The sequence below is a fragment of the Lipophrys pholis genome (assembly GCF_963383615.2).
Source record: "Lipophrys pholis genome assembly, chromosome: 2".
In the NCBI taxonomy this organism is placed as follows: Eukaryota; Metazoa; Chordata; class Actinopteri; order Blenniiformes; family Blenniidae; genus Lipophrys; species Lipophrys pholis.
This window is the reverse complement of record NC_137636.1, coordinates 14,025,359-14,097,447: the sequence shown is the minus strand read 5'-3', so window position 1 is coordinate 14,097,447 and position 72,089 is coordinate 14,025,359. Positions and strand designations below refer to the sequence as shown.

The following is a 72,089-nucleotide window of genomic DNA, read 5'->3' as shown; positions in this document are numbered from 1 at the left end:
GCATGCATTTACTGATTAAATTGTTATTATCTATGGCAACCCATTGCTCCCAAATTGGCTTTTGAATGAAAGTCCTCTGACATATTTTATCTTAGCAGGACAAAAGCAGGGATGTTGAGACAGCTAAATGTGATTACAAAATCAGGTTTGAAGCGTTTCCTACTTGTATTCTGCCTATTTTGATTGCTTTGGGGAGAACTCTAAAATTAATTCTATAATGGTGATCAGTTAGGAACTTGTTGGTTGTTAAGGTAGAAGCGTTACAGCACAGTGTTACTATCTAGTGTTTTATTATTAATGTTGGTGGACAGAAAGTTTTTGTGCCTTGTCAATCATTTTGTTTTTGAGGACCCACACATTCCAACAATACAGGAGTGATAAGTAACATTTAAATACAGTAATTGACGATCAGAATTAGAGACGTTTAAGCCAAATACATGTTGTCATTATTATTTTGATCTTATATGTTCCACTTCATTGCCAAGTGAAGCCTGTGGAGACCTTCGGCTAGACAAGCAAAGCACAATGGAGGGATGGTGGGAGGAACATTGATAAATATCAATTTTAAAATTTAAATGACTAAAAGAACCAGTTTTTTTTTTCTTTCACAATGTTGTCTTGGTAAAACAGTATAAATATCAGCTTTATCAAATTGAACCCCTGAACAGGCACACACTGAATCAAGGATATTGACAAAAATGTTTGTCTCTTAAATAATTTCATAATCAAACAGATGAAGCATGAAGTGACAGCTGTACACAGAGGCCTAACATTTACTACAATAGGAACCAGCATTTTCAGTTTTTTTTTAGTATTGGGGTCAAAATCTGATGAGGTGTTTGTGGAGTCTCCAAAAAGTGTAACACATATATCAGCATTTCTTAATTTCTTGCTCACATGTCTGTCTTATGTGGCACCTATACAACTAGTTCATATGACCACGCCCTATTACAGAACAGTGGGCGTAGTGGACAGGGCATTTCTTCTGGAGTAAACAAAAGGTAGTTTTTCCTGCTTCATAACATGCAGGGATGATGAAATGCAGGAATTTCAGGGCAAAGGAAGAGATAAAAACATGAGGAATTCACATATCCATAATTTAGCTGTAATCATCTGGTTCAGTAACCTACAAAATGTTGTCTCGGCTGGGAGCATTGACACCAAAGACTTATCGGGAGCCTCCTCTGAACTGTGACACATGTGACGGGAACTCCCAGGATGCACCAACAATTTAGCGCCCAAACAGTAGCAGAACATCTTAAATCCTGTAGACACAGATGACTTCTCATAATTACAATTTTGTTTGAGGTTGGTGTTGGAGGTGATAATGCTTTGATTGGGCTTACTACTAAAATATTTGGAGGGGTGGATGAAGTGGAACAGATTGACAAAAGTAAAAAAAAGACTGTAAAAATGCATTACAATATGTTGCTTTAAAAAGCCCTTTTTTTTTTCAATTTAAAAAAACACATTTTCCTCTGCTTCTCTCCCTCACTCTCTCTGAACTAAACGTGCACAGACAGATGTTAAAAGGTGTTGATGGATGTCCTCAGAGGAGCTGTCGTCCATCTTCATAGATCTCTTTCTTTTGAAAGATTGGTGTCAAAACACGTGGCTCCTAATGGATGACTTGTTCAGGCACGACCACAGTTGTGTCTTTGCTTATGTTTTCCGACTACCAGGGTGTGAAGTCACACGTGCAAATCTGAGCAAGTCTACCTTTATTAAAATGTGTTGAAAATGTTTATATTTTCAGGGTAAAGCTGGTCTGGAAATAGTGTTAGAGATACATGTATCACACCTGACAGAGGTGGTTTTAGCAATTTGCAATAGCCTTTGACTGAAAATATGAAAAGACATTTTTTATTTTGAGGGTGTCTCTGATTCAGGATTACAGTACATTTAAATAACATTGTATGTTTCTCCCCCAATGATATAGTCTCATGAAATCCATTTCTCGAATGGGGAAAACATTTTATTACATCAAATGCCACTATTTGCTACTTTTACTGTGGTATCAAGCTGGAGGCCAGTGTTTTTGTTTTAACTATGATTAAGTTTGATTAAGTGTCTCCCAACCCAGTTTGCATGAAGATTATTTTGAACATCCCCCGTCCTCCTGACTCCTGAGGTCAGTAAGCTGCTGCTTATATTATAGTTCCTGTTGGAAATACTGCTGTTCTGAACTAAAACATGGAAGTGGCGTATCCTAAAAAGATGTGATAGTGGTTGCAAATCACAGTTTTATATATTTTTCAAACTGCACCAGGATTTTCCATAATTCAAAAATGTGTTTTATTAAATTGCAAAGCACTTTAAATATTACCAAGGCATCAACAAAGCACCCAGTCTAGCTGTGCTTTTTAATGCTTAACAATGTTTGAGGCGTCCTGGATGGGGATATAATAAAAATTGTTTATTTACTTAAGATACAGGTATTGGTGATTATGAGATGAAATATGTATATAGTATACACACAATCAATGGAGTGTATAGAAATGCAATACCTGTCTGACCAATATCTGTATGTATAGGAACGTTAAATAGTCAATGCCGGTATTGATCTCACTAAAACAGGATTGTAGCGTAAACAAATACAAGTGCCTTGGTCAGTTCACCATTCAAAGTAAGCAAAGTTAAAAACAATTTCATAGAATTTCTTTATTTTCAAAATTGACAATTTTGAAAATAAACTCCTCCAATTATTGAATCTCTGTCTGTCCTCACTTCTGCTAGACGCTGGACAGTATTTTGTATTGTTGTACTAATCTTGATGCATTCTATCTGGTACACAGTATCCCGAACGTTAATCAAGAGTAACCACTCATGTAAAAAAAACAAAAAAAAAAACCAACATCATCTGCCTTCCTTGCAGTAGTTTTTGTGCTTGTGATATTTAGACAAACTGTACACGAATCCAGGACACTGGAAGCAGTATCACCAGACAGTCGTGGCCTCTTCGCTGTGGTTTCATGAACTCCAGAGCAGAAGAAAAAAAAAAAAACATTTCTGGCTTTTCCCTTGTTTCTATATATTGTTTTGTTGAACCAACATTTGCCATATTTCCTTTAAAATTGTTCAAAAATATTCATAAAATAGAGAGGGTGAGATTTGTCCTAACGTTCCAGTGAGGAATAACAGTAACAGTAACTTGGCACAGACCAAGACATGTTATGATACTGAGATGAAGGATAAATGTCTTTGTTGGATTGGGGACTCTTTGGACATCTCTGTCAACATCTCAAACTCAATGTGAGGCAATGGCTTTATAATCTGATACAATTTAGTTACATGAAACAGGAAACGTATGGTTCAGGTTCAATTATATATAGTGAATTGTTACAAGTGTTCCCATAGTCTGTGTTAGTTGTAACAGGCCCTGAGGTCGATCATAACATAATAATACTGTGACTCCTACGCTCACGCAGCCAGGAACTGGCATGATTACCAGTAGGGAAGGTCCCGTTTTCCACTTTACAGTGTTCACATGACAATAACATGACAATAATCAACATGGCTGCCTCGGGCAAATCTGCTTCTTTGCTGCTGTCAGAGACAAGACACAAACAAGCTCTTCATCACACACATGAACCAAGAGGACCACATTCATGCACACTTGCTGTCATTTGAAAAGAAGATATAATTGACCCTTTTTTTTTTTAAATGTTTTTTTTTTTTTCATTATTACTGGCATGCTTATGTGTTGACCTAAGCAGTTGTAACGTTTTATAATACGATAATTGCAAATATGTACACGTCTAAACAACAGAATGAATGTGTTTATGTGTGCCACAGCATACTAAAATCTTAGTATCATCAACCAAGAAATATATCCACAGACACATATGAGATGTAATTAAAGTGAATATGTTCAGAGGGGATGCCATTTATTCTACTATCATAATTATTGGCGAAATTAGACGAGTTACAACCAATGTCGGAATAATGCGCTATAATGTAAATTGTCACTACGAATTTTGACTTATAATGATCGTGAAATTAATAAATCAGTTAGAATTTACTGACGTTTCAGTGATTCTTGTACTCTGTTACATTTGTGTCGGACAAATACAATTATAGAGCCAGTGCCTCTCTCAGCAATGCTCCGTTTGATTAGTAGCAGTAATAACAAAACAGCTCGATTACTGGCGGAGCAGCACCTGAACTAACAAAGTGCATCTAGTTGAAGATGGGGGATTTTTATAAGCTCTTCTAATATAATAGTCCAACTGACTAAATAACATGTGTGCCCCACCAAAATAAGTTCTTTCATTACAGTTATCACTTTCTTTCTTAAAAGAAAATGAAGTTGCTTGTTTCTTAAACCAATAAAATGTGACTTGTAGAACTAATTAGTTAATGACTGATTCACTCATTACGTTCTGCTGAAGTTTCCTTGATTAGCAAGTCAAATGGTTTGCCACACATGGTATTGTGGTCTGCTTGATTATTGGACGATTACTTAGGTCTGATAGTTTTAACAGCGCAGACTCTAAACACTTTCAGGGATGAAATGTTCAGGACTCACGCAGAACTCCATAATTGAACGAATGACAAGGAGCAATGGAAACAGCTGACTACCAACATGTAGACAGCTCCTAGAACAAGGAGCTGTGGTTTATTCAGGGGGGCTGTGAATGGATTTCAGGTATTGTGGAGGCAGACTAACAATGGCTCATATCAAAGTTAAAAGCTGTCTTCGGGGGCAGGTCAGAGGGAGAGAAAGAGAGAGACAACAGCTCTCCAACTGTCTGCAGTAACTGTTGCTGCATTATTAAATGTATTATAGTAATAATCAGTATCTAGCACATCTCTCGGGGTGAACAAATATACACGTTTGCCCAGACCCGGCATTTTATTAAGCGTTTATTTAAATTGCCTGGCACTTTGGACAGAATATTACGGTAATTATGCGTGAAGTAATTCCCCAAGAGGCCAAACAGAGAGAGCAGACATCTGAGCAGCATTCCTCCGAATCCACATACACAATAGCAAAGGATGGGTGGCGCTTTTCAAATACTGAAGAAGATAAATCCTCATTTACTGAATGAAGATATTTTTGTGTTTGTTAAACTTAAATTTTTATGAGGCTACAATTTCATTGTTCACATTATTGTCTTTAAGAAATAGTTAGAGATATGTGCTTGAAGCTGGATTTTCTAAAACAGAAGAGATATTGACAACATTATTTAATATTTTTGTCATTTATATATTTGCAGAGTAAGACTTGAAAGGGATTTTTTTTTTCATAATAAATTTGTCATTAATTCATTCCAGAGATTTTTTAAGTTATTTTCTTTTTAGCATGGATTGTTAATGAATGATTAGACATACTAATATATAATATAAACATAATAACATACAATGAAGCCTGCTGTGCATTTTTGTTCTTTGAGAGATAGCTATTATTCTGTAAACTGAATTTGCCTATCCATAAAAAAAGAGGCCTACTTTGTAGATAAAAAAAAATCATAAGGTAACTTTCAGTAAACTTTGTGTATAATTTAAGTACCTTGGAGTGACAGCTTACTATGTTTTGGAAATCAAAACATAGTAAGCTCAGCACAGGGCTCTGTCACCCACAGTTCTTCAGTCATTCTGTAGTGGCTCGTTGTTGCTTTATGGAATAATTTTTTATATAATTTTTTTTCATTACTCTTATAAGACACTCTTACCTCGCAATCAGAGATGATAAATGTAACACTTGAATCAAATAATCCTTTGATACTTGGCCAGCTAAGATGAATAAAGTCACCTTCCGGGCACATTTCATAAAAATACAGTTTTATTCAATGTAGGCAGATATATGAGACTTTTCTTACTTCATTTTCTCCCCGTTAGTCGGTGCAGCACACACTACAGACTTGGCTTATACAGAAGAACTACGTATGTATATTTGTGATCAAGGTTTTCTCTTCTTTTGAATGTTGAACAAGTTTAGTGGCTCCAGAAAGGTTACATTTGCTTGTTCAAGGGCAAAAATTTTTCTCTTGGGTGAATAGGTTGCAAACCGCTGCCATAGTGTTACTGCCAAACATAGCATCACGTTACCATGTTATTTTATGATGCGTTATTCTCAACAGCGAGCCACACTTAATGAGTTCATCAGTCATTAGACTGGCACACAGAGTGCTGACAGCTCTGCTAATGTGACAAATCAACACTAACAAATCTATGTGAGAGAGACACTTAAAAGTCATGTCACACTTAAGTGACCAAAATGTTATTATGATTTATTTTCAGTAACTGGGGGTAATGTGGGGTCATGCTTAGTCTTGCCTCCTCGGTGAGAAGGTAGTAGGTTCATATCCACACTCTGCATGTCCTTCCTGTACATGTGAATGCTTTCTACAGAATTTTTTCCCCCCACAGTCCAAACAACTTTTGATTTGTTGGTGAAAATGTACGTATAAATGTGTTTACTCTTTGCCTGGACTGGCAACTGGTGTTAGCACGGATCGTCTCCCGCGGCCTGTGAAGGTGAACAGGATAAAAACAATATAGACAATGGATGGGTGGGCCGAATTATATATTTCCAATACTGTTTAAAGAGGTGACAACTACTTTTTAAGATATGTTACTAGTAATGATAATCAAGCCCTAATGAGACCTTTGATTCTGATTCTGACCACAGACACCAAAACTGGTGAATACAAATGCACAACTCAGAAAACATAATTTAGTAGTTTATCTAAAGCTCTTTATATTGCTTAAGTTAAAAAAAAATTACAACTCAAGAAAGGCGCTCACAGAGAGGATCAAAAAATACAAATACTGTATCAAAAAAGTTCTCACACAATCAAAAATGATCCCAAGCTTGAAAAAACATGGAACCTGGTACATGACAACACAGACTTGGACAAAACAAGACAAACTGGCAACAAGACAAAAAGAGACACAGACTATTTTCACATGAGGTAGGGGAAACCAATCACAGCTTATAACAACTTTAAGCTATTTAAAATAACTTGTATGTTTTAAATTGGATCCTGGATAAACACTCTCTTAATTTGCCTACACAATTGTTCTACGATCAGCCAAATACCAAAAAAGCTTAATATGATTTGATTTGAGGTGAGGAAGAAGTCAGATGCTAAAGGTAAGTACAAGGATGTGCATGAAACAAAACTTAACATGAACCCAATCGAACACATGACATGAAACACAAAATAAACATTAACAAGCTTGACGAGACATAATGGAGCCACCAGTAAATGTAATCAAGTATTCATTTCCAGTTACTTGTTCGTAATTTCACTACTTTTTTGAAAAAGCAGCGATCCATGCTACTCAATCCTAATTGGAACTTATTTATGACTCCACTACTTTTTAAAGAAGTACCGGGATGTATAATTAAGTCCTAATTATCAGTCATTTGTTTATATCGCCACTATTTTAGAGAAAAGTAAACAGTAACTGTAAGTGCTATTTTCAGTAAATTGCTCCACTTTATATAAGAAGTAACCAGTAATTGTAATCAATTCTTAATTATCAGAACTTATTTGTAACTAAACTACTGTTAAAAAGAAGTAACTAGCAGCTGAACTCAGGTACTCATTTTCAGTAACTTGTTTTCGATTTTACAACTTTGCAAAAGAAAATAAAAACAGTCACTGTAATCAAGGACTATTTGTCACCAACACATATGTAGCTCCAATACTTTTCTGAAAGAAGTAACCAGTATCTGTACTCCGTTACTAATCACCGGCGTCCTGGGCGGGATGGATGCGTTCAGGGACCTGTGGCCTGCGGAGCTGTAATTTCGGAGCTGTCCCTGAAGGCGGCGGCTCCCGGGATGTCCATGCCCTCCCTGTCCCCGCCGCTCCCGCCGCCGCCGCCGCCGCTGCCGCTGCTGCTGCTGCTGCTCACTGCCCAGGCCGCCTGCTGGCTGCTCCGCTCGGGATGACGCCACCTCTCGCTCCGCCCCGGCGCAAACTCGCTCCCTGCGTTCATTTCATTCCTCTTCTCATTCCGAGCATTCTTCGCATCTCTGTCAGTGCGCGAAGCGATTCACCTACACCTTTGCTGGCTGGCCCAGAAAACACCAGAATAACTTGACATAGTATTTCCCAGTGCCCAGTAACATCACACTACCTAAAGAAAGGGGCATTTTTTTTTAAATGAGATATCATTAACGAGGTAAGTTTCAATGGTAGTTGCAGGTATTCAAACTGGTTGTGGACTTCTCTTCAATTAGGGGGCTAGTTTTCGCTTTTGGAAATGCCGCACATTGTATTAAAACGTTGTCTTTTATCCGTCTGTTTGTGGAGATTTCTCCCACGGCCGTGAAGTGAGCTTTTAAGGTCGCTTGTTTCCTTCGCGGGGAGAGACAGATGGCCGCTGTTGCAACAGGGTGCTCACTTTGAACACTCTCCGTTGTAGCCCGTGGCTTTGACGCGGCAGCGAAAAAATCTTTCACATTTTTCACATTTTTTGCGAAGAAGCCCGATCGTACGCCCCTATAAAGAGCCTCAGATGGCGTCTGCCCCGACTCAGATAGTGGGAAGCCGGCGGAGGGACTTGAGGATGAAGTAGAAAAAACACCGCACGAATAACAGTTTTTTGGACAAGATGACGGTTGAAAGCGTTGCTGTTTTCCTCCTCTCCGTAGTTGGCTCAGCCGGGAGTTGTTGTTGGAGATCTCGCCGGAGCATATTCGGACCACCTCGGAGGAAACGCCGCGGGGAGACTTGTTGCTTCCACGGCGCCTTTTTACATCGTCATCCAAGTTTCGTGTAAGTAATTTATTTTTTTATTTTTCGAAAGGAGAGCGAATAATGTGTTTGTATGTGTGTGTGTGTATGTGTGTGTGTGTATGTGTGTGTGTGTCCTCTGAGCAGTGGCCGTGCAGCTTTTCTCCATGTTGTTACTGAACCGGGGTGGGTGGAGGGGGGGAGGATCACCGCTCACTACAGCTCATCAATAACTTTTATTATAAAAACACCAGTTTATTGCAGCAAGGTAACACAACCACAAAACGTCCTGTCCCCTCTTTTAATAACAGATCGGCCGCAATAGATGGAGCTTAAAGCGACATTGCCTTTGTTTCTTGTGCGTTTTTGCAGCTGCTTTGTGGAGTTTACGTGGACTTTTTCCTTCATTGTTTTCATTTTCCTCCCTCCACTTTGGGAAGTGCCTGCTCAGCTAAAAACTTGAACCCCCCCCCCCACCCCACCCCACCCCTTCCTCCTCCTCACCTTCAGGCCAGCTGTGTGTCACAACGTTTTACTCCTTACACTGATTTCCTCCACACAACTTTGTGTGAACTCTGAAGCAGAGAAAAATTAAATAAAAATAAATCCACGGCTGTGATGCAAAGAAAGCAGCTGAGGACAAAGGTTTTCATTTTGCTACAGTGAAGTTAAAAAGTAGATGTGAAATCTGCTTCAAACACTTTCAATGTGCAACTTTGCTTAAACTTTATAATCATCAGATTATAGTTAACACATCCCGCATATGCAGACGTGATTTGTTGAAGGTGTGTCTTTAGTGAATCCATCCCAAAGTTGTCAATTATTCTGCTTAAGTTTTGTTGTGAGTGTGATACCAAGTGTTACACTCATCTTCTTGACATTGCATGGCTTCAGCAGTGTGTGAAAAATCAATCATTTGGAAAGTTGCTGACATGTATTAAAGCAAGAAAAAGTCTCGTAACTTCTTGAAATGTGTGAACAATTACTGCAAAAGTAAAAAAAAAGGATTCCTGACCAGAATATGCTCTTCATCTTTGCTCCTACTACTCAAGTTTTTGGCTGCAGGCTCCCAAGTCTTTTTGTATTTATTGTGAAAGCAGTCGGTCAAGGCATGTGTGGCCTCTCCGCAGATGTCTGCTTTCACATTGTAACAAACACTTTTTGTGACAATCAGCCGGCGTTAAACGTTTTAATCCAACCTCACGGAAAATAAAGACAAAACACGACGGAAGACGGTGCTGTGAAAGGGTTGCTACAGTGTTGTAGAGAACAGTTTGAATGCAGTCAGGCGTAACCTCAGACTTGTCACAGTGTAAATCTGCTTGTATAGAAGGAAAAAAAACCCAAAACAAATCAAGAGTTAGAAATAGATGCTTTGTTTTCAGCTTATGCAACTGGTGGACCTGTTGGACGAAAGCCTGCATAACATTTGTGCAAGAATTGGCTGTTGTGCCTGTTTGACCGAATGAAACTTTACCTCCCGAGTTTTCAGTAGAAAATCAATAGAATACAACACTGAAAACTATGACAGTGATTAGTGTAGCAGTTATAATTAAGGCATGAACAATTATGACCTCAAAATGAAGGGCTATTGAAATTGTGCTCGTTTGCCACCACGTGATTTAGAGGTGATGGTGGATGCAGATAAACGTCCTAATGAGAAAGACTCATGCTGTTGTGTATATATGGCCTCATTGTTCAGGTTTCGGTCCCTCGCGCAGCCTCGTCGAGGTCGGAGAGAGGGGCTGCACAGTGCGTTGTGTCTGTTTTGAAGTGTGGACAGAATAATGGGCACCGGTGAAGCAGAGAGCAGATTGCGCTACTTCTTGGGGCAAAGTGAAACTCCTCCTCTGTCGACCGACTGGAGGTCTAGTTTAAACAGAAGCTTCGGGTTGTATTTAAATGGCGGCTTTCTGCCAACACGTTGAAGTTACAGTTTAAGTCAAAGTTGATAAATCCGTGGGTTTGATCTTGTGTGATGTTCATAAGATGTCTGTGCTGAATGTGGCTTTAGTCGTTCGGTGGCTCTGCACTTCTTCATTGTTTCTGGACAGAAATCATCATCATCATCATCATCATCATCATCATCATCATCATCATCATCATCATCATCATCATCATCATCGTTGAAATTATGACAACAGGATATTAATGTACAAATATAATGTGGTATCTTCTCTGTTGCATGGCTCTGTGTAATTCCTCCTGGGAATGCCACACATTTTTAATCACAGTGACGATACACTGTATTGTTTTTTTCACGTGATGAGTATTTTGTGCTGGGAAAAGATCAGTGATATGCAACTGAATCTGGACAGAGTCATTAATTGTGTAATTAGGAGGGATGTGTAGCAGAGGGTGAATCACATCAAAATGCGAGTGTTCTCCGTGGTCAGAGGCAGAGCATGCTTTAGAAAGAGGACGCTCCTGCAGGCTTCCAGACTGTGTGTGTGTGTGTGTGTGTGTGCCCTGAGGTAAACCCTGGTCTAGAAAGGGAATTTTAGAGTATGCGCTGCTGCTCAGCAGTTTGAGCAGGGCCCAGTGAGGCCAGTGGAGAGTGCCACCAAAAAGGAAAAGCTGGCTCAAAGCCACTGACGTCATCTAAGTAAATCTGCTTCAGTACTGCAGCCATAAAATGACTGCCAGCTACTGAATGCACTTTGGCCCCGTCAACTACCTTAGTTAGTGCAACGCCGTTTTCTCTCCTTGTGCGTACTTACGGCAGGCTGTGTTTAAGTCGACTTCCTTTTCGCAGGAGTGGAAGCAGACATTGGCTGCTTATTCAACAGATTCAAAGGATTTTCTGACCTTTTTTTGAGTTGGAAAAAAAAAAGAAAGAAAAAAAAAAGCATTCTCTGCTGAAGTCTTACCACTTCAATATTACAGCGCTTTAATGTTCACCATATGGCAATCGTAATCATCGAGTTGGGAAAGAAGGCATTTAACCAGCAACCAGTCATTATTGATGGGTAGTGCTTCAGAAGTCATTTAGATGGCGGGACGGAGTTTTCCTCCGAATCTTAGATTAAAAAAAAAATAAAATAAACACTTAATAAATGAGCTGAATCCTGGTCACATACGCACTAAAAGTTGCCTATACTCCATGAATCATTACATGAGTCAGTTTCTGAAACCACTATAAACATTTTCAGCTCCTAACCGCAATGAAAGCAGGAAATCTCGGCTTCAACAACTTCCTTTCTCTGTGCCGACCGTAGCGGCGGCGGTGGTGTTCGGCTTCTCGCTCGTGAAAAGAAATCCTTGAAGCTAAAGCTCACAGTCACTTCATTTACTGAAACTGTGTATAATTTGTGGCTTGTATTCAAACGCGAGTTGTTTAGTCTCTCTGGCACCGTATCCCCCCTGTCACTGCTTGTAATAAATTCCCACAAGGCCTTTCATCAATGGCCGCTGTATTGTTATCATGGCTGACACAGATCAGGCAGACTCTGTGCCCCGAAGGTGCCCTGGATTCAGCAGAGGCACAGATAGACCGGAGAGGGTAAGCCCCCAACATTAATATGCAGGCTGTGCCCAGTAAATTAGTTTGGAATCCCAGCCAGGACGCTGCAACGGAGAGCTCTGCTGTCCAAACTTTTCTCTCGCTCTCTGTTTGGTTTGTTGAATAGGCCCAAATAGTGGACATTTTCAACGAGAAGCTGTTAGTTCATAATTACGGCAACAACAAGGGCTTAGCTGTTTTGTTGAGAAACAATGCAGCTTTCATAATCCCGTTAGAGCGTATGGAGGTTTTAAAGGAGTGAAATGGTAAGAATCCATAATGTGGACATGCAGAAAAAGTAAATAATGAACTAAAAAAAAAAAAGAAACCAGGCTGTGTCATTCTGCAGCTTACAGTTTCTCCGTTCCGCTCACATTTATTCATTCCTGCAGAAGAGGTGGATTTAAAAACCTGTCAGAGCTCTGATAGTTGACGTGGAAATAAAGAGCACATCACCTAATGTGACGGTGCAGCTCATTGACACCACAATGAAATTTTATCAGGCTTTCTTTTTCTTCTTTTTTCTTTTTCCAATCAAATAAAAATGACGTTTCAAAGTACCCTGCTCTTGACCTCTGTTGCACTATTGCCCAATGATGATCAAAACAATTCCAATTACAGAAAGCTACACAACATATTTTTAATCTTTTGTGTTTGCTTTCAAGGTGTACCTAATCAGATGTAGGTATTTTTTTTGTGAAGAAATTGTTTTATTGTTGGCCCTGTTGCAGGACCTTTTGTTTTTCTGCTCTTAGTTCTCTCAGGTTGCGCTCGCCTCTCCATGCTGTTCTTGAAACAGATGAAAGGAATTTGACAAAATAGCGTAGCCCGAGTATCGGGAGTATATTTCTGATGGAGAGGGGTGCTTTATGACAAATACACTTTTATACAATTGCCTTTGATGTTCACCTTTACAATGTTAAACAGATTATATTACTCGTTTCAGAAAGATTTATGGCATAGGTGTGTGGCCTCATTTCTCTTGGCTACGGTACGTTAATTGAGAAGTTACAGAACAAAGTTTAAAGTGAGACACCTTTGAGGCGAAATGACGTGAAGGCTTCCTAAATCTTGACCACATGTCAGATAATAAACCAGTCAACTGTTCTTTTCTTGTCTTGTCTTTACTAACATGGACATTATGTAAAAAGAAATGTTTGCGCTTAATCCACCCCGATTCATTTTCAGTTTCAGTCTTATCATAGAAAATGGGATTTGACATTGACTTTGTTATTTCTGGCGTCTCAGCTCTGACACACTCATCCAGTGTGCTTGTGCTGGATTTTCTTAGACATGTAAGAAGGGGGGGGGGGGGGGGGGGGGGTAGCAGAAAAAAACAAGGAGAAAAAGTCCATACGGGGATAAATGATGGTTAGAGAAGCAGAAGAAAAGAGATGAAAGTCGGTGTTGAATTGGCAGCGCCAAATGCAAATGGTGGCCTTCATGCTCATCATCGTGATTTGTTTTTTCATGCCCGTCCGCACGCGTCCTGGATGAGCCGGCAGCCAGCTCTCGGCCTGCTCCGCTCTCATAACTGTCAGGAGATCCTTTATCTGACGGACCTTTATTTACAGCTTTAATTTCCTGAGCTTTATGTGTTCCGCTCGCACTCCGCACCGCTGTGTCATGGGTGTATGCAGGCTGGAATGCACTGCAAATTTTTGATAGGCAAATATCCTCTGAGCTTTCATTACATCCCATGTTTGAATGGTAAATTGTGTTTCTTTTTATATATTTTGAGTCTTGCTGGCAGAACGGGGATGAATCCTCACAAGGAGAGATTTTGTCTCTCAGATTCACTGTTCATTTTCTCTGTTTTCCAAGCGGAGGACCTTTCGCTATGCCTCTTTTCTGCTCCGCCAACATATCTGATGTTGTCCAGATCACGTTGTTGTTGTTGTTACCTGTTTCTCTGTCTGAGGCAGGTAGAGAAGGCTGCTTTGACAGAACCTGTAAATCAATCTCAAACAAAGATTGATCCCTCGGTGGCCTGATGGTCACTGGGTAGTGGGATGTAGGCCTCAGATTTGAGAGAGATGATATCAGACAGATTCACAGCACTGGAGCCTGCTGGTTCAAAGAGGCATGAAATAAACACTAAGCCAACGCCAATGACAGAAGCGGCACGAGTAAGCTTTCTCGCCTCTACAGGACCTTTGGAAATTAGTAGTGTAAGCCCTATTTATACAATTATATGTATGTGAAACCTGTGAATTTATTCATGAAATACTGTGCCCTGAAATTCCTAAAAAAAAAGATTATTATTATTTATTTTTTTTTTTTGGTTACATATAATGTTCTTAAAAAAAATGAATGACATGTTTCGGGGTGTTGTGGTGGCGCAAATTACAGAAACAGCTTTAGTGTTAAAACATTCTTTTTTGAATAAAAGGTTTAACTCTTGTTGATTCACACATCTGTTTAATTGTTTTACACAGTGCCGGCATGTGTCGACTCCACTTTGAGTTTTAGCTGTCACCATAAATTGAGAGCGTTTCCGTAGACTTTTATGTAGTTTAGGTTTTTTTTTTTTTTTTTTTTTTTTTTTTGGCGTGTGTTCTGCATCTCAAGGTCCTTCAAGACCTGCTGCCAAAGCTTTCATTCCACAAACATGGCTTTCTTCAGGTAATTAATTAGTTTTTTTAATAACATAAAAGTGGAATTTCAATAACGTCTGTCATTGTAAATGTTCATGGTTGGTGACGTGTTGCTTAAAATGGAATAATTTTGACATTGCTGTGGTAATTATGTAAAGGCCAGGATCTGTCTTTACAACGCGCTAAAAATGTTGAGTTTTGAAATCACAAGGTAATTATAGTTTTACACACCCTGGCCTTAGCTACTGTGGGGCCATAATGGGGTGCACAAAAGTCATTCACAGAATCATTATTGCACCCTCTGAGATAACGGCACAAAAGAACTCCACATGGAAAATTACATTTGAGACCTCTCATCTGCTATTTCATTACCTTGCTCTGTCTGATGGGTGAAATGGGTTCTCTTAATTTAAGGAACTGGATTCCAGCTTCGTGAGTGGTTTATGTAATCTCACGGTAAGTGTAATTTCCCATAATTCCGTGTCACACCTACTCCTCTGCTTAGCTACCGCATTCACTTATTGCTTTGCGGGCCCGGCGTTACCCCGCATCTCACAAATAAGACCATTTCTATGGCGTGCACCATGCAAAGACAGAAGTATGCAATTATCTGTAGGCCACAAGTGTTTTTGTGGGTGACATTCATCCCTCCTTTTGACAGACGTAATTAGTCTGCAGATTCTGAGGCACTAAGAGACTGTCTTCTTTGACAACTGCAAGGTTATTCACATGTTTCACACTCCTGAAGAGCCTGGTTGAGGCAAAAAAAACAAACCCCAAGTCTCTTGGGTGGGATGTTTTTTTTTTATTTTTTTATTTTTTAAACCCAGTCTTATTTCAGGGTTCAGGGGACAGGTCAACAACCCTCATCTTATAGATAAAAATAATGTGGATTTCAATCAGAGAAACATATATGTTTGTTTTTTTTCAAACAAGTATGTGTTATATATAAGAAACAAACACTCACTTCATATGTATGCAAGGCTTTCCTTAAATATATATTTTTTTACCAGATCCTGCATTTTCTGTGGATATATACAGTATATCGAAGACCTCTGAAGGGAATGTACATCTGCCTGTATCTTTTAACCTTTAATTTAATATTACTTATTTAACTTTTAATCTGCAATATTGATTATTCTTCTATTCTATTCTATTCTATTCAGTCTGTGTGAAGCTATCTTACAAGAATTTCCCACAAGGGATTAATAAAGTATTTTTGACTCTGAATGCTACAATAAGCTGTCTCAGACACTCACTGTCTTACACACCTCCATTGCATTGTAATGGCATTCTAAAGGTGTTATATTACTTCAGTTTAAAAAGCAGGTATGGTTGTAGCATGTCAATATATTCACTCAAACTGTGTAGTATCTGGGAGGACAAGAAAAATTCTAAATTTCTTATTTTATGTTACATTAACTGATAAGCCATTGTTTCGTTAACAAGAAATGTACTATTAATAATAAATACAATGACTTTGATTATGAAGTTAGGACATTTATTTGAGCATCACGTATTGTCTGATCATGTTGTTTCCCATGCATTATTGTTAGAATCTCATAATGTTGCTAATGATTTATATTCATTTTATGTTTGTTGTTGTTAACCTGCAATGCTTGGATCCTTTAATAAATTATTTACTGATACTAAATTGTTGCATAGCCCTGTCCCATGTTTTATTCATGTTCACATAAATTATTAGTTTACGCATTCTCTAAATGTCTGACATTTGCCAAGTAAAGTTGTAGTCTAACAAAAGTGATAATTTGATCATGATTATTAACCATTTCTTCCAAATAATCACCGATGTTCACAGACAGATTTATGAAATAACCGTGTTAAACTATGACATAGGGGAATCATTTTCACTTTTCTCAACCATCCAGTAAGAACTGTATGTTATTTTCAGTCATTTTAAAATTGTGAAGGAGAACAAATGAAGAAAGAAAACAAATATTTTTTTGCGTGATAAAGAAGCTGGTGGAAAAATTTAAAGTGAGGTATTTTACAAAAGCAGAGTTTGGGCATCCTCTAAGTTTGTACTGCTTAGGTAAAAGATGAAGGCTCTTTATTTTTACACAACACTCAAGAACTGCAAAAGCATTTAGGAAACTTGTCTGGATGCAAATGAACACGTAGCCTATAAACACAATTTTAAAGTGCTATATCCAACATGTGTTACGCCTTTAAAGTGGATAAAGGGATGAAAAAAAAAGGGAAAGTTGACAGTTTTATTTTCCTTCTTGTTGCCATGTCTGTTGTAGTATTTGTGTGGGTTGATTTGTTTCTCTCAACACAATGATGATCACACAGAAGATGCAGTTGGGGGAAGAAATATTGTTAGTTTAGAGAAAGTATTATATTTTCTCCACTTTTTATTCTCAATTTTAGCAGCTCCAATATTTTTTAGGGGGGGAGAATATTTAGAATGTTTCACTCGTTGTACAACTGGATTTGGTCATAATTGTTTACAATCTTCATGTGAGATTGCTTTAATAACTTTATTGCAATTGGGTGCTATTTAATATTTTGGGATAACTTGTTTGCACACTTTTGAACTGTTCTAAGAGGTCAGTGTACCTCCCTGTGACCACTCTTCACGTGCACTGTTGAAACAGGACATTCTTCACCCTTTCAAATGTTTTATTTTCATTAAAATTGTCACTTGTTTCACCTTTTCCTTTACCTCTTGTAAAATGTGTGATCGGGCAGTGATGGCTGTGCACTGTGGAGTTTGCTTTGTAGTGCCGGATATCGCTGCGCTGAAGTTGTTTAACTGATTTGTTGGTGGATGTATTCACAGTATTTTCAGATATTGTAAATGTTTTTCTTTCTTTTTTTTGTGTGTCTGTGTGTGTTTTTTTTTTTTTTATCAACAGTAGTTTAATTTATGTTGTTGCAGTTCTTTACAATTCTTTCTTCTGTCATGCAATGTTTGGAGAGTAAATACAGAGGAGGCAAACAGCTTGTAAAACTCAATTTGCTTTGATGGGCAAAGGTCAAGAAAGACTACAGAAAGAATCACTTTTGTCAGGAGAAGCACAGAAGGACAAAACATGTTTGTGAGTTGTTGATGCAACGAGCTCCAGACTCATAGTTTAGCTGGGATGTTGCTTTTTTCCTTGGGTGGCTCTGATAAAAAAAAAAAAAGTGTGAATTAGTTACTGAAGATTGTATCTATTTGATTCAGAAGAAGCATCACTGGGGATATCTGACGCGTGTAGCGGATGTGTGCATTTTTACAAAAGTCATGAACTTTGTGAGAAAACATTTTCACCGGTATCGCTTTTTGTTTTAAAAATGGGGAGCTGGTTTTGGTTATAAATGCAGCTCCTCATTTGGGTAGGATGAAAGGAGTACATCCAGAAAGAGTCTCGGCCGTTTAGTGGTTGAAATGGGAATGTTTTCCCCTCCCTCATCAGTTTGGGAGTTCGTTCTGCAGCGTCAGCAGTCAGCACACAAAAACGGAATTCACTAAAACCTCTCTCTGCTCTCTGGGAGTTTTTTTCCCCCCCCCCCCCCCCCCAACAGCTTGCTCCCATCCCCCTCTTTCTCCCTCATGAACTGACATGCTGGAAGAAACATATGCTACTATTCCCGCTTCCTGACAGCTTGTGCTGCATGAATAGGATCTTGCTCAGGGAGGAAGCAGTTGTCTGGAAAGAGTGGGGAGATTAAGAACAGACAGAAACTCGGTGAACTGTTTGTAAATTAAATAAAACATGAAAGTAGTTTTGATTGTGACTTGATGGTAAAGGCGGTAGCAGTTCCACAACTGACACAAACCCTCAAATTTTTGCTCGTTTAAATAAAAAAAAAAAAAAAAAAAAGAGCCAGTCTGTCTGCCCCGAAGAAGTCGGACATACTCCCGATCATGAACGACATTTTGATTGGATTCCAGAAACATGAAGGACAGCATCACCTCACTATACAGCAGACATTTGTTGATATCACGACATGCGCTGAATGGACTAGGGATTTGTTCAGACGGTGCGCTGCCGTGTTCATAATAAACACCTGACTGAGCTCACGGTCCAACATACAATCATCTACTTACCATGTTTAGGGAGGGAAAATAGACACGAAGCCTTGAAATAACATTTCAGTTTGCGTTGTGTGACAGAAGCGGATGCACTTAGACAACAGACGGCTACATTGATCTGGAAAATGCAGCTGTTTTATACAACCTGTCAGAGTAATTCCTCCTTACCGATTGGTGGCATGAGAACTATACCAACGCATTGATTCCTTAATACTTGTTACCTTGAGTATTCATCTCCAGCAGAAGATCAGAGAAGTGATGTCTCTAGGATTATCTTACTATGTCTTGTTTCTCGTGCTCTGGTTTCTTTATTTGTTTTTTTGAGGGGGGAGGGGGATTTCAAGTTATCCATAATTTAGACAGTTTTGTTTGATAAGCTTTTATTCAACTTTCTCTTTCTGCATCAAAGTGTTCTGAGGTGAAGCTGTGCTATCCCTTTCAATAGTTGTAGTATAATAACCCGTGTCGTGTATAAATCTGCATTTACATTGTATTTGAAGGTGCACAAATATTTTCATGCATGGTTACAGTTTCTTTGGGGGACTTTTATGTCCATCTCTCTTGTGCCCTGTCTTTTCTAATGCACAAGTACAATGTTAAACTTTACATTTAAAATGATGTATGTTTTCCCACTATTCTTGCCTCACACTGTTCTAATATTGGTGGGGTTGTTTTTAAACCGAGATCAACACCTATGCGACTTTCTCCCTTTTTCAGAGGAGACGACGACGTCATTTTATAGATCTGCGACCGATGAATTGGCTCTTGATCTCCAGAACTACACATTAGAAAAAGTGAAATCCTGTCACATCCAGCCCTAAAGCGACAACAACACAAATGGTGCAAACAGTCATAAAAGGAAAGACGTAACTGTTGCCTCTGGCTCACAAGGGTTAAGTACTGTCACACCCTCAGTGAACTTATTGAACTCTTTCAGAGTGTTATCGAGTCTCGGGTCTGACTCTGGCTGTGAATAGCCCCGTGCAAAATGTTTTCCATTCATGAAAGCACACAGTGCACATACACAGCGACATGGTTCAATCGCATTTTAAAGACACGCGTGTTCCACTGTTGCTACGATTAGGCGCATGTATACATTCATGATCCTCTAGTCATTTCCTGTGATATTTGGGATAGACGGTGTGGATTTCTTTTTGTTTTGCCCGACACTGTCCCCGCATAATGACACAGTCCGCAGATTATTAGCTGCAGATTCACCAGGAGCTTGTTGATCTTGTCAGGGACGAGTAGTGAAATGAGACTTTCTCCACCTGTGTGAGCAGCTCGGGTTTTTTCTCCTTGCGTTAGTGCATGATGAGTGGTGATTTGAGGGCTGCAGATTAGTGGTCTTTTTTTTCTTTTCTTCTTTTTAGCGTTTTCATTGATGGCAGCATAGTCTTGCTGAAGATGAATGTTTTGTCGAGGAAATGTCCTTCTTCAAAAGTCACAGTCCCCCACATTTATTCCTGGAAGCTGCCAGCAACCAAAGCCCTCCTTCAGGCCACTAAAGACTTTGTTCCTCAGTATCTGCTCTCTGGTAGTTATTACAGCTTCTAAAGATACATACATTTGAAGTGCATGTCATAGTACCACATCTTAAGTGTCCAGAATTGTCATAAATATAGAAATTTTTTTTTATGAGCTCTTGGGTTTTTTTTTTTAGTTTTTTTTAGAACAATGGTGTATCTCTGACACAGTCTGCACCAATCATCCAATCCCTTTACATTTACATGCCACAATGTACAAGATGCTCAGTGTGCTAAACCCATTACATGCATTGTAAATGAATTCAAAAACATTATTGGCCTTGTCCAAGCTTGTTTGGCAGCTCTCTCTCCATATTGTGCTCTCAGCTAACAGTTTGTACTATGTCGTGTTTTGGACGTACATCTCTGCCTCCCTGTTCTGGGTAGTGACGCCTGGGTTGTGTTTGTTTATTTGGGGATTCCAGGTCTCTCCCTAGTCTGCTCCAGGCTTCAGCTTGGAGAGCCCAACCGCCACGATTGATCCCAGCAGCTGGAGCGGCAGCGAGAGCCCTGCCGAGGACATGGAGAGGATGAGCGACTCGGCAGACAAGCCTGTAGACAATGATGCAGAGGGGGTGTGGAGCCCTGACATTGAACAGAGCTTCCAGGAGGCCCTGGCCATCTATCCTCCATGTGGGCGCAGGAAGATCATTCTCTCTGACGAGGGAAAGATGTATGGTAAGTACAGATGTGTGCATGTGTTTGCTGAGTTTTAGCCAAAGCTTTGCTCATGCGGCTTTAGCTTTTTCTCATAGGTCAACAATAAGATGCTTCAAGGGGCGGTTTGACATTTTGGGGCATATTATTCTTTGCTGTCCTGAAAAGTGAGAGTACTCCCATTTGCCCTTAATTATGGGCTCTTTCAGCAGAGCCTTAAGGGCTGAAAGCATGAGGGACACAACTGTCTTGAATCTGTCCAACAGTTACAAAATTCACTTGCCCTCTGAATGACTGACACCTGCCCACTGAAGTGAAACTGAACCTACTGACTATTTCTCCTGTAATAGTTTTATATATATTTATATATATGTAGTCCACCTCGTTCACAGAAAAGACTATAGGTTGTTTTTGTCTTTCATAGTATGTTAGTATGAAATAATAACTCACTGGCTTCTTAAACTTGCACTAATTCATGTGTTTTAATGAAAATCTGCACCATTTGTGCACAGAGGTAATGTAAAAAGATGGAGCTGCTGAGTGTTGTTGTGCACAACTCAAAGGAAGCCACTTTTCTTTACTCCTTTCAACACTGGTTGAAGGCAAACTCAAGTCTTCTGTGGATGACCAGTTCGGCTCCACAAACACATGAAAAAAATTGTCAGGGCCTCAACCTTGACAGCAAAAGACAACAATCATGGAAGCTGTTTATAGCAGATGCAGCTTTTGTGTTCTTTTGCACGCACATTGGCTAGGTGGAAAGCTACAAAAGTAATACATGGTTCCTCAATGCAATATTGTTGTAGTTCATGTTTTGAAGCTTTTAAGATACGAAAGAACTGAAACCTTTATTTGTGTGATTTTCCGCATCAAGTGATTATTGTTTATTTTCCTCCCAGCTTTAATTTTAATTGGTAAATGTTCTGTAATTTCATGTAAAATATCCCAAAAATGTGTTGCCGAATTTTTGCCTAAATATACAAAAATCTGGCTATTTTGATACTTAATTTTTTTTGCCACTATTTTCTAAACTTGTTTAAAATGTTATTGGAATTTTTTAATTATGAAAATAAGACAGTAAAAGTGTTTTCCAAATGTTGAAGTATTCCTTTAATGAGGGAAGTGCGCATTACATGGCTGTGCCCAGTAATCAGATATACGACTGTGATGGTTACCATACAGCCACTACTCTGGTTCACAGAAGTGCAAGTTTATAAGTAAAGCAGCATGAACTATTAGCCGGTAGCAGATGGTACTGTGGCTGCCACCAGCTGTGCCCCCTCTTCTCCCTCCTCTTCCTCCCCCATTCCTGGCTGGGTGATGTCATGGAAAGAGAGAATATTTTCTCTCTGTGGTGTTGGACCGTCTCACAGCCTGTCAGTGTCAAGTGAAAGCAGAAAGCCCCTCAGAGCATTCGCTTGCAGCTGTCATGTGACCCCCTCCGGCCAAACAAAATGTAAATTCTAGGAGTCGCTGTGAGACCCCTGAGTTGCCACTACAAAGAAGGGGGCTCAGACAACAGGACCCTCCCTACTTTCTTGTCCTCATATTTCCCCGTACCCACACAGAGCGAGGCTGCCAGCAAAGCTGCTCCTCTGCTGTAGATTAAAGCATGACAATTTGTTTTCTGCAGTTTTAAATGAGCAATGCCTGCCTCTCTCCTACTCTGCAGAGAATCTGACTGTTACAAATGGTCAGCCTTTTAAAGACTCTTTGTTTAGAAATGTTCTTTTTATTATTTCAACTGCAGTGCAAATAATGTTTGTTGATTTACGCTTGGCTTATATATATATATATATATATACAGACACACACACACACTTTGAAATAAAATCCCAAATAAACTAAGTGATTATTTTGTAAGCCTTGAATTTGATAGACTTTTAAACTGGAAATGAAAAGCTGAAATCTACCCTTTTCAGAAATACTTGAACTGAAAAATGCTGCCTTTAAAGTCCCCTGACCCTCTCCCTGTAACAAACACAAATACTTTCTTTGTAGCGTTCAATCTACCTCAAAATGTAGTGAAGAGAGTAGAGACCACAGTCGGGTTGAATAGAGGTCCATCCTGCCAGATGTGCCGTGTATCTGGTTACAGATGTCTCACCAGTCCGCCGAGTCCTTGGGTTGCATCTTTGTCTTACTGAAAGAAACCTGTTAAAAACAATAGTTCAATGATTTTCATCCATCCTCGCTTGACGAAACCTAAAAGCAATGCCTGCAGGGACCAGTAATGCTTTACGAATATGTGTGAAATGAAAGCTAAGTGCCTGTGTATTGTTTATTTCTTGTCATTTTTTGCTATTTTTGATTGCAGATGCAGTAGCCCTTTAAATAACATATTAGAATCTGTTGGGTGTATTTAGCAGATTGCTGGTGGTCTGATGTATGGGTTCTTTTTCTAGGGACAGCGCCTTTTGTTCAGCAACTGTTGCTGCATTTCAGTGCCAATCCAATCATGCCATGAACTGTGACAATTCCCCCAAACCAAGGAGGTGCCATGGGTCTGTGTTAAAAACAAAAAGGGGTATTTTTTTTTTTTTTTTTTTATGAATTCAAACAGATGGAGGCAGTCTAGTAGTAAAACAGAGGATACTGTGTATATAATCAGCTTGAAGGAAAATATATTTGTATAAGTATTCCTGTGCAGTCACTCCTACAGAGACAGTTTGTGCATGTGGCTGTACAGGACCTGAAATGCTGACATGCAGGCATCAGGTCAGTCTTCCAGCACAATGCTGATGCCTGTGTTCACTCTGAAGTTAGAAATGTTTTGTAGGCACATCACATGAATTATAGCCACCAGTTGTGTAATGAGGGAGTGTCTATTTTAATTATCTCAGTGATCAAAATGACAAACTCAGCTGGCATCTTATGAGCTTAAAATGAACAACCAGGGCAGCCTACTAAATTTAAATCTAGGTGACTGACTTAGGCAATCACTTGAGGAAATCTAATAACTGACTGATAGAAATTCCAGTATTTGTTGCTTTTTAAAATATTATTTTCAAAATTAATGTCCTCAAGCAGTTCACACAATGTCAAGCTACGTTTTAGCTTTTGATTTGCTCCCTTTTCTTCCTATTTTATTTGTGAGCAAATAACACAAATTCTTAAATGCTGTCATAACAAATGTTTTCACATGCCTACCATCTGAAGGACAACGTTATGTTAATACTATTTGAAAGCTTAAGTTATTTTTTTTCCCCCCTTGCTATATTTCGGGTCAAAACCTTCAACATTGCGAGGTATTCCAAGTATTCCATGGGTTGTACGCTGTTAAGGTCACTGAATTCATACTGAGAGAAAACACAACTGTATTAATAAACTACTGTTTACAATAACTTTTCAAGTATAACACTTCAAATTGGTGTTACATTCAGATGTTACTACTCTCCAGCTTGTGAACAATGTGAAGCACTCCAACAGGTGGGCTATTGTCTATATGCCACTTTTTCACACTCCATTGTAATAGTTCTTGGAATTACCATTATAAAAGCACTGCATCAGTTTTGAGTAAAACAACCAAACCTGGCAGCTTTGTACAGTCCACTAACATATAAATGATTATTAGGTAATAGTAACATGTTTCACTAGCATCTCTGATGCACTAAAAAAAAAACTGAGACAACCAAGAAAGTCTACTCATAAATCCATGTAATCATTTTTTACCTGGTATGTAACGGTTTCGTTTTACATTCAATATGTTGCAGACTTTTAATTTGATAAGTGTGTTTATTATAAAGAAGGTAAATAAAAGTAAAAGTAGATTTATCGATCTATCGATCTAGCTTTTTTGCCTCCACTTATTATCAGTTCCTTGTATAACCTTCCAGGAAATATGAATGCAGGGAAACGTAACAGACACCTTCAATACCACTTTTCTTAGTCAAACAGTCAAAAAAAATCGAAGTTGATTCAAATTTTGTGAAACGCCACCCCCATAGCAAATATTCATACACTCATATTTGTCTTCATACACCCATCTAATCACACACAGTTAACTAGGCACATCGACAAGAAACAGATGTAAATATGAACATTTCTTTGTTCTACCATGTCACAAAATCTTCAGCTATTACATTGTGTCTGCAAAGTCTCATGTATAAAGTCACGCAAACGAAACAATTTATTTTGTTAAATTGTGTGACATTATTGTCATTTTCCAAATTCGTCTTTCTCAATGCTCTGTATTTCCTTAAAGACTTTCAGAGTTTAAAAAAAGGCGCTTTGTTATGCATGCAGGTTTGTACTATGGACTGATTGAACCCTAAAGCCCTGTCTGCAGGCCCTATGTAGATGCTGTGTGATTTTTAATTTACTGTTCCTTGTTAACTCTGCACCCCATTTGAAATGCCATCATAGATATTAAGTGACCAATGAAGTGGTCCTCTGTGCTTCTACAAGGAATTGATTTGTCTCAAACATCCAATGATTTGTTGGTTGTTTTTTTTCAAGGGGGGGAAGGGTTCTGCTAACTACGTTGAGGCTGATGTGGCACAGCTACCCGAGTCTGTAGGGTTTATAACAGAAACAGACAGACACCGCACAAAACCTCTTATGGCATCTGAGATGAAAGCCGGCCACAAGGAGACAGGTATTTTGTAGTTGAGAGACCCTGGGGATGGCATACTGCTCCATACACAGAGCTCATCACAAGAGGAGCCGCCCCGAGTGCCCTTAAGCCCTTTGTTATCCTGGGGTAGAGTGCAGTTAATTAGCAACAGTCTCTATAGCAACTGTGTTGCGGTACAAAACAATTTCTAATTTCTGCTTCTTAGCTTATTGTGGTGTTTACCTGAAGTGTTTCAGATGTGCCAGGACCAGTGTTAGCTGGCGCTGTGCCCATTATCTGAGGCAGGTTATGGCTGCATTGGAAGAAACTGTATAACCAACACTTATGTTGGCCCCAAAGTTTACTTGGTCGCGTATTCTAAAAAGTAAAGGGAAAGGAAGGGCATTGGCCCCTAGCCAAAGGCCTAAGTCTCTACACTTGCATAATCCACCTGCTGTGCTAGGCTGCATTCATTTATCTCAGAAATGGAGTTGATAAATGAAACAACACGCTTCACTCAGATTGTATGTTTATTCATTGAGCTATGTATTTGCACTACCCAGCAAGCTAAATGACATTGGTGAATCTTTCCTCTGTTACTGTTAAAAAAAAAAAAGAAAAAGGGACAAACAGATTGTTGCTCCATATACTGAGAAATAAATATTCAAATACAAACCCCACTTGGAGACTACACTGCATACATATAGGCTTTTTTCTTTCCTCGGAGACCGGACCACCTGTTGAGTATATGTCCATTTATAAAAGACTTTTCTGTAGTTTAGATGAAGACATAAAGATCCACCTCAGATGTATGAATTTCTTCCTTTCATATTTATGCCTCATGCACAGTAGAGGCGATGACACTATTCATTTCACACTTTCATTCAAAAAAATAATAAACGCAGTCTAGAAATGCACTGAATCCAGCCTCCGTAATACTCGCTTCATAGATTGCTGGACACTGCGCTTCAATCTGCACGTGTCTTTTGATGTAAAGCTTTTCCCATTACCATTCTGCTGTTTGCTCTGCCATCTCGTCAGTGATCCGGCCCAGACCCCTCCTGTGGGAACTAAGTGGCACTTGGTTTGCAGAGATGCCAAGGATGAGTTAGATATAATGAGCGGACCTGGCTTGCCCCCGATGGCCCAGCACTGTGCTCCTCTGGGGCTCGTCTCATCGGGCGGAGCATGCTCTGAGAGAGAGCGAGCGGACCTGATCCTCCCTGCTGGGCGGATAATGAGGAATTCTGGGATCAGCTCAGGCTCCCTGAGTCACCTGCATTCACTCAGAATGGAGTGTGAGGAACTTCATTGCAGGAGAGGCATCACACACCTCCAGAATAATCCCTCATTTGTTCCCCTGCCATTGTCGGTGCAGGAGGACTGTGTTTTCACATACATGGTAGTGAAAAAAGTCCAATTATTTTATGTCTTCCTCAAAAGAAGTAACTGTTGAAAGTGTAAATAGCATTGATGCAGGTATGATGAGGAAAGGAACGAGTCATTTTGAGTTGCAAGAAGATTCAAGATTTTGAGGCTGGGTTGCGACAGTCTGGTTATTTATTCATAATGGATCACTATGGAGTCTTGTGCTTCTTTTCGCCTCTCAAACTGAAAAAAGCATGAACCCACCACTGTTTCAATGCATCAATAAGAACAAATATGTCTGCTCTGTAACCGTTTTCTTGAAGAAAGGGAATAAATGCAACTAGATCAAAACTGGGTTTTTTTCTGTTACAGTTGAGACATTTTTCTATGTATTGATGTTAATTTGGTAACATACCTGACTTTATTACAAGGAGATAAATAATAATAAAGATGGAAAAAGACCAAAAGTCCAATATAATCTCATTTTCCCTCTGTAAATCCATGCACTTCGGTCATTATGCAGCGATCTGTACAGACAGTAGTACAAAAGACTTAAAGCGATTAGTCATTGAAGGCACGTTTTATATGATTGAACTGTATGTCTAGTCGAAAGCCTTTTATACAAGCTACAAGGTCTGCCATGTTGTAATTGTCAAACATGCAGTGTAAAACGTTTTTCCATTTATAATTTTGCATTAACCAGAGATTAATGACTCGCACAGTTGACTTGTATAATTGTCCATTTGTATTATTCTTTAATCAACTTTTTGTTGATGATTCTTCTACACATGCTATTTTGAGTGACGGGGAAGATGCACACATGGTTCCTGTACGTCCGCCCATTAGATGGTAGACAGCAGCTGACATCAACATCAAGCTAATGGATGATTCAAGATCAAGTTTAATCCATTTTGCTTTTCTACATATTTTTATCACATTGTCCACCTGTGTTTCTGCGGCTCTGAGAATGTGCAATTAATGGGACTCAGCTCCAAAATGGATCTACATTTAGAGCTTCCCTGTTGCTGAGCAGCAGAATTGATTTTGAAGTGCATGTTATTTCATGGCAGTCTGTTCAAGGGCCAGATTTCAGCTCTAACTCGTGTCCGTGTTGTGGTGACCAAGCATAACATGTTGTGACTCGTGTGAGATTCCACTCTCCTGCACACAGGCTGGTGTTGCCACTGGGTTCATGCCTCATAGGGCTGCTCAGCACAGGCAGTGCTGATAGAGGAAACCAAGGTGTGGGCAGCCGGATGCAGGGCTACAAGGAAAGCTGTGTTGTATTTGGTGCTATATAAATAAAGTTGAATTGAATTGAAAAAGGTTGCTAGTACAAAAGCGTTGAGCTTTTCAGGTCTGCCATTTTCACTCTTTATGTCATCAAGTGCAATTACAGCTTTATTTGAAAAAAAAAAAGTTGGTGGTAACTGAGGTTATGAACTCAGGGCCTCATGCAAATATTCAGAGCAACAGTGTATAATGCTTTCATAATAGAACATTTGAATTATTGGAATGAGTCTGTCTACTATTATATTTTTGCTCTTAATTCATTGGCGTATGGATGTAATGTCATCAGATTTTTGATTTCTACAACATGGAATTCTAGATCTGCAATAAAAAGCAGTTAAACCAACTGATCCGTGAGGTTGTGTTTGAGATTTCCTGACTGGCTGTGTGGAAGTGTTTGCTCTGTGTATGGTGAGATAGCAGGCTGTGGCTCTGTGCCTGCCTGAATCAGGAGAACACGGGGTGTGTCCCTGCTCTGAGGTCTGTGTGAGGCCCTCTGAGCCAGGCTTCTGGTTTCAGGTTGCATGTTCCCAATTGGCTGCTTTTGTTTGACTAAAACACAGCCAGACTCTGGGCTTCTTAAAGATGCAGTGTCACTTTTTTTGTGCTCTGTTCATGGAAAAAAAAAAAAAAAAAAAAATCATCTGTTTCATGCTGATTACATCACATCCCATTGATGAAACACTTTTATTCTGATGAGATCATCTCATACTGATGGGACCATTTCGTGTAATCAACATATGAATGGCATCTGAATGCCACTGTTATGCTCTCATCCAGAGCACAGGGACTACTCTCCATTGCTAACACAGGCGGTCATCTTTTTTTTTCTTTCTTTCTTTCTTTCTTTCTTTTTTTTTTTTGCTGTTAGTTGAATGAAGAATGGCCTCAGCACTGAGCAGCATCGCTGAAAACAAAGTCAGCGAAATAGACACGGAATTAACATACTTAATGCTAATACTAAGATCCAACTGTAGGACTTGATATAACCAACATTCAGTGCAAGATTCCTGTTTTTATGTTGTGACCATCTGAGTTATTTTTCATTAACTCTTTGGTACCTTGCCTCTCTCTCCGATCTAGAATTCAATTATAACTTTTTTTTCCTTAAGACTCTCCCAGCCTGTGCTCGTGATTACAAAAGAATGTGATACTCTGCAGCCCATTATGAGCACAAAGTTTGACTTTTCATTTATACGTATCGGTCGCAGCCAACATGTCTTCCTTTGTGCTCAGATGCCGAATTGATCCTGAGAGATTGAAAATATTGATTTGACTCAGTGTCTTACTTTGTTGTGGAGAAGGGGGCAGTGTACCTTCCTGACTGTTAGCGCCATATTCACACATTGGACTTGCCACACAGCCAGTTCCTCGGGAGACTCATAATTACAGCCGTCCTTTCAGATTAGTACAGCAGCCTGTCCAACTGTGGCTTCACTCCCTGGTCATTTATTTCATCCCTTTCCTCTCCTGAGAGGCAGACCTCAACACAATGACCAGGCCAGCTTCTACAATAATGTATGTGATGATAAACACAGTGGCTCCTAATTGATAGAGTGATTCAGACACGGGCTGGCTGTGCAAATTGGTCCCCTGTGAGTATATTGCACAGAGTTGGGACTCGCGGGTTTCTGCTCTGGCCTTATTTGAGAAGCGGAGAGCGGAGAGAGAGGAAATAGAATGGGCTGGACCTGCTGAGTGATAAAGAGGCTGTCTTTACGTCTGAATACAGGCACAGTTCAGCAGAGGTTGGCTGCTGTAATCCCCTCAGTGTCTCCAGGAAGGCTCAGGTTAGTGACCTGCTGCTTTGTGATGTCTTGTAAGATTTTGAGAGAACACCTCACCTTTAATCCCCCACTGCTCAGCTAACACATTAGCTCAACCGCTCCCGACCCAGCCCCAGCAATAAAGCCTTTTATCTGGCTCAGTAAGGTCATTTGAAGTTAAGTATTGATTTCTTTTGGTGTCCAGAGAAAAATGGATTTTTAAAAAGCTGTTAATTACAGTTGCACACTGCAGTATATGGAGAACTTAATTTTCGTGACTGGATTTTAAAAACCTTAGTGTTATCAGTTTACTTTAATGTCTGAAATGTCTGTTGGCAGGGCTTCAATTTGCACTTGGAAGAAAAGCCGAATGTCAATTCTTGAAATAAAATTACACTGCACTGAGGAGGAGGAGTGGTATGCACGGGAAACAAATTGAGTACATAAAGAGTTTGACCTGACCGTCCCCAAAGAGATTATAAATTCACAAAATTTGAATGGAGGTGTGCTGAGTGAGCAGTTCTTTATGAATGAATTAGCAGTTAACACTGAAACACTGCTGAGCAAATATATTATTAAAGATATTTATTTGCTTTTAAATGCTTTTGATTATTATTATTATTATTATTATTATTATTATTATTATTATTATTATTATTATTATTATTATTATTATTATGCAGTCTTGACCTCCTAGACTGTTGGGGACTCGGGTTCAAATCCAGTTTAAGTTCATCTGGTGTAAAAACTAAGTCTGTGGCGCAAGTTACATTCTGTGTGTGTAATGGGAGCAGCCAAAGAATAAAATGCCTCAGTTATATCTCAAAGTCTAACAAATGTCATCGTTAAAAGTACAAAGTAAGAGTCACACAAAGTGGAAAAACCCACTCAGTATTTTGCCCCTATCTGCCTTTACTTCATAAATTCCCAGACTTTGAAGTAGAGGGGAAAAAAACCTGCTCTTAATTGTAGGCTTTCTTTCTTTTTTCTTTTTTTTTTTTTTACATCCTTGCTTTTCTTATCCAATGGTGGACTGAATGGAGCCGCTTCCTGTGTATATGGGAGGAACACCCATAGACATGGGAAGCCAAAACTGAGCGCCTGTTCGCATTTTATGAGACATTAAAAGGCTGCTCTGTGTAAATTGGAGAATGTTAAAAGATTACCATAATAATCACCTTCCACAGACTCCAGAGAGTGTTAATTTCTGACAAGTGAAAATGCTGCAGATTCAGTACGACAATAGAAAGTCGTGTACGTGTGTGTGGTGCACTTGTTGCTTGTTGTTGGGACAGAATTAACAGCTGAATAAAAGAAACGCATGCAGTCAGTTTGTGTGACCACAAAGCGCAGAGCTTTCCATTTCAGCCCGCAGGCATTGGGATTTCTTGTCGTGCGTGTGTGTAGGAGGAAGTGGGTTTATTTCTATTGTGCCTCAAAGAATAGCGTGAGTGTTGGTGATCATCACAGCCTCACACATACATCTGGCCTTGAAGCCTTTCTTATGCTCCCACATTTTTAATGCAAAGGCTCAATGATACGCCAAGGAACAGCACTTCATGAAGCAGGTGGTGCACTGGAGTCGGATAATCTTTTAACATCCTCATGAGATTTCTGCCACTGAAGAGGGCTTGATCACCCTGGAGCTCTGACCTGGATTATTCCCCAACACATAGAATAGACCAGTGCCACGCCTTCCTCTGGAAACACCTGCTGGCTCTGGCCAGCTGCAAACATTTTATATTTAGTTGTACTTGACTAAGCATACATAAATGGCTTATTGTGTTTTCATCCTTTCTGTTGTGCATGCTTTATTTCTGTGAGATTATTCATCGGAGTGTGTCAGCATAGTTTTCGACCCCAGTCAGAACTAACATAATGCTACAGTGATAGCCTGCTGTCTCCCTACCAAAAAAGGACACTGTCAGTTTTTCTTTTGAAGCCACAAGTCACAGGTTCCCCTCCGCTTGGCAAGCTGTGGTTTCCCATTGATATTTCAAGTAAAGGGCTTCCTGCCTCCTGCCTCCTGCCTCCTATTCCCGAAACCTGGGACGAATGCCTTCATATTGTTGGTTTAGTGTATTGTGATGCTAATGTCTGTCTGAGACCCTTGAGTCATCTATCACGGATGACAGGAAAGCTGGGGCCTTTGTGTTGGTCCACTGCCCCCCTCTCACACACACACACACACACACACACGCGCACGCGCATTTAGGTAGTGAACACAGGAACAAATTGTCTTAAGAAAAATAAAACTAATCTTCCTCGCATTCTGCAGGGAGTAACTTTTTTGTTTTTTGTCATTTTCAACATTGTGCTTCATTTTTGTAAATTTTTTTAAGGAAATGTTCAAAACCACAAACAGGAATTGTGGATGCAATGAAATATCTGACAGTCAAACAGAAAGTCCATTTACAAGGGAATAATACAGAAAGGAGCAGAAGGTACTCTCATGTGAGAATATGTCCTTATCTTTGCTTAAATAACAAAACGTTGCTCCGAAAATTGAAAAGTCTGCTCATTTCTGTCGATGCGAGCAATTGCATTGATATAAAAATAATAGTGGAAACTAATACTTCAGAATGCTCAAGTTCAGGAAAACCAGTGAATCTCCACATTTTATAATGTAGTCTTTTCCCCCCTCTTATTCCTTCAATATTTTTACAGATTAGTTGGTAATGGTTTCTCACTTTTCAGATACAATTGAGAAAACTAATGCTACTAAGACTGAAAAGAGCCCACTAGTATATTGTCATATCGATGTCCAAACATCACTCTTCACAGGAAGAATATTCCGTTTTATCATCTGAAAACAGTAAATATGTGAAGATGATCACGTTGAAGCAGCTAAAGCCATCTCATCTCTTTTTAAATGGTGATCTGTGTTTTTCTTTTTAACCGGTGCTACTAATGATGGAGTTTCTGTTTTAGATTCAGTGATGAACTAATCATATGTAGCTGTAGTTTAAGGTTAAGACATTATGAAGATTAAATTATTCATTACATATTAGTGTTGAATGAAAAACTCAAAGAGTCATAGGGCTACAGGAGCCTCTGTTGTTCTATCCTGTTGTAAATATCCAGCTGTGGGACCATCAGTAATATTCACTCCTAATTTCAATTCACTTTGATGAAACTGTAACATGTTGGCTGAAAAGATGGAGGATTGAACAGAGAGTCCATGACAGATCCTCCTGGTGTGCTGAACAGGGTCACTTTTTCTGCTCTCGATTGAGCGGGGACATCCTCTCCCGCCTTGCTCAGGGAATAAGTGGCGTGGAAGAAGCCACACACATGCCTGCAATCTGCCGACTGATTCTCAGCCAGGCCGGACCCGGCGCTGTCTCATGGCAGAGAGCTGGGCCAGATGTTACTGTGGTTGTGCCTGCATTAGAGTGTGTGTGGGGGTGGTGGTGGTGGTGGGGCTGTGCTGTTACAGGAAGTGGATGCTTTTGAAACAGAAAAGAGAGAAAGAAATGACAGAACCAAGACAGTTAAATGGTTTAATATCCCATTACCTAAATTAACTCCAGTATTTATGTTATGTTCATGTTACTAATGTATAATTGGTTTGAATTCAGTGAAAATAGCTTGTATTCTTAGAGATCCACTGCACATTTATATGAAAAACTACACAACATGTAAGTCCACGCCTGCTAGTTTACTTTGTTTCATTCTCTATCGTTTTCTAATTTGTCTAGGATTGTCTGTAAAGGCCAAGTTTTGGTGTTTGTTTGTGCGAACTAGGGAGCAGGACTAACGATCCACTGGTCACACTGGGTGCAGTCGGTATCGGTTTCTTAAGCTTGGTTTACACCATCTTCCCGACAGCCATGGCAACCACGTTTCTGGCCACCGTGGACAAAATGGGATGGACGTGAGACAACGCAGGGGGACGAGATGGGCAAACGTAACAGGTCGTGGGTGCCGTGACAGATTTTTAAACTGTCAAAACACTTGCCGCGGTGCGTATGAGAAACTTAGTAGGCCGTAGCAAAACAGGATGAACGTCACAAAACGTGGCAGCACATAACTGGCCGTAATAGAACTTGGAGGCGGTCCGTAGTGGGACGGGAAGGTTGTGTGTTTCCCGGCATCCCATGCTATTTCCACGTTTTGTCACGTTCCGTTACGTTTAGTGCGTGCTCTATCATTGCTGTTTCACGGTTGCTTGGCGTTTTCTCACGTCGCGCCGTGCTTCGTCACGGCTCTCACGGCAAGCTGCGGTGTATGGTAGCCATTTCATCACGTTCAGTCGCAGGTTGTCCCGGCATGTGATGGGTTTGTGGACCCCAACGCGTTGCGTTCTACTACGGTCTGCCACGACGCGCACGGTCTTGGAGGAAGTATAGAAAAGACGGGCCCGGGAGGGGAGTTTCATTCGAGTGTGAGCGAGCAACGACAGAACACCTTCTACAAGCTATGCCACCGTGATAGACCGCGGGATGAACCGTAGTGCGCCTTGGAGCCTCCGGGATTCAGCAGCCACTTTCCCGCCACGGTCCATCACGGATGCTGTGACAGACCGTGAAGAAACTTGTGAAGACTAGAAATACAAAGAAAAAATTGGCCAAAATCCCACGGCGCGCTACGTTTCAGGGACTTTGAAGAAAACACTACAGCTTCCAGCCGGTTGGTCTTAGTGTTGCCAACTGACATTTATGTCGAAACATCTGAATTATTTGCACCGGTCAAAATCAAAGCCTGATTCCTATACAGCCTTGTCATATCCTATATTTGGGTTTAGTTTAGATACTGAAGTCATTGTGGTGTCTTCAGATGGTCGTGTGAGTGTCGTTCAAATGGTAGTTCCGAAAGTGGAGGGGTTGTGGGATTCACAGGGATGTGAAGTTATTTCTGGGTGTGGTGTCTCTAAAGTTGCTCCACAGAGGACTGTGGAGAAAAAAAACCCTCCATTGTTATTCACACCAGAGGGAGCCGGTCCTGTGTTTCTTGTGGAAAAGATGCTGAGGGCTAAATTGGATTTCTGACTGAATGAGGAGTCGGCTACTTGGAGACGATCTAGAGAAAGTTGAGCCACCGTCTCTTCGCGGGGCTGCCGTTGGAGTGCCTGCCATTCATATGTCTGGGATCCTCCAGAGTCATTGAGATTCAGAGAGCAAGTTCACAGTGGCCAGGTGGAGGGCTCCTCTGCCAGCTGCTGAACAGAACAAATCTGCTCTGGGGTAACACTATAAATATTTAATCCTCTTCCCGCTGCTTTGAGTGACAGAACCCCCCCCCCCCCCCCCCCCCCCCCCCCAGAAAGGGTTAATTTTCTCAGCCCCTCTCCAGACTGCTACAAGGACTTTGCTTAACCCTCAGAGACAGACTTAGAAGTAATAATACGAAAACTTCTCAAAACAGAGAACGGGCTTCATTGAAAATGCCAGCGAAGCAAGAAACAAAACAAACTAGAAGAGTTAGTTGTAGAGGTTTTATACCGCACTTCAGCTCTTTTCAACTTCTTCAGAATGATCCTGAAAGGGACTTTTCCCTAAGCCAATATGCCAAATGTAAAAGGTACCAGCCTTATTTGACAAATATTACATTCTTTGTTCTTTAAAATAGTATAATTAGGAATTATACATTTATTAGGAATTCACAACAGGTCACTAACAATCCAAGTATTTCACATTAAGTCTTTTTTTAATATTACAATTAACAATCGAAGATTGTACGGTCACATTGGATAAATCAAATAAATAATAACGTGATAAATTGTTGCACACACATTCTCACAGCTCTACAACATAAAGGACAAATCCATACTGTTTTTCTTACAAGTGTGTAAGATTCAGTTTGTGCCCTCAGACTCACTGTAGCTGTTGTCAATAGAAGATTTTTCTTTCACTGTTAATGTCTCAGCTTTCAACTCTTTAGGATATATCCAATGTTTGTATTGTAAATCCACACATATTTTGGCTGAAACCAGGCGGATTCGTTGTTTGTCAGAAAATAATTCTGGGTGATTTCATCATTTCTTTGCTGCTTTCTGAGAAATTCAGTTCCTTTTAAATTTTCAGGTGGAAACAGTAGACATACCTAGTCCTTAATATGGACAGTGCCATTTTTTTTCTTTTCCCCCCGCAATTGTTGTTTTGCAGCACAAACACAGGCAGGAAAAAATACAGGCTAGCCAGGACCCACTGGGCTTTTTTTTTTTTTTCCAGCCTGGTGAAAAGAATGAATTATTCAACAGTAAGCAAGCTTTCAGCTGGCCATTTGTGCGCTTTGATCTAGGAATCAGGAGTTTGCATGAATGCCTGTATTGTCATGTTGTGTTTCCACAGTGTGTGAATTATTGAAAATAGCGCAGGTCCCCGTTTCACCTGGTAAAGTTTACACTGTGGGCCCACTGGACACGGAGGCTGGAACAGTAAATCCCCAGGTGTTGTTTATTTCTACTGTCAGGTCACATGATGGTTTTCACTCAGGCTGTCCCTGCCAAAATGTTCAGAGTGAAAAGAGCTGCAGGGTCAACCAGCAAACTGGAGCTCGACATTAAGCCCACCCCTCCCACCGCCGCTACTACACAATGTGTAGGCGTGGCACACAGCCAGGTGTTGTACAAGGACAATGGATCTGGTTGCTCAGGAGAGAATAGAGCGTGTTTATTTGAACGCACCACTTCTATGAAAGCTAGAACGTAAACCTTTGCGATGATTACTCAATTCAAGAACCGATAATCATATCTTATAAGCCTTGAAAAAAACTACAACTTTTTTATTTACCTTGTTGAATTCCTGTATATTTTTGTTTAACCCTTTTATAGAGCAAGTGACCATATGTTGTATTTTTCTTGTTTCTTTTCAATCCACCTATCTTAAGTTTAAAACAATTACAAAATAAATCGCTTTCTGTTAAAAAATTACATTTTGTACAGGACACTAGTACCATGTGGTGATAAGGATGAGACAATAGGACAGAGAGCTTTTTGAAGACATCCACTGAGAAGTTTAGCATAGTCAGAGATTTCTTCAACTGAAACTTGTGAAATTTAAAGAAACAAAATTTGGATCCGTTTTGTAACATATCATTAACATTTGAAATATTCTTCAGCAACAATTGAGTGTGGAATTTCTCAATGTTTAAGCATTTCAATGAGTTCCTTATAAAGGGTGAATACTGTAATTGAAAGTAATGATGAAAGTTATGACTGATATATTTTAGATCCATTAAAAGAATAATAATTGAAACAGCTGGTTGCTGATGTATTAGTTTGTTGGTTGGAGATAATTCAGAAGGTCGATGGCACATGAGGGATGATGTCTGTTGAATAGAGTCCTAATGATGACAACACCATAGCTCCTATTGTTAATAGTAACAATAATAGTAAAATAGGCAGGCTCTTTTTCATAACTTCTTATGTTTTTAGCTGGAACAAAAAAATTATTGCATTAAGGACACTGGTTAATTCTATTTAAGTCATCAACGGTTTGTTTTGAAATTATAAAAAGACAATCCTAATTAAAATAGGCAACTTTCCTTTTCATTTGCTTGTCTTTTTTCAGACAAAGGTGACAAAAATGTACTCGTTCTGTAAGATTTTGAAGTACAAGCAGACGAAAAACAAGATTTAGAAATCATATATCATCACCAAAATCAGGCGTTTCATACATTTCATAGCATTTAAAAAAAATCTAAAATAATTGAAGATGTAACTGGCTGTTTAATCATTCACAGCAAGCCAACTTTCAGCTGTAATTCGCGCTGCTTTTCAGAGACCAAGAGTCACATTCATTCAGTGCACTAAAGCATTAGTGCCTCGCAAGATGAAGCTCACATCTAACCACTCTTTTTTTCTTTTTTTTTTCTTCATACAAACAAAAGGTGGATTGAAAAGCATCGCTCACTGTCGTGCAGACACTAGATCTATCTCTCACGTCTGCTGTGGTATATATACATTTACGCCTTCACATTCTTTGAACCCTGGTGTGTTGCCATTGATAGAGAATGCCTTCCCTTCCGATTCCCTAAGATACGGCTTATTAGCACATGTTCGGTACTTTGTGGTCCCATTGTGTCATAACAAAAGTGAGTTCTTTAATTGATCACGAAGTAAAGGTAGAAAAATGTGTCATTTTAATGAGAGTTTGGTGAATTTCACAGAGGAGCAGAGCAGATCCATGGCGTTGGTTGGCTACAGCTGGACACATAATTAGAGTACCTCCTTACCTATAATTTGTGTAATAGTTTTGGTTGGCGGCATGTTATTACCATATGAAAGGCCTAAGCAGGGGTCATGAGCATTGCTACAGCAATTAGAGCAGAGCTGTGGGCAGAAGAATGTTTAGGGCCGTTGTTAATTAGAAATCTCTACAAAGATATGCTTTAATTATAATTTAGTCCAAACTGTGCTGTTTTAAGCCCAATATATTCAGCTGCTATTATTTCCTGTAATAGTATGAACAGCCAGGTCTGTTTCCTTTCAAAGCATTGGGCTTTGAAGAGAATGAGATTGAATTAGATTAATTTTAAAGGCTGGCTGCTACTGTGAGTTTTTATTTTTTTTTCATGCTAATTCAACATGGTGTTGTCACAGGGGGAAACTGGGTCTGGTTTGTTCAGGAGATGGACATGCATTCTGATTTGCATCTACTCACCATACTCTTCTCTTGTTTCAACGTCATTAGCCTCCAAATTCTAGTTTCATCATGTCTAGTTTGTATTTATAGAGGTGAAGCGCTTTAATTGACCCGTGGTTAAAGAGATAAAGGTACATTTTTCAAATTTCCCTGTTTTCTAAACCAAACCAAAGAGTCTGACTAAAACGCTGATATGCACATACATTTGTGAAAAGTGTGTGTGTGTGTTGTGTTCCCTTATCCAGGGTCCCCACAGCCGATCATATGATCCCATTGTTTGATTTGGCACAAGTTTTACCTTGGATGCCCTTACTCACTCACACAATGATTGTTAAGGGCTTTGCTCAGGGACTCGAACCAGCAAGTATCCCGATACAATCTCACTTCCCTCATGGCCACCACCGCTATTATTTGTGTATATTTGTAAAATCTTAAAACGTATGTGCGAACAATGAATTACTTGTGAGTGCATCAGAAATGTATTTGTGAACCATGAATGTATTTCTCGTATGTGTGCTTAATTGCGTGAGGTATGCAGAATGTTTTTAAGTGAAAACAGGCTCTTTAGGTCTTTGAATGCGTTTGTGTGTTGTTGTGTGTGATGACGTAACTTTGACACTGAGTTTGTTACATTTCACACAGAAAAGTCAAACCATTTGCGATATGAAATTCCCCCATACACACACACACACACACACACACACACACACACACACACACACACACACACACACACACACACACACACACACGCACATGTGTTTAAATGTGTGTGTATGTGTGCACGTGTCATAAATAAATTTTACTTTCTCTTCTTAAAGGTCGCAACGAGCTAATAGCCAGATACATCAAGCTTCGGACTGGAAAGACGAGGACCCGGAAGCAGGTAAGACTAAGACAGGAAAAGAGACGTCTCAGATGCCTGAGTGTCGGCGGCCCGTCAGATCTGAGCCTTTGCAGACTGTTGCCTTTGTTTCTGCATGAGAGAAACAAAGCAAGACAGAGAATAAGACAATGCTGAGCTGTCAAGGAGGCTCGAGAAGCTGACAAGTCCGCTGTCATTGCCGACTTGAACGTCCCTCAAGTGTGGCGTTCCCAAATTTGTCACTCCTCTGCGCATTTACATGTACACCGAAAATAGTTGTAGGCTTGAATGATAAACGGCTTAACATATATTATCCGCCTTTTATCTTTAAAACAATTTTTCTTATTTTATAGTACTGATATGTTACACACAACAGAGATAAGAAAGAGCATTACTGTCATTTGAAATGCAATTTGTTACAGTAGCTTTACATAGTTCCCCTTCAGAAGTGAATCTTAGACATGGTGCACTTTGGCTGAGTTGCATTAACATGGATTATCTGTGATCCGATGCACCAGTTGACCCCAAAAGGGTTGACGAGATCTATTAGCCCTTGCTGTTTTATGACATCCTGTCATTGGTAACATTACAGTTCTTGCTCTTTTTCACATGTATCTCTAATTTTTAGAGGTCGGAAGAGTCAATATGGAAGGAACCACTGGATGTTTGTATTTAAGCTACAAAATGTTTGACAGCCCAGATGGAGCTTCACTATGCAGTTGATTCATCTCCCCTTCTAACAGGAAATTCCCTGTATGATCACTGACTTGAATGGCAGTGACAAACAAGCCAGTGTCTCCAGTGACATTCGATCACTGTGTGTGAATTGATCAGTCTGGATCAGGGAGGCCATGTGGTTTGTCTCTCTGTAACACTTCTCCATACAGAATCAGACGGAGAGATTGTTCTGTTTTTTTCTCCTTTTATTTTTTTTTATTCTTATTTTTTTAAGTTTGTGTTGTTGGTTCAAATGTCATTTGCTATATGTAATCAATTCATTTATTTTAGGTGAAGCTAGAGTCAGTGGAAATGTTGTTTTTCTTTTTTTTTTTTCAACTAATTCTAGCTTTTCTTCCTATTCAAGTGTGATAATAAAAGTTGAATTTGAGACAACACACATTTGAATTGAGCTTCAAAGGAAACACTCGACTCTTTCTGTTTCTCATCTTCGGTGTGATTTGTGTTGATACTGCCAGTTGAGCACATTAATCTCCCTCTCAAGACTGTCATCAGCAATCATTATTTCTCTGTCAAACCACTACTTTTCAAGCGGCTCAATGTTCCACCTGAGAATAGATAATAATTTTGCAATGTATGAAGGTCGGCGGTAAACTTGGCCGGTGAAATGCCTCACCCAGCTCCCGTAAGGATACTAGACTAGCCCATTTTCATTCAGCACACAGCAGATCACATCTGTGTGCTCTTAATGTGTGCTAAAGGAGCCTGCATCCTCCTTAATCAGTTCACTTAAGTGACGACAACACACAGCATAACGCTTTATTGGCTGTTAGCTTGGTGTGTGGTTCGGAGATCCTTCTGTTATGCACCTTATCTCCCTGAAGTGTTTTCAAACAAAGAAATGTGTAATCCATTTTGTACTTTTATTTTGGTTCTTCTTGTTTTTTATTTTCCCCTTTTCTCTGTTTTGAATGGAGGTGTCTAGTCACATACAGGTCTTAGCAAGAAAGAAAGTTCGAGAAATCCAAGCTGCCATTAAGGTACGTCTGGCTTTGCCCAGTTGCAGGGGGCTTTTCATTGCCATGGTTACAGGCTCTTCCTTTGTTTTCCTCCCCTCCCCTACCCCGCAGGTGTCTAGTCACATTCAGGTTCTTGCCAGAAGGAAATCTCGTGAGTTTCATTCCAAGCTAAAGGTATGCGCTTTTCTGCTTATGGGCTTGTTGGTTGCTGTGCGTCTGAACTTCCTGTTTCCTGTGGTGACGGAGTGAATGCCTGTTGCTCTGAATCCTTCTAACACACAACCCCCCCTGCTCAACGTTCTCTGCTTTCTAACTTCTCCTCATCTTCTCAGTCACCGCTCACACATACACTGACATGTTGCCCCTCTCTTGTTTGTTTGGATTTACCTACAGTGTTGTGCAAACGGAAGTACACCCCAAGGTTTATTTTATTTATTTATTTTAATGTCAATATGGACCTCGAAACATTGGATCTTCTCACAAGGGCTTCTTGACATAGATGACATTGCCAAACAATCCCACATTAAAGTTGTTCAGGTGAATTCATTTTTAAAATTTTGATTTAAACAAAAAAAAAAAAAAAGAAAAGAACTAGTCTTTTAGATAAAAGAAATCTCACACCGTTATCTGCTGGTTGAGAGGTATGATGGGTCAGTGACGCACTGCTGCCCTCACTGCACAAACACTGAAGTTTGAGTTTGTTCATAACTTGCATGATGTTTGTTAGGTTGATTGGTGACTTTAAATTGGCCATTGCCATTGTTAGTAATGGCGCGTCTCTCTGCGTTACCCTGTGATGGACTGGTGACCTGTCCTAGATGTACTGATGTCCACTGAGCTCCAGTCCCACCCATTCTAGTTTGGCTAAAACCAGTAAAGACAATGGATGGTTGGATATACAGGGTCAAAGTGAATTGGTCTTTCATAGAAAAAAGCTAATTTGAGCTGAATTGGCCATGTCAGGAAAAGTAAGAGGATACATTTTATGGGGTTTTGCATCATGGGGTTTGCTTTTGGGTGCTGAGATATGAACGACCTGCCCTTGATTGAAATCTAAACCACTTTTAAATAACTTCCCCCACCGTAGAGTTATTTCTGTTAAAAAAAAAAAAATATGAGGGCTCTTTCCAAATGCCTCATTAGACTCAAAGGTCTAAGGTCTGGACCCCAGGAAGAATGGGGATCCTTAAAATTAAAATGAACAAAAAATAAAATAAAAAATGTCTGGGCATTGTGACTCCACATACATCAACAGAGAAGCGATGAGCAGAGCCTGGATGTCAGGTTTCTATAAGACGGGTCCCACCGGCCACTTTCTAACCTGGTCCCAGTGTGCATGTTACCTGATGACTCACTCTTTTCAGTGTTCTGATTCAGCTAAAGTATAAGAACATTTACAAAATCAAATGTAAGAGGAATTTGTTTGACAGTGTCATTTCTGTTATGAGACAACATGTAGTTAAATGTTGGAAGGTTTCAAATGTTGAAAACACATTTCCTTGGGGGAACCTCACCATTGCACAAGTCTTGATACAGGTGCATCTCAAAAATTAGAATATCATTGGAAAGTAACAGTTTTAGTAGGTTAATTTTACCTTAACCTATACACAATAACTCTTTTTTTAATTGATTGTGATAATTACGGCTTCCAGTTAGAATAACAATAAAAACATCTGACCTTATGAAATGTATTTAGAGGTGCTGTGTTTTTTAATTATTATTATTTTCACAAATTCTAAACCAATATCATGAGGAATAAAACAAAAAAAGGTTGAAATATTTGTTCCCGTGCAGTATTTCTAAAGTATATGGAAGCTTCAGTGGTTGAATAAAATGGCCATTGTTTAGTAAGTTTTTGAGACGTGCCTGTATTTGTTCAACTTTCATGACACTTCTTTGCTTCAGGATGAGTTTCTTGTTTCTTACTGGCTGATATTTACACTGACACTGGTTTTCATGTATTTACCTTGTTTGCCGTTCAGACTTTTTGTTTATGTAATGATCTGGTAAACCCCAAAAATCAAAGTGTGCACATGTCGTGAAGCATGCTGGCATTGGCTGTTGGTGATTGGCTGAAAGCTGAAGGTCCAAGGAAGTTATTCTGCTTACATCTCCTACAAGCAGACTTTGTTAAAAAAAAAAATAATAATTTGGCATGACAAGCGTGGGGGTGGGGTGGGGGGTCTGTGTTAAAAACAAATATAAGAGGAGATTGCACATCCCACTCATTTGACATTGTAACCCAACTTTTCCCCGCTGTCAAAGGCTTAGTGGTGCACATTTGGTGGAGAATGGCCGTGAAGCTGGCTGTTTCTGAAATGCCCTCTCTGCTTTCTTGTTCTGTCTTCAATCTGTTGATAACTCCGGGCTCTCACAATGCCATGGCTGACAGTCGCTTTTGCTTCCTCTAGGTACAGATGTCGTCATTTCACAGCGTACTCCCCAGTTATTTCAGAAATAGTGAAATCTGTTAAAAATCACTGACGAAAGCTTTTCAGAGCGGCAGATTAAAATGGGAGAGGAGCATTGTGAAAGAAGTAATCTTGAATAATACTGACCTGTAATTTAAGGTACTTTATGAAGTAATGCTTGTATATCAAAGGACACTCCAACCATGTGCCATTTTCTTCTTTTCTTGGGGAGCCGACTATACGTTTCGACTTTGTCACTTTGCTCTACTCCCAGTATTCAACAGGAATTAATGACCCCCTCATTAATTTGTGTGTGTGTGCGTGTGTGCTGAGAGACAGTCAAACAGGCAGCTAGCCACATGAATGCCTGGTCTTTCAGGGGCACAGGCGGCTGCCTGAAGAAAAACAGACAGCTTTTGTATGAATCCCTGTCTTTTCTCATTTAAAGCAAATTAGAGTTCAGTGGCAAACAGGAATACAAGTGTGCCCTTCATTTTGGGGGCATCAGAACCTGCTGTTTCTGCTCTCGTTTGTGGCATTTTAGCAAAATTACAGTCATTAGTCACTACATTACTGTTCTGTTGTTTTGTCTTGAGTGATGACTACTGATCAGATTGTGAAAATTACAGAGAGCATGACTTTCGCCACAGAGACCAAAGATAATTTGTAAATACAAGTTTCATAATGCCTGGTTATGAAATGTTCATTACACATCTATGCATGTTGTAATGTGTAGCAAGTTGATTTTACCTGATGTCTGAAGACACAACTGTGATGTTTCTACATGTTCTGCTTTGACTGGATTGACGTACAGTACTCAGCACCTGAATTACAATTTTACCCTAAATCCCTGTTTTGTTTGTATTCAGGTTACAAGTATGGTAAGTATTGACTTCCTGTTTGTGCTTTTAATTCGGGCCTGCTTCGTCCCTCAGCTGCTCCTTTAGCATTTGTGTTGTAGTGGCACAATAGCTGCTGCCCTGTGTGTTCTCCATGTATTGGTCTCTGTGTGTCTCCCTTACTGTGAGCGTACTGTAGCTTGTCTCTGCTCCAACAGCATCTGTACTGCCAGCATGCTTACCTGTAGCTTCTGCCACCAGTCAGTCTGCATGGGTTTGTGAGTGTGTATGAGCTGCCCATGTGTGCACTTTGTAGAAAATGCATTATCACACAAACCAAAGTGTATTATTTACTGTGGAGTTAATGTTAACATTTTTGACTCGGAGCATTCACTATAAATGTAAAAAATAAAATAAAAATTGGTCCAAAGATGAAACAAAATCATGTTGCTCCGGATGGGAAAGACCTTTAGCTAAACTAAGTTGTGTCCTTCAACTTTTACTTGGGAAAAATATTTATTTTATTTACATGTGTTATGTAAATAAATTTGGGAAAAATGCTTCTGAAGGACTTTCTAAAAAGATGCATACCATCGGTAGCTCCAGTTTAGTGGAATTCTGTTGTCATAGTCAAGCACATACCTTAAAAAAAAGCCAACTCTGAGCAAAGCAACGCTGATGCTGCTTCTTTTAACCCACTTGCTGTTTACTGTTGTGAGAGAGGCCAGTGGTGTGTTCAGTGTGTTGTTTAGAGTCTGGTTGTTGCTACCTCTCCCTGCAACATGCCCCTCCTCTCCCCTCTGTGTGAGCGTTAAGCCTTTTGTGACTGCTGTTAAAGGACCAAGCCGTGAAGGACAAAGCCCTCCAGAGCATGGCCTCCATGTCCTCGGCTCAGATCGTCTCTGCCACGGCTATTCACAACAAGCTCGGCCTGCCAGGCATCCCTCGCCCAGCCTTCCCTGGAGCAGGGGTAAGAGCCTTGCCGGCACCCCGCTATTGATTCATCCTGTCCAGCTTCACCCAGGGCAGCAATAGGGCCAACCACACCAACACCCAGGCCAAATCACATTACACACCACAGCTTTGCACAACTGTCCCTATCAGATAAGCACATGATCAAAAGGAGTGGTAGTCAAGATAACTACATCCACTGAACATGAAGCTAAGAGCCATTTTGATCTTGTCACTAACAGCTGCTCACAATTGGATGCTCTTTGTTGTTTGTTCTTTGTTGTCTATTTATAAATCTCATTCTCTAGTTATGGCAGGGTATGATATCGACTGGTCAGCCGGGATCCTCACAAGAGTAAGTGTCAGATTCTATCAACAGCAAAAAAATTAAAAAAAAAAATCCTGAATCAAAAGAAACCCTTAGAAAGCAAAAAAATAATGTATTTAAAAAAATTTTGTGTGTTGTTTTTCGGGGCTTTTTTTTGTTTGTTTTGTTTTTGTAATAATTGTTATTTCTTCTTCCAGTATCAAGCCTTTCACCCAGCAACCCTACCCCATCCAGCCAGCAGTCACTACAGCCATTTCAAGTGAGATTCAGCCTGGTTGAAGAGTGTATTGTTTGAATATGAAAAATAAACATTTCCTCTCTAAATTCCTGTTATTTTTCATATCTGCCCCCCCACCCCACCCCCAAATTTTTTTTTTAGTATTTTTATAGTCCACTTGTTCATTTTATTACATCCGTTGAGCTAAAAGACATCCTTTCATGTTGTTGCCTGAATGTTCCTTGACTGGTTTATGTTATTTCAGCTAAATGCTAAAGATGTGGAACAGTATTTCATTTTGGCTGTTAAGTCAATATTGCTGTCCAACAGCTAACATTAATGTAACATATGTTGCCAGGTTGTATTTGTCATACAGAGTTCTCATAACCACAACACCTAGACCAGTTATGGCTTCTGGGAAATTCAAAAACTAGCAGGAAGAGAAATGGAGCTCTTCACCCACATGCTCGTCATGAATGTGGACGTCCAATCACAAACACATTTCTCCAACATGTCGTATGTACATAACCTGCACAGTTAGAAACGTGCAGTAATATTGGAGAAAAGCTGAGCTCAATCTTTATACATTTTGGCAGGAAACACTTTTTTTTAAATTATTATTATTATTATTATTATTGTGAACCACTCAGAGTCTTTTAACCAGCCTCCATGTTGTTTTTACATGTTTCTCATCTTCTAAAATAAACTCTATATTTTTTTAAAAAGCAACTCAACTAAAGTAAGAAGCTGTTTAATGGCTGGTCTGCATGAATTCGGTCATTGCACAAACTTAATACAGCAAGACCTTAAAAAAAGGATTGATATCGGATGAAAACATGAAAAGAGGGATAATGTTTTACTTTTTATTGTCTTGGAAGGTCTTTACACAATTATACATTTTTTAAAAAATGTATCCACATTTCAAATACAATTTATTGATGAGGCAAGAATTTAAAAAAAAACAAAAAAAAAAACAGCCTCACCAGAATGTGTGGCACTCACCGTGATTCCATTCAAACATTTTCCTCCAACAATTTCACTAATCCATTGTTAATGGATTTTATTGATTCGCTGTTGTCGTACCTCATTGTGGCACACATACAGGCTGATATGTCCCTGGTGGAATCAGACCCTCTCATCTTTCACGTAATCCATTCAATACATTTCAGAACCTCCTTAGTTGTTTCTTCTATTCCTTTAAAGATGTTGTGGCACAGATCCACTGACTGAAAGAGATCTGCTGAGAGTAAGCAGGGGCAAAGCAGGCAGGTTTTGATGCGTTGGACCTGCAGCTCTCCCTGATGTCTGCACTGCTCCTGGGAGAGAGCAGGAGAAAAGATTTCAAGATCTGGAACCAGTTACAGAAGCTCTATTTTCCATCGATTTTACGTCATTGAATACAATTAACTGTTTGCTCCAGTATCAGTCAAACGGGACAGTTGAGTCAACTGTAGACTGTTGTGGTATTCAAGTTTTCATTTTTCTTTTTAAAATAGATTAAAGAAATAAGATTTATTTGTGTAAAGTTTTCAATACATTATCATATACATCAAGCAGACAGTATTATGTTCATACAGTTTATTAAATAATTGTGCTGTTGCCAGTTAACATTCATTTCAACATAAAGAAATCTGAATTTTTAACATTGTCCCCACAAGCGCTGAAACGATTTGACGAATGTAATGAAGGGTTCCAGATTGAACACGCTGAGGCTGTGCTGTAAATCAGCCCACTGAGAGGATGATTCTGTTCCTGCAGGTTACGAGCCCACAGCAGCTCCCGCGCCCACGGCACCAGCATGGCAAGGCCGCTCCATTGGCACATCTAAACTCCGACTGGTGGAGTTCTCCGCCTTCCTAGAGCAGCAGAGAGACCAAGACTCGGTGAGCAGAGCGTTACACCAAAACATGAAAAATCCCGGTCTCGGTGTTCATTCCCACCTCTTATCATCCCGTCCTTCCCTCCATGGATACACTGGGACATTTTCCCAGGCAGACAGCTGAGAGGAGGCCAAACCAAGCTGAGAGGAGTGTAGTCTGGCCTGTAGCAACAAATGACATGGAAACCTGCAGAGATATTGATTCATCAGTTCCTTAAAAGGCATGCTAAACCTATTTTTATGCTCCAATGCTCAGCAAGACAATACACAGCCACACAAAATGTGAACTCGCTTATATTTCCTGTTTGCTTTAGCATATAAATGTTTATCCACATTATCCCGTGCAGTTTTGGGATTGATATCGCATGACAACGGCCATTAATCTTACATGCAGCTAAATGCTTGAAATTGTTGCATTTGCCCCGAAGGCTGCATGTTAGTCTGGCTGCTCTGTGAGCTTTTTAACCAGAGTGCAGCTCCACACGACAGCGGTTAATATGGTCACAACAAGGACAACAACAATCCGAAGAGAAAATGTTATTCTCTGAGCGTGCCGCTTCCATTCATCATATTGTGTGTATCTAAGATATCGGGTTTTAAACAAAGTAACTGGTATACTGGGCATAAGTGAATGTTGTTTAAGGTTGACGAAGGATTTTATTTCTCAAGTGTTAAATATGCCTGACTATGTGCAATGTGGTTGTTGTTGTTTTTTTTTTTGTGATAGCCATGATTTGTTGAGATTTGCAAAACAAATTAAATTTTTAAAGGGACTCTCTGGTTTAAAAGAGAAGTCTGTCAAAATCTGTAAAATGCAAATATAACACTTCTATTATATATTGACACTTAAGTATGATTCCTTATGTATTTCATTTTAAAAATGCACACTACCAAAAGTTCACTAACCATAAGAACTGATAAAAAAAATTAATGTTTTTGTTTGTAATGAAATGGTTTCATCAAAATGCATTGCATCTCCGAAAGGCTCTGAAGTTTAGTGGAAGCAGTCTAGTATTTCTAGCTTTGCTTAATACAAACTAGAGGATCAGTTCATTTTTGCTTTAGTGAAGCAGAATGTTAATACCTAATTTACACATCCTAAAGTGGAGAAGTTGTTTAAAACCACTCAGAGATTAATAAAAAGCAGTGTTGCAAAGGGTAATTTCTCATCATCATTGTTATGTTGTCAGTCCAATCCAGGCTACGACTTGTTGAATGTGATGGTTATTTGTCAGAAATGGCTTGTTTTCCTCCAGTGATCCTGTCTGTGATGAATTACTGGATATTGAAGTGCAATTTTGTTGTAGACAATTTCTATTTAAATTTAGGCAGGCTACCGTTGTTGAAATCAGCCTCGACCGTCTTGAATCGGACTTTTTTTTTCAGGAAATGCGAAAGCACAACTCTAATGTTCTGGCTTTTTGTTGTTGTTGTTGTTGTTGTTCTATTTAGTACAACAAGCACCTATTTGTACACATCGGACAGACAAATCACTCCTACAGCGACGCCCTGCTGGAGTCCGTGGACATTCGTCAGATTTATGACAAGTTTCCAGAGAAGAAAGGAGGACTGAAGGAGCTGTACGGGAAAGGACCACAGAATTCCTTCTTCCTTATAAAATTCTGGGTGAGTGTAATTTATCAGCCATGCTGACATGCAGCCGATAAAATCTGCACATGTTGCGGCTTGATTATGTTTTATATACATCAGTCCTCATGTCGCTGTAAGGATTTGCTCGCTGTGGTGTGCTCGGTGGCTGAATCCTGTTTTGCTCCAGCCGGCTCAGGTTCGTGTTTAGTGATTGAGCGTAATCAGTCCGCACGGAGAAGATTGCTCTCTTAATGTTTGCAGAATGCACTCTGCTATATTTGGACTTGCATAGCAGGAGAGCCTTTGATCAAAGCACTCGCTAATTCAGCGTAATATCTCTAAACAATGGGGTGACCTGGTTGCACTCCTAATGGCTGTTTAAACATCGCATGTATTTCCTCCCCGATGCAAAATGCTAACTAGCGGCAGCCAACAAAGTAGGACCCAGTGCACTTGGACCAAGTCCTCTCAAATTCCTTTTGAAGTGACCGACGAATCTAAATTTCAAATGAAAGACAGAATCTGCACAATAATGAATGTATAACTGCTTTGCTTAATGAAGGAGGAGAATGTTGTAGGAGGATGTCTCCTCTTTTTGTGTCGGTAATGAACAGGATGTTCAGGGCATGGAGAGGCTGCCCTCCAGGAGCAGACTCGTTCAACCTTGTAAATCAGTCTTTTAACGTAACTTCATTTAATCCTCTTTCCAGTCTTGTTTCGGGAATGAGCACATTAACATGCGTTTTCAATATGTGGCTGAAACCTTTTTTTTTTTTATTTGATGCGCGGATAATCTCAACAGCTCCGTGATCAGATAGACTTTAGGTCCTGTTTACGCCCCGTACATTGAGAGCGTAGTGCGGTTCCAGCCGTACAGGTGCGTCTTAGAAAAAATACTGGTAAAACAATGACCTTTATTTTCTAATTATTGTCATTAATTAATCTTTCAACATTTTAAGATGACAGGTTTTAATTTGCGTGAGATACAAGCTAAACGACGAAACAAGCTCTGCTTGAACTACTTCAGTTTGTGTACAAAAATAGGAAATCAATTCTGCGGAAAAATGAACCTTTCCATTGTATTCCGATTTTTCTAAATGCAAAACCAACATGTTTCACTCTTTTGATGCTAATAAGACAACCGCTAGTTATATTTAAAGAGGTAATCATTTACATATTTTGTAGTGACAGTCGTATTAGTCTGCACACAATGACACGGTGCTTTAAACATTCACATTCTGGGGCCAAAACAAAAACGTAGCGTCTCATGTCGACAATGTCCGCCGGGGGCCTGGTGAAAATCTAGTGTTAAGTATTGACCTGTGTATTGGTCAAGGCAAAAAAAAAAGTGAAACCTTGAACAAAACAATCAACACGTGAACCAAAAGTCACAAGTCCAAATGATCATCATCATCATCAGACGTGATTTTATTTATTTATTTATTTTTTTGTCTTTGTGTTGACATAGTTTCACTACTTTCATCTAAACTGCATTGGACTTCAGTCCTATACATCGCACGCTACTGCCCGAAAAGAAAAAAAACGAGATATTTATTTAAAAAAAACACACTCGGTAGGACGTACCAGTCTTTTGCCCGTGTGTTTAGTGCAAGCACTGCTTTTCACACCTTTTTCTTTTTCTTTTCTTTTTTTCATAGTTTTATGCAAATGTATCAATTTGGTGCACTCACTGGGAAAAGGAGATCCTGTGTGAAAAAGGAGCCACACATGATGGTGTTGACGCTGTTATAAGAAACACTGCAAGAGTCACACTCATCTCGATAATTAGCACTTTTATTCTCATAGTCCTATATTTGCCCTCGTGTGGAGTTCAGAAGAGAGCACAGAGAGCTGCACACGTTACCAAATATGGTCTCTAAATGTTTTTCTTGGGGGGGGGGTTTAAACCCCTGAAATGCATCGTTTTATATATTTCCCTTCGGAAAAGATATCCCAATGGCCAGCAATTACTAAAAACTTTTACCTGCAACAAATGTAACACGTCTGAAATTAAGCATTCTAACTACTGCATCAAATTTAATGATATAAGATTATCAAAAACCCTCTTCAGTGAACGTGACTTGCAGAAAGAGCTGCAGGTGTGCATTGTGTTGCAGGCTGGTCATTATATGAGGACCTCCAGTTTTAAACGGGCTAATTTTTCCTGTCTTGTAAAAAAAATGTTTTCACGGTTCCTTTGAGAGAGAAAATCATGTCCGTCCAACTCAAGGTTCCCTGGATTTGAGCTGTCGTCCAAGTCCAATGCCATCCAGTTTCTCCACTTGACAAACATTTCAAAATGTAAAAATGTGATATTTTTTACACACTTGAGCTGTAATTATTTTTATTAGACTCCGCATAGAAAAGCCTGCATGCTCTTGTGCTATTATGAGGATTACATATTAAGATAATACTTTAATTAACCCTGTTTGTCCCTCAACGGAAAACTTTGCATGCAGATTCTTTTACATTTCTCAAAATATAGAATAAAATTCATAAGATCGGAGTCTTTGCCTGTGTTGAACCGGAGGTCCTAATTATTCCCATCAAAACTTTTAAAATGTTTGAATTCATTTTAGGTATGAGTAATAACTGAATATTGCCAAATGAAGTATTACCTTTTCAGGGATAATTATAATAAGTACCTTCAGGACTCTATCAGTAAATGGTACTTTGTTCCCCTGTGGTTCAGGCTGACTTGAACTGCAACATCCAGGACGATGGCGGTTCTTTCTACGGAGTGACCAGTCAGTACGAGAGCTCGGAGAACATGACCATCACGTGCTCCACAAAGGTTTGCTCCTTTGGCAAGCAGGTGGTGGAGAAAGTTGAGGTATGGGATCAAACCTTCGCCCTTGGAAACGGTGACGGGTGGATTTTGAATCATATCGATGATTTACACTTTGATGATTTCATTGATCGATTCATTTCTTCTTCTTTTCTTTTTTTCCCCCCCTTCCTCAGACTGAATACGCGCGGTTTGAAAACGGACGATTTGTCTACCGGATAAGTCGGTCCCCCATGTGTGAATACATGATCAACTTCATCCATAAGCTAAAGCACCTGCCTGAGAAGTACATGATGAACAGCGTGCTGGAGAACTTCACAATCTTATTGGTAATAACCTCACTGACCTGAGTGACCTGCATGCCTCTCCGGGACTCTTTTCTTCTCCTCTTGTTGGCGGCTCGAGCTTGGCCTCCTGCTTTGAGATGAGTTCCTCTCGCTGGGCTCGCATTCCTCTCATTCCTCGGGGGATGAGACGCAGTGTGAGGAGCCTCATTATCTCCAGGGGGAAAAGGGGAGGGTAAGGGTGAGCAGGGACCCGTTATGAGTCGTCACATGAGGTCATCAAGGGATATTCACCATTACTGAGGGAACGGAAAGAAATAAGCAGAGATGCAGAGACACACACACACACACACACAAATTTGCATCGCCAGGCTGAGCTCCTCACACTCATTTTATAAGTCCTGAAAACTCATGAAGTATTTCCCAAATCTAGGAACTGTCGGGCTTTCAGAGAAGATGATAGATGAAGAAGTGCTTCCCGACCACTTCTTAAAGGCATGTAAGAAGCATAAAGCCTGCAGGAGGAACCAGAAACATGTTTCCATTAGCAATCGTTCATGACCTCTGATGCTTTTTTTTTTTGCCCTCTCTTACTTGTTGCTGAATAAAAGTGACACATTCCTCCGGTTGCATTGCCATTGTCCGGCAGGTAATTCGCTACAAGCTTATCCACAATAACGTCATGATATGGCTGTGGAAGCATTTTTCTTGCTCATTTTCTTTGTCCAGCAACTATGTTGAATAACGTTTTAAAAGGCAAATTGTATAAAGTATCTTGAACCATTCAGTAACTTCCTTTTTTCTTTTTTTTTCTTTTTTTTTTTACTCTTCATTGTTCCAAGTATTTTCTCACATATTTACATCGATACTGTCGGATGGTAAATCCTACTTAATGGTTTTACCTTCTCAGCTGAATAGTTATTTGAAATTTTGCTCCCGAGCTTAAACATGAACACGGAAAAACAAATCCTAACAAGGTATGACACCTTTTCATCTCTCATACAAACGAGAATAACGGCTGTTTCTCTTTCTTTCACACAAACGTACAATAAGCTGACTGAGACAGTGTTCCATTTCTTCAAAACGGTATTCTTCCTAATGAGGCCACAGATAATACAAATTCTTCCAAATAAAACATAAAAAAAATAGTAACTCTCAAAACTCCACATTTCAAATCTACTCACATTAGAAATGTTTGTACTAAATGTTAGTATGAAACACACCCGTCACCACACGCCGTCAAACAATATAGCAGAAAAACCTGAGATCAGTAAATCATAAATGCTGAGTATTGCTAGCAGTATTGCAGTGATCTGAATATTAAGAAATTATGACATTCATGTATTTAATATTTTTGCCTTTTAAGTTTTGTACAGTTTTGATCATTCTAATTTGATCATTTAAATTTTTTGATTTTCAAAACAAAAAAAAGAAAGTGACGTTCCTCTACCCACCACTAGAGGGAGCCTGTGTAAACCCCCCCCCCCCCCCCCCCCCCCCCCCACCTTATTTGAGTGTTGTGTGTTTTGTCCTGCAGGTGGTGACGAACAGGGACACCCAGGAGACGTTGCTATGTATGGCGTGTGTGTTCGAAGTTTCAAACAGCGAGCACGGCGCCCAGCATCACATCTACAGACTCATAAAGGAATGAAACCGTCTCTGAAACCGTCTCTCCCACCCTCCTCCCCTCCCCTCCTTTTCATAGACTTACCAACCTCAACTACAAGTGGCAGTGCCTCTACATGACAAGTCATACCTACAATTCTTTTTTTTTTTTCTTTTTTTTTTTTTTCTCCAGTTTTTTTGGTCAAGATATCGGGTGAAGTGAGTCGTTCTGAATCTGTTTTAATATAAGTGTTTGTTGTTTGACTGCAGCTGTGGATTGCGGTACAGTTGTTTTGTGTTTAAATATGAGGATTTTCCTTTTTAATGCGTTGCGTCGGTCTCCGTTGGGTATAAATGTGGCCGTTCTTAAAGAATTTACTCGATTTATTTGGTAAATAGAAATGTACTTGTTGTCTTCTGCTACGTTAACAAAAAAAGGATGCGGGCCTTTTTTTTTTTTTTTTTTTTCTTCTTCTTCCCCATCAGCAGCCTGATGTGGTCCGTGTGTGATACGTTCTGAGGGTGTTTTGTGCGTCTGTACTTCATAATTTGTGAGCATACATACTGTAGATTTACAGACATGCACCCACAGCCAATAGACTGTCCAAAGAAAACAAAAAAAAAACTCACAACACTATATATTGACACAGTAGCTGAGAGCGGGCGCTCGTGGCTCTCTGCCGGATTTCCCGAGAAGTGAAAAGGAGCAGACCAGTGGGCTTTCAGAGGAATTTATTTATCAATGTAGAAGCACTCCGAGTCTTAGACACTACAGAATGAAAGCACTGTGAAAACACGACCAAACGTCTCGCCTGCGTCTGCTTCATGAGTGTAGGACGTTTCACCGCCTGCTAAGCATTTCTGTGCCGCCAACGCGACTTTTTTTGGGTCCGCGACGACCACCGGGACAATTTGTAGGTTTTCAGACGGGTGAAAGTTCTGCTGGAAAAAAAAAGAAAAGTAAAAAGAAATCACTCTCATCGGACTCCCGTCTGGTCCAGAAGCACTTTGTTCTCCTGTTCTGTGCTTGCCTTAGTGATGCTTAACTTCTGTTCTGTGGTTTTTAAAAAAAACATTTCAGATTATCGTGACACTACAAATAACTTAGCGTGGCTTGACTTCTTCAGTATATACCCCCCTCCCCCCACCCCCCAACTGGAAAAGAAAACTGACAGTATATTCCCCCCCCCCCCCCCCTCTGGGACGACAGTGCGACGACTCCAAGCCAGAGTGTTGCTGCCTTCACGGTCACACTGTGCTCACGTGTTTCTGTGGCCTACGCCGATCCCGAGCCTTAAACGAGTCAAAGCTGTGCGTGAGCTCCAAAAGACGCCACGAAAACTGTGATCTCTCCATGTGTTTGCATTGTGTGAGAACAAATCATCATACAGTCTGCCAAAGCGTAAGTGTACAGTGCCTTAGAAGATATCCTGACATTACCCCCTTTTGCGTTCTCTGAAATTTGAATCAGTTCTGTGGAAGAACGAGACAGAAGCGACACTTTCCCCCCCATGTATTGCTCGGGCGTTGTATCCTAGAAATTGTTCTCTAAAATTGGTACACTCCTGGAAATCTGACTTTTGTTGATGTTTTTTTTTTTTTCCTTTTTTAAGAGGCAGTACACTTATGTTAAGAAACAAATTTAAGCTCAGAAACTGGTCATTTTTCCTCCAACACTGTAAAATGTTCCTCAAATATCTGCTTTTTTTTTTTTTTTTTTTGTACGAACCTCCTCTTAACACTGAATGACTGCCTTTCCTATCACAGAAGAACCAAAAATACAGAGATACAGTCAGTTGTTTGTCCTGCATGGTAGCAAGGAAGTGCCTTTGGTTTAAGATTTCCAGCTTCAAAACAGTGAAACACAAAAATTAAGACAATTTAATGTTAGACCAAAAACAAACAAACAAACAAAAAAAAAAAAAAAAAAAAAAAAGACTCATGAGTGAAACCAATCACCACATTGCCTTTTCAAGGACTGCCATGACAGCAGGGGAAGAAGAGTTACTGGTTGGATAAATGAAATATATTCATTTTATTACACTATTCACAAGTTATGTATTTTAAAAAAATAAAAGAAGAAAAAAAAAACAACCACCTTTGAACTTTGAAGTCAAAGACTTTTTCCTGATATTGTTCAGCTGCTGGCTGCGTGCAGGACGTCAATCTGAAAACACACTGAGGCCGTCGGCTTCGCGCACACTTGCAGGTTCAAGTGAGTTTTAAAAAGAAGAGGTTCTCCCGAAGCATTGTGGGTTTTTTCTCTTTCTCACAGCCACACGTGTGTTGAGAAACCACAGTAGTCGTCAGACTTTCACAAAATCACCTTGAATGATGCTGCGACGCCGCTGACAGGGCACAGCAGACACACTTCTCTTTTTTTTTTTTCTTCTTCTTTTTAAAAAAAAATCATTTATGAAGCTTCTTTAACATTCGTAAAATAGTTAACACTACAGTACAAACTCTAAAATCCAATGTAGTACGTGGCTGAAACTTAAAGGTTAGTTAATCTTTTTTTTCTCTCTCTCTCTCCCCCCCCCCCCCTCCCACAAATGCGATTGTGGGTCAAGGCTGATACTTCTACTGTGAGGACAAAATCTTTCAATCATCCAGAGTATTTTAATCAAAGAAGCTCTACTTAATGGCAGACAACATCTCTGGTGGATTCGGATAACGTTGAATCAGTCAGTATTCTCCCACAGTCCTGTGGACACGGTGGAGTTTGAATAGGCTTCTTTTTTTTCTTCTTCTTCTTCTTCTTCTTCTTCTTCATTTGTTTACCCTGTGTATCTGTTCACATTTATTGATTACGTAGTGGGATGTTTTCTTCTTGTACGTGTATACAGTCGTACTTGGTTTCGTGATGACATTGTCTGTATATTGCAAGCCCGACGAGATGGTGATGCTGTTACTGCTGCACTGCTGGTACAATTCTAACATTTGAACACTAAAACAGCAGGACTGCTGCCTGAGATGGCACGGAGGTCTGGTGAACCACACACACACACGCACACACACACACACACACACACACGCACACACACTAGAGGAATCATGCTACAAACATATCAGCAGTTTAGCCCTTGTTAATTGTATTTTTTTAAAGAGTAGGTACTGGTACCTTTCTGTTTTATGACCATTTCAGATGGTGGCTTTAAAGTGATTCTTATAGCTCACATATAGCTGTCATACACACATACGAGTTACTGTGTGCAAATGTATTTTTTCCTCCTCCGTTTCTTTATTTTGTAAAAAGGTGCTTTGTATAAAATGATATCTTAGCTTTTCTTGGTACAGTTGTGTGATATCTTTCCATATTCATGACAGTAAAGTGTTGGAGCGAAGGAGAGAAAAGAAGCTCTGCTACGTTTTTTGTGTTCTGCATATGGTCTTGTCTTTGCTCCGTAACATTATGATGCCTTCTTGACGACAGTAGATATTTTGTAGCTTTCTAGATACTTTGTATGTATGCAATATTGAAGTTAAATAAATTAAAAAAGAAAAATCCCTCTTTTTTATTTATTTATTTTTGTTATTGTCTCTGGTGTAAAAAATGTTTGCTGAGTCAGGAGCTGCTGCTTTATTTTTCAGGCACATTAAATGGAGGCTTGTGGGAGGCTGAACGTTTTCAATGCATCAACTTCAGATCAACAGCAGATGGAGCCGGTCGCTTTGTCTCTAACTACCCGTGTCCCCATTTCACATGTGAGCCAACATGAGTTGGTGTATGCTGTTGTAGTAACAGAAACCACCGCCCGAGGGCGACATTTTGCCATTTCGGGGCAAGTGTGTTAAACAGCATAGACACGTTGATGGGTGATTCCTTTTTGGGTCCTGATGGAATTTGAATGTCATAGCTTCTCAAACAATACTCCATTTTAAAGGAATGTGCATATTTGTGGGTAAAGATAAAGATCCAGTATGCAATCTCATGCCTCCTCTACTGTTACACCAACCCTTACTCCTTCCATGAGAAAGTATGCCAAACTGGTATATTTACAAGTAAAGTCCAGGTAAACTCTGGCAGTCGGTGCATTTGCACCATTCGTGTTAAAATCAAAGATCCGGCAGAGACAAATCATCTCAACTGCAGATTTTTTGAACCAAAACTTTGTTTTAACATTATTTTTTTCCCTGAATTCTCAAATTGATCGAAGACTCATAGTCTGAAGCTGCTTTCATTTTATTTGACGATGACGATGTTCACATAGAATCTTTGTTATCGATGTCCTGCAGTGATGCAATGATAATACTAATAATTCTTAAGGTCACTTTTAAAATGCTCCACACTTAGAGGACCAACTCAAACATGTCATGCAAGTATGTTTGGACATACTAGTTAATGATAATAGTTGGTGTTTTTTTTTTTTTACAAACATCCTGCTCTAACAGGGTCACACGTGTGCTGCGACGAGCTGAATGCAGAGAAAAGAAGAAAATATTGAACTCCCTTTTCAAACGAAGTTTTGATGAATGCAACTGGCGATATGAAAGTGTTTCTTTGTGGACACATATTGTCCAACGTCATTGTCAAACCGACAAAGCCAGTGTTTTATGTCTATTAACAGCATTTTATTTCCTTTCTCTCCCTTTGTAATCATGGCTCCCGAGTTCAAGATTCACCAAGGCTGAAGTCTGAAAGCATCCGCAGCAGGATTACCACAATGAATTAATGGCTAAAAGGGTCCAAATAGTGGCATAAAGTAAAGCCACATATCTGTGCGTGCTCACTTGTGTCAATAAAAGCAAAGTGACCCTGAGTATTCAGATCACTGTTGTGTGATTCATTAGGAAGGGAGGACACCGCCGCTCCACTTACATGTGACTGAAGGCCTGAAGTGCTTGTTTGTACGCCTCTGACATCCTTCAACTATTTGTTATAACTTGAATACGATTCACCATCTATATTTCATTATTTTCCGAGCTTGAACTTTTCGAATAGATTTTGAAAACCTCATTCACTGATGGAGTACAGAAATTAAAGAGCGTAATTCAACCTAAAAAAAAAAAAAAAAGCCTCACAGAGACCGAAAGATCAAGTTAAATCAGGTGTCGTGGTGTTAATTGAATTCATCGTAAACCTGTAAGACTTTATAAACAGGAAAAAGAAAAGGAGCAGGAATCGGATTCTTCAAAACATTTCAGAATTTTTGTACCCATTATGTTAAATTGCACCTGCATATATAAGTATTCTGTCACATTTTATTTCACAGACACAAGAGAAGAAGTCTGTGGGTTTGAATCCCACACTGGACAGGCCACTGCTGAGCAGGACCCTCGACACCGGTCAACTCCCGGAGAGACACCCTGTGACGGTCCATTGCTTCTAGCATAACTATGGATAGAATAGGTTCAATGTGAGAAAAGGAGATTTATAATTAAAAAGAATGCTTTCTACTGTTTTATTCCACAATGGCTTTTTGAGCGGTGGAACTGGTCCCAGCCTATATATACTTCCAGTCAAAACTCTGGACACACCTTCTCATTCAATGCCACTTGAAATGGTTTTTACTTCACAGCTGAGCCTCATTAGGGTTGATTTTTTGGGAATTCTGTGGCTTCTTAATGGGTTTGGGACCATCGGTTTTGTCGTGCAGAAGTCAGGTTGGTAAACAGGAGACAGACGGATTTCATAACTGTTTGATTCTTGACAAAATATGAAGTCTATCGGTTAAGTAAAGAAAAACGACAGCCCATCAGTATTACTACGAAACTGGATCACATAACGACCGCCCCGGGAAAGGAAGACACCTCTCCTGCTGAAGATAAGTTCATCAGAAATCACACATTAACATCACCTCATATTAGAGCCCAGATAAATGAAACACAGAGTTCTAGTAGCAGACCCATCTCTACATCAACTGCTCAGAGACTGGTCAGGCCTTTATGGTCAAAGAGCTGCTGGGAAACCACTACTAAGGAAAAGCTGTTGGGGATTTATTCAAAACTGATGGCACACTGAACCAGCACGGCTACCGCAGCGTCCTGCAGCGACGTGCCATCCCATTGGGTTTGCGTTTAGTAGGACTATCACTTCTTCAGATGACAACCTCATGACGCTCATCCAGAGAGCGCCATGACAGTGCAAAGCAAAGTAAAGGTTGGCTTATTATTATATTACTTGTTATTTCACAATTGTTTGTTGACTAAATAATTCCATCTTTGTTCATCCAAAGTTTGGAAACCTTCGAGTGAGAAGCTACAATATAAATAATTAAGAAAATAAAGCAAAAACATTGACAATATAATCAAAACTGAACACACACACGCACACACACACACACACACACACACACACACACACACACACACACACACACACACACACACACACACACACACACACACGCGGACTTGTTTTGCGGGATTGTCCCGGTGGTCATGTGACCAAAGCAAAGGCGTCTCAGGACGCAGTGAGTGTTTCCCTGACTGGGCTCCAGCCAGATGAAATCCACCAGAGGACTCGTGGGAAGCTCGAGCCAGATGCGACTGGGACGCAGCCCGCGCACACACACGCACCAAAGTGTGTAAAGCAACGCTGCGCTTTTCTTTTCTTTTTTTCCCAAGACATGCGGATATAAATTTCTTTAAGGAATACTTTTTCTTCATTTTCTTTTAAAGAAGTAGAGTTTATCAGTAAGCCACAATGGAGCCAGATGACAGTAAGATCTCAGTGTGGGTCTGCCGGGAAGAAAAACTAGTGCTCGGCTTGTCAAAGCGCACGTCCTGCGCGGATGTTGTCAAAGTGCTTCTGGAGGACCAAAACTCTCAGCACAGCCTCTCGACATCACAGGCCTACTGCATCGTGGAGAAATGGAGGGGCTTCGAGAGGACTTTACCGAACAAAACTAAGATTTTACGACTTTGGATGGCGTGGGGAGAGGAGCAGAGGAATGTCAAGTTTGTGTTGGTGAAAAGCGAGGCGTCTCTGGCAAACCCCGGAGCCCGGAGCGCAGAGGCGCGCGTGGTGCTCAGCAAACAGAACCCCTGTGTGACCAAAGAGAGTACGTGGGCTCCCATGGCTCACATCCCACCCGAGAAACAGCGGCGGGTTGTGAGGAAGGCCTTCAGAAAGTTGGAGAAGATGAATAAAAAGAAGGCGCGCACTGCGCACAAAGACGCGTCCTGCGCGGAGAAGATGGAAACTTTGGTCCATCTTGTGGTTTCTCAGGATCACACCATCCGCCAGCAGGTGCAGAGGATTACGGAGCTGGACGCAGATATCGAGAGGTGCGAGGCGAAAGTGCATTTTGACAGAATCAAAAGACACGGAGTAAATTATGTACAAAACACGTATTTGGCGGACGCTGCTTCGGGCGCAGTCCAAGATGGAGACGCGCCGTCCTCCACTGAGACCTCCGTAAAGTTTGAAGAGTATGTCTTGCGGTGTGAGGAGCTGGTTGGACTACAGGAGAAGCTGAAGGAGCAGGAAGATCTAATAGATCTAATGACGGCGCAGATCCAGGAGGAACTTAACCACCGCTGGATGCAGCGCAGGGACGAGGAGCTGCAGCGCAAAGAGTCGGAGCGCAGCGAGGCGGACACAGCGTCCCACAGCGAGCTGCTTTTGGAGGAGGAGAGGATCAAAACGCAGCTGGATGCAAGTTTGTACATAGGACTGCGCCTCAACACGGATTTAGAGGCTATTAGGAGCGATTTAGAGCTGACCCGGCAGATTTGTGGGGCGAGAGAAAAAGAGATGAGGGATTTGCTGGAGGAAGTCAACACTTTGGCCATAGAGGACGGGACAAGCAAGGAGCAGAGATGCGCCCGCGGCGCAGATGATCAGATGGGGGTGATTAACACGCTGGAGGCTAAAAGCGAGTGGGTGGAGCAGGCCAGGGGTCTGTCCAAAGCTCACAGTGTGAACGACGACGACTCAGACACTGGTTTAAGCTCTCTGCACAGCCAGGACTCAGACAGCCTCCCTGTGTGGGAGTCACTGGTTTAGATCTCTCTCTCTCTCTCTCTCTCTCTCTCTCTCTCTCTCTCTCTCTCTCTCTCTCTCTCTCTCTCTCTCTCTCTCTCTCTCTCTCTCTCTCTCTCTCTCTCTCTCTCTCTCTCTCTCTCTCTCTCTCTCTCTCTCTCTCTCTCTCTCTCTCTTCAAAATCCGTTTCTTGATCTAATGTCATAACATAATACAGAATCCAATGTTATGCATGGAGACGACTTTTCAAAAGTTGTGTTGAAGCAATATATAATACACTCAGTATTTTTCATATTTCTGCTGATGACAGAAAACACATTTATGATCACATTTCAGTTTGGTGTGTCTATAAAAGCAGGAGATCTGGACACAAAATAATCCAGATGTGTATTAATGATGGACACTAAACGTAATCACTTCATTGTGATGACGTCATTTGATAAACCAATAAGAGTAGTAGCAGGGGTTATCTTTATGTACGCTAAAACAATACCTTGTTTGTGGTATTTCTGCATCAGAAGTTGCCGCTGGAGAAACGTTTGTGTCTTCTGTCTCTGCCAGTGAAGTGAAATGTCCTCCCTTGCAGGAGAGTGGCTATCTGACTGTTGATCATATCTGTAGGAACAAAATGAACCTCTCCAGCCTCAGGGATCAATAAGAACACAAATGAAGCAATAGTTCCACACAAATGACTTAAAAAAAACAAAACTTCAGACATCAGAGCAATTAGTGGTAACATCTGTTTTTATAACATGGCTCTGATTTGAGAACCACAGATTTCTTTTTTTTGTTGCATAATAAATATCAATGTTTCCAAGAAAGCTGTTGTCTTGACTTTAAAATAAACACTGTTCTTGGCACAAGAGTTCATTTGCTTCTCTTTTCTTGTTGCAATGACAGTGATCTAACAAAACAGACAAACTGAACCAAAGCAGGCTGCAGGGTGTGAGTGATGAGTAAGTGTGAGATGAAAAGTAAAATGGCTTTGTGGTAGAAGCAGATTACCATAATCACTGCCAGCTACTAAACATCTTGGAGACATCAGGGCGACGCAGTCAAAACAAAGTCCGAGGTGTTTGGGATTGTTCTGCAACTGTTGAATGACTTTCTGTCAACTCTCACCATGATCCAGACACCAAGTGATAAAGCAACGTGATTATTTTGTGGTGACGCATGGAGTCACGATGAGATCTGAAGTTAAGACAGAAGTGCAAACGCTTGAATTGGAGGTGTATTGTCCAACTTTCAGGACTTGCTGAGGAGATTTTAACTTTTTCCTCTGATATCATTGGTAGGGACGGGATTGATATGGTGCTCTGACACCAGAAAGTCGACAGAAGGGAAGTAGCAGTAGCCGCTATCCACCTCATCCACCTCATCCACCTCATCCACCTCACCATCCTTCATCTCACATACCATAATGCAAAACTGTGCAATATCTAATTGTCTATTCACTGCAAATGATCATACTTGTGCAATAATTCTGTCTGTAACCACAGTGCAATTTAACGTTCGGTCACTTTCACTTCTATATTTTGTTAGGAGTCTTATTCTTTTAGCCATTTCTATATTTAGTTAGGTTAAGCTTAGTTAAGAGTTTATATTATTTTCTATTTTTTGTACTATATTTACTACGTCAGTGTTTGAAAAATGTATTACATTTTGACACAAAATAAATTCATAGATATTTGTGGTATAAGGCAGTACAAATGATGGTGGTTGAAAACTTTAAAAACATTTTATTGCTTCTTTTAAAACACATTTCTGTGGAGCCAAAATCTAATGTGGAAAGGAACAAAGATCAACATGTCACTAGAAAACATTATCTTTGGAAGTTCATAGTTTGTGTATAGTGATTGATAGACGATTCCTCTCAACAGTCTCGGTTGGGGTTTTGAAAAGCAGGCTCAAAACCCGCTTTTTTAAATTAGCTTCAACTTAGTTGATTATTTTGCTTACTTTTTTTAATTCCTCTTTTTTCTAATGTCGTCAATGATTTAGCTTAATTTCTTTTATTTTCATTTATTGAATCATGTCATTAGCTTTTATTTATTTTACCCCAGTGTCTCCTCATGGGGGCGCTCTGCATCGGGATTGAGTCTGGTCTGCCTGTGGGGGGCGTCGTTCTGGGGACCGTTCTGGCCACGGCGGTGGGGGCGCTGTTGGGGCAGTCCGTTATGGCGGGGGGGGGGGGGCCCAGAGCTGTAGGCTGTGGCTCCTCTCGATGTGGTCGGCCCCCGAGGATGGTGCTTTCTCTCCTGGCTCATCAGTGCTCGGCTACTGTTACATCAGATTTTATATTTTCATACAGGCAGATGGGGTTGGTGGTGTGTGTGTGTGCGTGCGTGTGTGTGTGTGTGTGTGTGTGTGTGTGTGTGTGTGTGTGTGTGTGTGTGTGTGTGTGTGTGTGTGTGTGTGTGTGTGTGTGTGTGTTTTATTTCTCTTTTCAAAGTATGTGAAGCACTTTGTGCTACAGTTAGTTGTATGAAAAGTCCCATATAAATAAAGTTTGATTTGATTAGAGCAAATATTGTAGAGCTGACATTAATTCCTATTTTTGCAAGCATTACATTTTTACATAAATGTAAAAGAATAATGTAAAGATGGACAGATTTGTACTATATCTCCCATAGTGTATCAGGTAACAGGATGAGACAGCTTGACTGTTTAAAGCTTTGTGGTTAGATTCTATCGATCATAACAAACCATCTCAAGGTTTTTTTTATCCAAAGAAATTGTTGAATTCATGTGAGAAAGTGTTCTCCATGTGAGCATACGTGTTGCCAGAGAAAGGATTCTGTGGTTGCACCAAGGAATAATGCATCACTGCGTGTATCCAGTTGCAACCACTGATAAATCCACCCATGTACTGTTTAATGCACAACACAACACAGAGGTATACATTACTCACAGTGTCCCCGGAGTCGTTTCAGTACTTATTAGGTGCACTGAAATAGCCACAGAGAGAATAGAAGATGGACGAGGTGTTCCTCAGCATGCGGGATAGGATAACAGGGTGACTACAGCAAACAAACGCTGTAATGTGCATGAATACCAGGGAATTAGTTGGGAGGATAAAGATTTGTTTCCCAGTGTACCCTGTCGTATCGTGGAAAATGGAAAATGACTTTGCCTCATATTCTACCGATTGTTTATATCTTAATTATCTATAATCAACATAATATCAGCAGTGGACAATAAACAAAGTTGCTACGTAAAACAAAATGTGCCATGATAACTGCTCATGTTTATATCATCTTCCCCTTATTCGTAGAAAAACTGTCAATATTTCAATTTCATGTGTTTTTGTGTATCAAGTGTCCGATGGCACTGAGACAGCATAAAGGTTTTCCGAAGTAAAAAAAAAAAGAAAAAAGAAGAAGCTTTTCTGCACCACAGTTCTCAGCAATTGATCTTATCATCCTGTTAGTTCATCAACTTTACCTCCTTGGATTAAATCTGGAGAAAAACAATCACCATCCCATAAAATCTGCAGTTCTGGAAACGCTGTGACACTTTCCCCCAATCAGCCCCTGCCTAAATCTTTATATTGACTAATTCTACGAGGCTGTCTCCCTGCTGTTTCTCCGCTACTCGGCAGATCCCAAAATAACAACTCATCTGATGCTCCTGCCATTCCTGGGCCACATTCACAATGCTTGATCCAACATTTATTGTCCTACTGAACCATCTCTGATGATGTCTGCCCACATTTCCCTTGGCTGGTCCATTGCTCGCCCCCCTCCTGCAGTCCGTTGCCAAATGGTCTTGGCTTGGAGTTCTGGAAATTGATGTCGGTTCCCCTGCAGCTTGCAGCACTGTAAGGTGCACGTAAGATGTTCCTGTTGTCCGGTTCTTGTTGTTATTTTCGGATGTACCTATTCATTTGTTCTGCAGTGCCTGCAGCTGATGTTCAGAAGTCTTCAGTAACTCTTGTTTTCCAAAGCTTGCTGTCACAGTCTGAATGGAGTCCGGCCTTCGTGGCTTTCGAGGTAAACTGTTGACTTTCGTATTGAAGCGCCTGCCTCTGCTTCTTTAAATCTGTTTAGTTTTGCTATAACAGATGTTGCTTTGCTGATTCTCGATCTGATTTCTTTTGCTGAGCTAGTGTCTGTTGTAATGAGGGAGTCAAGATATTGATTAAGTGCAGACACTGTCTATCAATCAGTGTCTGTCTCTTTGCTCTACTCATTTCTATTCCAACAGATTTAACAGCAAATGCAGGTGATTTTCTGAGGTTGACTTTCACTACCACCTTTTTTCTCTCCCTTTTTTGTCCTTGACGCTTCATTTTACAATCTTCTTAAAGTCATGTTTGTTTGTTTGTTTGTTTGTTTGTTTTTTTGTTTTTTTTAATTCGCACGTGCGTGGAATAATGCAACGACTGAAGAATGGAAGACAGAGAAGTGTAGGGTAGAAGAACAATCAAACACAAGAGTGTGAAAAGAGACCTGCAGACACACATCCACCAAACAACAAGAGGACGGGGGCAGAGGGGGGCACACACACACACACACACACACACACACACACACACACACACACACACACACACACACACACACACACACACACACACACACACACACACACAGAGGGCATGAATAAATGAGAATAAGCACCAGACGTTTGGGACCCCACTAACAGAAAGTGGTCCAACAAAGAATTGGAGTGAGACCACAGATACCATGGGCATTAGCATCTGGAGAGTGGAGATAAATGGCACATCTCCCCACAGTTAAATCCATCAGTTCCTTGCGCGCCCGGCCAGGTGAGCAAGCATGTCTGCAAGCACCCAACAGACATGTGCGAAAAACCAAGATAGAAGAGCTAGGTGGTCCAATGGCCACCCACAAGCAGAACAATAGGCACTATACAAGTACCAGAGCAATTTTAGTGTCACCAAATCGTGTTTTTGAAGTGTGTGCGTGTGTGTGTGTGTGGGGGGGGGGGAAACATGTCTCCAAGTGTTTTAATAACTTAGATCGTGGTTGATATCAAATCTTCCGAGGGAAACTGATGCATTGTTGTCATATTTTGACAATGAGCCAGTTCAAAGCTGCCACGCTTGAACATAAGTTCTCATGCCCAAAAATGTGATAATTAACAAAATAAGTGTTGCAACATAATTCTAACATCACAATTGTCAATCCTCAGTAAATAAAAAATAAAAAATAAAAAAATACTCTTCAAAGTAAAAACCAGACCAAACATCTCCACGTTCTCAGATTATCCAGACTGTCGCTGTCTGAGAGCAACGCTGGTTCTCACAAAGATAGAAATACAAGAACAGGCACAAGCCACCTTAAGTGTCTTTGTTCTTTGGATTTAGGGCAACATCATTGTCAAACCAGGGGAAGTACTGTATTACATGTTGTGTGAATGGCAATCTTCCTGCCTCTTGACACACACAGCTGCAGTCTCCTCTGTGCTCCACACTCTCCTGTGGCTCTCTTTTCATTTGCCACTCTGTCACATTGAGGAACATAAATTAGTGTGACCTGATAGAAACAAAAACGTCTTCATCTCACAGGCGAGGGTGTAACGGTGCACACAGTGTCCCCGAGAGAGAAAACAGGAGCACATTCCGCCTCTTTTGTTTTGGAGATGAAGTCTGTGTAGAGAGTTTCTCACATCCCCGAATGAATGCAAAAATGTCAAGTTTTGATTATGTGGAGACTCTCCAGAACCCTTGGAGTTGTTTGAGAGCAAATTCAAGAATCTGAGGAGAGTCCTTCTCTTAAGCTTTTTGCAGAACCGGCCTGATTAAATAGACAAAAGCCAGTGAGGAAGGTCAGTCTGGGATTGGACTATTTTTCTCAGTGGTATGCAGCCTCGTTATCTTGTTAACACAACTATGTTTCTAATCATGTGTTTTGCCGCAGTGTCTTCACATGCAGATGAACATATCTGACAATCCTTGGATGCTAACAAATACTTTCAGAGCTTGAGAAAGAAAATGTCACAGTCTTTGCTCTGGGGTCACTTCGGGGTTTAGGGGTCATACGATCAGAGGTTAAAGGTACTGAAGCATTGCTGCCATCTGACCCATTCTGCTGGGGGTCATGTAAGTGAACATTGGGGAGGTGGGAGACGAGAGAGAAAGCACACTTTAGAGAGAATTATTCAGACTCACAGGCTCTTTGAGACCATAGCAGAGGGCTTCCAGGGCGGCAGGGAACTGCGGTCTCTGCACAGACACTAAATCACCGTGTCACTTCAGCTCCGTCGATAAAGAGCTGCAAGATGCTCTCAAAGCACCAGCTCTGTCTAAATGAAGAAATGACATCTTGAAGAATATCCTCTTCAGAGGAAACCTTCACATGTCAGCAGGTGGTTATGTTCCCATAAATACTGATCATTCAGTTCAAATGTATTTACATATAAACAGAACAGGTCCAAATTGCAGTCAGCATAGTAAAATAAACAGGATTACTGGTCACTGGTTAAATGTAACATCAGACTGAAATAAAGTAAAGCAAACTTGTTTTAATGAACTGGAGAAGCACCCATCCATCATCCACGGTCGCTTTATTCAATTCAGGGTTGCTTTGGATGGAGCTGACACAAAGTAAAAAGCAGATACATCGCGCACAGGTCACTAGTCCGTTTCAGGACGAACACAGAAAGACTGACAACCACCCATCCACACTGCCACTCCGTCCCATTCATCTTCTCTGTCTCCTTTGTCTAACTAAGGGTCGCGGGGGCCTGGAGCTGATCCCAGCTGACTGTGGCTGAAGATGCTCTGGACAGGTCATCAGTCCGTCACTGAGAGAGAGACAACCACACACACTCACAGCTACACACAGGCAATTCAGAGTTACAAATGGAACTCAAATGCATGTTTTTGTACTGTGGGAGGAACCCTGATTACCTGGAGATAACCCCCCCACACACTGGGAGAACATGCAGGCTGCACACAGAAAGATTCGCCAACTATTGTTTGCATCAATTCAATTCAATTCAATTCAATACAGTGCCACATGATAAGTTCATAGGACAGTTGAAGTTCAAAAATGTTATACAATGTAGTTAAACCCCATATTTTATTATGAGCAAATATCACAGGAAAAAAAGTCCTTTTAAACCAATTTTTTTTTTTAAATTATCTCAAGCATACCCAAGCATACACTCCCACCTTCCACATTTGAGTAAATTTACACTAAAACTGTAAAGTGTGAGTCCATTGTAACATTTAAGTCATGCATTTTCTTTCTTGAGAAAGGACGTGATGATAACTCAGCAAAAAATAAATAACCAGAAGTACCTTCAGACAAGGCAAGATGGTTAAAACTGTTAAAAAAACAACAACTTACAACTCATCAGTGAAAATTCAACAGTATAAACTAATGCTGCAAATACAAATAGACAATTTTGATTGTTTTTGAAAACAGTTATTGTTATTTCACAATGTCAAAATTCTACAAATGTCATGATTGTATCCTACTTCAAAGTGCTGAGTGGATGAAAAGTCCCCTTGTCAGACTGATTACATTCAAATGTATTATGTTTTCTGTGTCAAAGCAAATTCCTTGCATTCATGAGGAAAACATGAACTTCTTTTAATGACATGAACCTGCTGGTGCTCCCTAATCCCTGGAATGTGTCACTCTGTGCTCCCGGCAGCTTTTGTTCGGCCTCAGAGAGAGTGATCTGCCATGAAGTCACTAATGAAGGTATTGACTTGAGAGCCTGGACTTCAATACCGGTGCTGAGGTGTAAGCCACTACGAGAGCACTTGGCCTGCTGCTAGCGGACCGGGGCCGCCAGCATGCGCTCATTAGGGCCTTATTGTGCGGGTGGCAGGTGTGTTAATCCTGTAAGGCTGGTCGGTGACCCCCGGGACCTCGCCTGTGGGATACTGTACAGCTTCTTCCTGAGCCACTCATGGCCTGTCACCTCCTGTAGGAGCAGATGTAGCCCAGATCTGTCACCAACAGGCTCCTTAACCTCCAATAAACTCCTGAATCTCAACTAGTGCGGAGAGACAGAGGGACAGGGACGTTTTCAGACAGGTTAAAAGCAGTAACATGATCCATCCTCATAAAGCCAAGTTACAGACAGATCTAACAGTGATTCTTACAAACTTGAATTTGTTGACAATCACTTGGTTTTGAACATTGTTTTCAGGTGCTCTGGCTTCCTCTCACAGTCCAAACCATGCATGTTAGGTCAATCGTCATTCTCTCTGTTTGCCTTGTGACGGGCTGGTGACTTGTCAGGGGCATAACAGCCTTTTGCCTATTATTGGCCGGGATCAGCTCCAGCTATCCGAGTCCATGAAAACATGAAAACTAGAGAGATGAGTTCATCAGAAAAGCAATGCTTCAAGAAAAGAAAGAAATAAACATTGTTGATTTCAAGGATACTTCAGAAACAAGATGAATTTTCAGGTGGGAAAAAAACCCCTGTATTATAGTTTTCTATAGGTCTTTCACATGACTTAGAATAAAAGTAACCCAGGCAACAATTCAGATTTTGTTTTGAAACAAGTTTTTTTTTTTTTGGTGGGTGTGCAAAGTATAGTTTTTACGGAGAGTGTTCCTTTCAAATAACTAAATTTTGCAATTGTTTTAATGTGATTGCTTGCCAACAAACTTTTTACTCTTTATTTGTATCTTCGATTTTATGGCTCAACCATGTTTCCATTGTGCTGCATGTTCAGTGAGGACAGAGGAGTAGTGTTTTAAGTGTTGCACACCTTTGGGTGGTCTGAGGCCCCACGCCCATATTCAAACGATGGCTTAGTTACGATGCCACAGTTCACTCCTGTAACTACACACAGACCTTTATTATACAGAGAAGATTTAATGGTCCTTGTATCAGTTACAGAAACTCTTGAGTGGGTGTTTCTCTGTTTCCCTGAATCTACTTCCACCTCATAAAAAAAGTGAAAGGGATTCTCCTCTGGGCAAAAATCATGTGAACAGTTGTTGCAACCCCTCCTTATCATCTCAATGGCAAAGTTTGGCTTGACAGACAATAGGAATGGATTGTGTTGCAGGGCTTTTGTGGGTCACAACATTTCTCCAGTAAACACCAAGAAGCACTGAAACGTTTCTCATAATGCAATACTCACATAAATTCACCAAACACAGTGTGATTAATCGTTTCTGTTTTATTTACCAGCTATTCATCACAACGAAGACCGATGAGAGCTGCTTGAGCACCACTCATTGTTTCTGAAACAATGATGAGAAATTTTATTCTTGTCTATTCTGAATAGACAAGATTAAAACACAATGTACATAATGCAACCATAAGACATGTTGGAGGTACTATGAAGCAACCCAGTGACTGACAAATGCAGCACATCTTTATATTTAGCTGATGTTTTTAAGCAAACACACCTCAAAAAACAGCATATTAATGTTACACATCAATGAAAGATATGTGATAAATTAAATGTCCAGATGTCATCATCCTTGTTTTACATGAAGTCAATAAATCACAAAAGTGTGACATCATCATGATGAATAATGTTTTTGTTCCCTATTGATTGACCCTAATCTAAACCAAATGTGGATTATAACCTGTATAGAGACATAAAGAACAACTGGGCTGATTTTTTTTCTATCTTGCCATCACAATGATGCATTTCATTTGCAGCCATGGTAGCTTATTTTTCCTCTTTTTCCTCTCTTCCAAAATGGGTGCAAATTCAATTATGCTCATCCCATTCAGCTACGAGCGGAAAACCATACGAGCATTGCGTCTGGTCCTGAAAGCACACATGCAGCTTCATGTTGCAAGGCCAGAAATGAAAATGAGACGATAACAGCTCACTCACACACCAACAATAATGTGAAAAACGGATTCATCCTCTGACTTTGTTGTTCCTTGACTGAAGATGTTTGTTGGAGGGGGTTTGGGTTCACTCCCTCAGAAAGAGTAATGGATGAAGCATGGTTGTTATTATGGTGCGATTTCTTGTGCACCACAGATGGTGTGGCGCCGAATAACCAGCAGACTCATCCGATTTAGAAACTACCGACTCTGAGCCCACAACAAACCCAAACCTCGCCTGTAGGAAGAAAAACAAAACATGACAACAACAACAAAAATTAAATGATGTCCATCTTTGGACAGGAGGGCAAAATACTTTAAATGTACAGTAG

General features: G+C 40.2%; 2 protein-coding genes across 2 annotated transcripts; both read left to right on the top strand.

Moving 5' to 3' along the window:
- The first annotated feature begins 20,838 nt into the window (after nt 1-20,838).
- Nucleotides 20,839-54,121, top strand: tead1b (TEA domain family member 1b). The gene is made up of 11 exons (XM_080458833.1): nt 20,839-21,041; nt 39,409-39,473; nt 41,261-41,323; nt 45,238-45,369; nt 45,659-45,705; nt 45,876-45,937; nt 47,654-47,778; nt 49,227-49,400; nt 52,057-52,197; nt 52,329-52,481; nt 53,974-54,121. Exons 1-11 carry the CDS (start codon nt 20,885-20,887, stop codon nt 54,085-54,087), a joined length of 1,233 nt encoding a protein of 410 aa, XP_080314959.1. The 5' UTR covers nt 20,839-20,884; the 3' UTR covers nt 54,088-54,121.
- A 6,566-nt stretch (nt 54,122-60,687) lies between these two features.
- On the top strand, nt 60,688-62,019 carry rassf10b (Ras association domain family member 10b; the record flags this gene model as incomplete). The annotated part of the gene is made up of 1 exon (XM_080458550.1): nt 60,688-62,019. The coding sequence occupies one exon, from the start codon at nt 60,688-60,690 to the stop codon at nt 61,990-61,992; it is 1,305 nt and encodes a 434-aa protein (XP_080314676.1). The 3' UTR covers nt 61,993-62,019.
- Between the last annotated feature and the right edge of the window lie 10,070 nt (nt 62,020-72,089).

What these genes read in the sequence shown, in the direction of transcription:
- tead1b (XM_080458833.1), top strand. Translation starts at nt 20,885, where the DNA reads ATGGAGAGGATGAGCGACTCGGCAGACAAGCCTGTAGACAATGATGCA. An exon ending in CAGCCGGGATCCTCACAAGA is followed by an intron (nt 45,706 to 45,875) that starts GTAAGTGTCAGA and finishes TTCTTCTTCCAG; the next exon opens with TATCAAGCCTTTCACCCAGC. An exon ending in AGGTGGTGGAGAAAGTTGAG is followed by an intron (nt 52,198 to 52,328) that starts GTATGGGATCAA and finishes CCCCTTCCTCAG; the next exon opens with ACTGAATACGCGCGGTTTGA.